Source organism: Oncorhynchus nerka, linkage group LG15 (assembly GCF_034236695.1).
Source record: "Oncorhynchus nerka isolate Pitt River linkage group LG15, Oner_Uvic_2.0, whole genome shotgun sequence".
NCBI classification, from domain to species: Eukaryota; Metazoa; Chordata; class Actinopteri; order Salmoniformes; family Salmonidae; genus Oncorhynchus; species Oncorhynchus nerka.
This window is the reverse complement of record NC_088410.1, coordinates 21369398-21441486: the sequence shown is the minus strand read 5'-3', so window position 1 is coordinate 21441486 and position 72089 is coordinate 21369398. Positions and strand designations below refer to the sequence as shown.

Here is a 72089-nt window from a genome sequence, read left to right as displayed (position 1 = left end):
ATCCCAAACCTTAACCCTTACCTTAACCAGTAGAATGAGGACCTGAAATGAATGTTTTAACTCTATCCCAAACCTTAACCCTTACCTTAACCAGTAGAATGAGGACCTGAAATTAATGTTACCTTAACCAGTAGAATGAGGACCCAAACCTTAACCCTTACCTTAACCAGTAGAATGAGGACCTGAAATGAATGTTTTAACTCTATCCCAAACCTTAACCCTTACCTTAACCAGTAGAATGAGGACCTGAAATGAATGTTTTAACTCTATCCCAAACCTTAACCCTTACCTTAACCAGTAGAATGAGGACCTGAAATGAATGTTTTAACTCTATCCCAAACCTTAACCCTTACCTTAACCAGTAGAATGAGGACCTGAAATGAATGTTTTAACTCTATCCCAAACCTTAACCCTTACCTTAACCAGTAGAATGAGGACCTGAAATGAATGTTTTAACTCTATCCCAAACCTTAACCCTTACCTTAACCAGTAGAATGAGGACCTGAAATGAATGTTTTAACTCTATCCCAAACCTTAACCCTTACCTTAACCAGTAGAATGAGGACCTGAAATGAATGTTTTAACTCTATCCCAAACCTTAACCCTTACCTTAACCAGTAGAATGAGTGACTGAACCTAACCCTTACCTTAACCAGTAGAATGAGGACCTGAAATTAATGTTTTAACTCTATCCCAAACCTTAACCCTTACCTTAACCAGTAGAATGAGGACCTGAAATTAATGTTTTAACTCTATCCCAAACCTTAACCCTTACCTTAACCAGTAGAATGAGGACCTGAAATTAATGTTTTAACCAGTAGAATCCCAAACCTTAACCCTTACCTTAACCAGTAGAATGAGGACCTGAAATTAATGTTTTAACTCTATCCCAAACCTTAACCCTTACCTTAACCAGTAGAATGAGGACCTGAAGTTAACCCTTACCTTAACCAGTAGAATGAGGACCTGAAATGAATGTTTTAACTCTATCCCAAACCTTAACCCTTACCTTAACCAGTAGAATGAGGACCTGAAGTTAATGTTTTAACTCTATCCCAAACCTTAACCCTTACCTTAACCAGTAGAATGAGGACCTGAAATGAATGTTTTAACTCTATCCCAAACCTTAACCCTTACCTTAACCAGTAGAATGAGGACCTGAAATGCATGTTTTAACTCTATCCCAAACCTTAACCCTTACCTTAACCAGTAGAATGAGGACCTGAAATGAATGTTTTAACTCTATCCCAAACCTTAACCCTTACCTTAACCAGTAGAATGAGGACCTGAAATTAATGTTTTAACTCTATCCCAAACCTTAACCCTTACCTTAACCAGTAGAATGAGGACCTGAAATGAATGTTTTAACTCTATCCCAAACCTTAACCCTTACCTTAACCAGTAGAATGAGGACCTGAACTTAACCCTTACCTTAACCAGTAGAATGAGGACCTGAAATGCATGTTTTAACTCTATCCCAAACCTTAACCCTTACCTTAACCAGTAGAATGAGGACCTGAAATGAATGTTTTAACTCTATCCCAAACCTTAACCCTTACCTTAACCAGTAGAATGAGGGCCTGAAATGAATGTTTTAACTATATCCCAAACCTTAACCCTTACCTTAACCAGTAGAATGAGGACCTGAAATGAATGTTTTAACTCTATTCCAAACCTTAACCCTTACCTTAACCAGTAGAATGAGGACCTGAAATGAATGTTTTAACTCTATCCCAAACCTTAACCCTTACCTTAACCAGTAGAATGAGGACCTGAAATGAATGTTTTAACTCTATCCCAAACCTTAACCCTTACCTTAACCAGTAGAATGAGGACCTGAAATGAATGTTTTAACTCTATCCCAAACCTTAACCCTTACCTTAACCAGTAGAATGAGGACCTGAAATTAATGTTTTAACCAGTAGAATGAGGACCCAAACCTTAACCCTTACCTTAACCAGTAGAATGAGGACCTGAAATTAATGTTTTAACTCTATCCCAAACCTTAACCCTTACCTTAACCAGTAGAATGAGGACCTGAAATGAATGTTTTAACTCTATCCCAAACCTTAACCCTTACCTTAACCAGTAGAATGAGGACCTGAAATGAATGTTAACTCTATCCCAAACCTTAACCCTTACCTTAACCAGTAGAATGAGGACCTGAAATGAATGTTTTAACTCTATCCCAAACCTTAACCCTTACCTTAACCAGTAGAATGAGGACCTGAAATGAATGTTTTAACTCTATCCCAAACCTTAACCCTTACCTTAACCAGTAGAATGAGGACCTGAAATGAATGTTTTAACTCTATCCCAAACCTTAACCCTTACCTTAACCAGTAGAATGAGGACCTGAAATGAATGTTTTAACTCTATCCCAAACCTTAACCCTTACCTTAACCAGTAGAATGAGGACCTGAAATGAATGTTTTAACTCTATCCCAAACCTTAACCCTTACCTTAACCAGTAGAATGAGGACCTGAAGTTAATGTTTTAACTCTATCCCAAACCTTAACCCTTACCTTAACCAGTAGAATGAGGAGCTGAAGTTAACCCTTACCTTAACCAGTAGAATGAGGACCTGAAGTTAACCCTTACCTTAACCAGTAGAATGAGGACCTGAAATTAATGTTAACTCTATCCCAAACCTTAACCCTTACCTTAACCAGTAGAATGAGGACCTGAGATGAATGTTAACTCTATCCCAAACCTTAACCCTTACCTTAACCAGTAGAATGAGGACCTGAAATGAATGTTTTAACTCTATCCCAAACCTTAACCCTTACCTTAACCAGTAGAATGAGGACCTGAAATTAATGTTTTAACTCTATCCCAAACCTTAACCCTTACCTTAACCAGTAGAATGAGGACCTGAAATGAATGTTATCTCTATCCCAAACCTTAACCCTTACCTTAACCAGTAGAATGAGGACCTGAAATTAATGTTTTAACTCTATCCCAAACCTTAACCCTTACCTTAACCAGTAGAATGAGGACCTGCAATGAATGTTAACTCTATCCCAAACCTTAACCCTTACCTTAACCAGTAGAATGAGGACCTGAAATGAATGTTTTAACTCTATCCCAAACCTTAACCCTTACCTTAACCAGTAGAATGAGGACCTGAAATGCATGTTTTAACTCTATCCCAAACCTTAACCCTTACCTTAACCAGTAGAATGAGGACCTGAAATGAATGTTTTAACTCTATCCCAAACCTTAACCCTTACCTTAACCAGTAGAATGAGGACCTGAAATGAATGTTAACTCTATCCCAAACCTTAACCCTTACCTTAACCAGTAGAATGAGGACCTGAAATTAATGTTTTAACTCTATCCCAAACCTTAACCCTTACCTTAACCAGTAGAATGAGGACCTGAAATTAATGTTAACTCTATCCCAAACCTTAACCCTTACCTTAACCAGTAGAATGAGGACCTGAAATTAATGTTTTCACTCTATCCCAAACCTTAACCCTTACCTTAACCAGTAGAATGAGGACCTGAGATGAATGTTAACTCTATCCCAAACCTTAACCCTTACCTTAACCAGTAGAATGAGGACCTGAAATTAATGTTTTAACTCTATCCCAAACCTTAACCCTTACCTTAACCAGTAGAATGAGGACCTGAAATTAATGTTAACTCTATCCCAAACCTTAACCCTTACCTTAACCAGTAGAATGAGGACCTGAAATGAATGTTTTAACTCTATCCCAAACCTTAACCCTTACCTTAACCAGTAGAATGAGGACCTGAAATGAATGTTTTAACTCTATCCCAAACCTTAACCCTTACCTTAACCAGTAGAATGAGGACCTGAAATTAATGTTTTAACTCTATCCCAAACCTTAACCCTTACCTTAACCAGTAGAATGAGGACCTGAAATGAATGTTTTAACTCTATCCCAAACCTTAACCCTTACCTTAACCAGTAGAATGAGGACCTGAAATGAATGTTTTAACTCTATCCCAAACCTTAACCCTTACCTTAACCAGTAGAATGAGGACCTGAAATGCATGTTTTAACTCTATCCCAAACCTTAACCCTTACCTTAACCAGTAGAATGAGGACCTGAAATGAATGTTTTAACTCTATCCCAAACCTTAACCCTTACCTTAACCAGTAGAATGAGGACCTGAAATGAATGTTTTAACTCTATCCCAAACCTTAACCCTTACCTTAACCAGTAGAATGAGGACCTGAAATGAATGTTTTAACTCTATCCCAAACCTTAACCCTTACCTTAACCAGTAGAATGAGGACCTGAAATGAATGTTTTAACTCTATCCCAAACCTTAACCCTTACCTTAACCAGTAGAATGAGGAGCTGGTTAACCCTTACCTTAACCAGTAGAATGAGGACCTGAAATTAATGTTTTAACTCTATCCCAAACCTTAACCCTTACCTTAACCAGTAGAATGAGGACCTGAGATGAATGTTTTAACTCTATCCCAAACCTTAACCCTTACCTTAACCAGTAGAATGAGGACCTGAAATGAATGTTTTAACTCTATCCCAAACCTTAACCCTTACCTTAACCAGTAGAATGAGGACCTGAAATGAATGTTTTAACTCTATCCCAAACCTTAACCCTTACCTTAACCAGTAGAATGAGGACCTGAAATTAATGTTTTAACTCTATCCCAAACCTTAACCCTTACCTTAACCAGTAGAATGAGGACCTGAAATGAATGTTTTAACTCTATCCCAAACCTTAACCCTTACCTTAACCAGTAGAATGAGGACCTGAAATGAATGTTTTAACTCTATCCCAAACCTTAACCCTTACCTTAACCAGTAGAATGAGGACCTGAAATGAATGTTTTAACTCTATCCCAAACCTTAACCCTTACCTTAACCAGTAGAATGAGGACCTGAAATGAATGTTTTAACTCTATCCCAAACCTTAACCCTTACCTTAACCAGTAGAATGAGGACCTGAAATGAATGTTTTAACTCTATCCCAAACCTTAACCCTTACCTTAACCAGTAGAATGAGGACCTGAAATGAATGTTTTAACTCTATCCCAAACCTTAACCCTTACCTTAACCAGTAGAATGAGGACCTGAAATGAATGTTTTAACTCTATCCCAAACCTTAACCCTTACCTTAACCAGTAGAATGAGGACCTGAAATGAATGTTTTAACTCTATCCCAAACCTTAACCCTTACCTTAACCAGTAGAATGAGGACCTGAAATGAATGTTTTAACTCTATCCCAAACCTTAACCCTTACCTTAACCAGTAGAATGAGGACCTGAAATGAATGTTTTAACTCTATCCCAAACCTTAACCCTTACCTTAACCAGTAGAATGAGGAGCTGAAGTTAACCCTTACCTTAACCAGTAGAATGAGGACCTGAAATGAATGTTAACTCTATCCCAAACCTTAACCCTTACCTTAACCAGTAGAATGAGGACCTGAAATGAATGTTTTAACTCTATCCCAAACCTTAACCCTTACCTTAACCAGTAGAATGAGGACCTGAAATGAATGTTTTAACTCTATCCCAAACCTTAACCCTTACCTTAACCAGTAGAATGAGGACCTGAAATGAATGTTTTAACTCTATCCCAAACCTTAACCCTTACCTTAACCAGTAGAATGAGGACCTGAAATGAATGTTTTAACTCTATCCCAAACCTTAACCCTTACCTTAACCAGTAGAATGAGGACCTGAAATTAATGTTTTAACTCTATCCCAAACCTTAACCCTTACCTTAACCAGTAGAATGAGGACCTGAAATTAATGTTTTAACTCTATCCCAAACCTTAACCCTTACCTTAACCAGTAGAATGAGGACCTGAAATAATGTTTTAACTCTATCCCAAACCTTAACCCTTACCTTAACCAGTAGAATGAGGACCTGAAATGAATGTTTTAACTCTATCCCAAACCTTAACCCTTACCTTAACCAGTAGAATGAGGACCTGAAATTAATGTTTTAACTCTATCCCAAACCTTAACCCTTACCTTAACCAGTAGAATGAGGACCTGAAATGAATGTTAACTCTATCCCAAACCTTAACCCTTACCTTAACCAGTAGAATGAGGACCTGAAATTAATGTTTTAACTCTATCCCAAACCTTAACCCTTACCTTAACCAGTAGAATGAGGACCTGAAATGAATGTTTTAACTCTATCCCAAACCTTAACCCTTACCTTAACCAGTAGAATGAGGACCTGAAATTAATGTTTTAACTCTATCCCAAACCTTAACCCTTACCTTAACCAGTAGAATGAGGACCTGAAATGAATGTTAACTCTATCCCAAACCTTAACCCTTACCTTAACCAGTAGAATGAGGACCTGAAATGAATGTTTTAACTCTATCCCAAACCTTAACCCTTACCTTAACCAGTAGAATGAGGACCTGAAATGAATGTTTTAACTCTATCCCAAACCTTAACCCTTACCTTAACCAGTAGAATGAGGACCTGAAATGAATGTTTTAACTCTATCCCAAACCTTAACCCTTACCTTAACCAGTAGAATGAGGACCTGAAATGAATGTTTTAACTCTATCCCAAACCTTAACCCTTACCTTAACCAGTAGAATGAGGACCTGAAATGAATGTTTTAACTCTATCCCAAACCTTAACCCTTACCTTAACCAGTAGAATGAGGACCTGAAATGAATGTTTTAACTCTATCCCAAACCTTAACCCTTACCTTAACCAGTAGAATGAGGACCTGAAGTTAACCCTTACCTTAACCAGTAGAATGAGGACCTGAAATTAATGTTTTAACTCTATCCCAAACCTTAACCCTTACCTTAACCAGTAGAATGAGGACCTGAAATGAATGTTTTAACTCTATCCCAAACCTTAACCCTTACCTTAACCAGTAGAATGAGGACCTGAAATGAATGTTTTAACTCTATCCCAAACCTTAACCCTTACCTTAACCAGTAGAATGAGGACCTGAAATGAATGTTAACTCTATCCCAAACCTTAACCCTTACCTTAACCAGTAGAATGAGGACCTGAAATTAATGTTTTAACTCTATCCCAAACCTTAACCCTTACCTTAACCAGTAGAATGAGGACCTGAAATGAATGTTTTAACTCTATCCCAAACCTTAACCCTTACCTTAACCAGTAGAATGAGGACCTGAAATGAATGTTAACTCTATCCCAAACCTTAACCCTTACCTTAACCAGTAGAATGAGGACCTGAAATTAATGTTTTAACTCTATCCCAAACCTTAACCCTTACCTTAACCAGTAGAATGAGGACCTGAAATGAATGTTTTAACTCTATCCCAAACCTTAACCCTTACCTTAACCAGTAGAATGAGGACCTGAAATGAATGTTTTAACTCTATCCCAAACCTTAACCCTTACCTTAACCAGTAGAATGAGGACCTGAAATGAATGTTTTAACTCTATCCCAAACCTTAACCCTTACCTTAACCAGTAGAATGAGGACCTGAAATGAATGTTTTAACTCTATCCCAAACCTTAACCCTTACCTTAACCAGTAGAATGAGGACCTGAAATGAATGTTTTAACTCTATCCCAAACCTTAACCCTTACCTTAACCAGTAGAATGAGGACCTGAAATGAATGTTTTAACTCTATCCCAAACCTTAACCCTTACCTTAACCAGTAGAATGAGGACCTGAAATGAATGTTTTAACTCTATCCCAAACCTTAACCCTTACCTTAACCAGTAGAATGAGGACCTGAAATGAATGTTTTAACTCTATCCCAAACCTTAACCCTTACCTTAACCAGTAGAATGAGGAGCTGAAGTTAACCCTTACCTTAACCAGTAGAATGAGGACCTGAGATGAATGTTTTAACTCTATCCCAAACCTTAACCCTTACCTTAACCAGTAGAATGAGGACCTGAAATTAATGTTTTAACTCTATCCCAAACCTTAACCCTTACCTTAACCAGTAGAATGAGGACCTGCAATGAATGTTAACTCTATCCCAAACCTTAACCCTTACCTTAACCAGTAGAATGAGGACCTGAAATGAATGTTTTAACTCTATCCCAAACCTTAACCCTTACCTTAACCAGTAGAATGAGGACCTGAAATGAATGTTTTAACTCTATCCCAAACCTTAACCCTTACCTTAACCAGTAGAATGAGGACCTGAAATGAATGTTTTAACTCTATCCCAAACCTTAACCCTTACCTTAACCAGTAGAATGAGGACCTGAAATTAATGTTTTAACCAGTAGAATCCCAAACCTTAACCCTTACCTTAACCAGTAGAATGAGGACCTGAAATGAATGTTTTAACTCTATCCCAAACCTTAACACTTACCTTAACCAGTAGAATGAGGACCTGAAATGCATGTTTTAACTCTATCCCAAACCTTAACCCTTACCTTAACCAGTAGAATGAGGACCTGAAATGAATGTTTTAACTCTATCCCAAACCTTAACCCTTACCTTAACCAGTAGAATGAGGACCTGAAATGAATGTTTTAACTCTATCCCAAACCTTAACCCTTACCTTAACCAGTAGAATGAGGACCTGAAATGAATGTTTTAACTCTATCCCAAACCTTAACCCTTACCTTAACCAGTAGAATGAGGACCTGAAATGCATGTTTTAACTCTATCCCAAACCTTAACCCTTACCTTAACCAGTAGAATGAGGACCTGAAATGAATGTTTTAACTCTATCCCAAACCTTAACCCTTACCTTAACCAGTAGAATGAGGACCTGAAATGAATGTTTTAACTCTATCCCAAACCTTAACCCTTACCTTAACCAGTAGAATGAGGACCTGAAATGAATGTTTTAACTCTATCCCAAACCTTAACCCTTACCTTAACCAGTAGAATGAGGACCTGAAATGAATGTTTTAACTCTATCCCAAACCTTAACCCTTACCTTAACCAGTAGAATGAGGACCTGAAATGAATGTTTTAACTCTATCCCAAACCTTAACCCTTACCTTAACCAGTAGAATGAGGAGCTGAAATTAATGTTTTAACCTAGAATCCCAAACCTTAACCCTTACCTTAACCAGTAGAATGAGGACCTGAAATTAATGTTTTAACTCTATCCCAAACCTTAACCCTTACCTTAACCAGTAGAATGAGGACCTGAAATGAATGTTTTAACTCTATCCCAAACCTTAACCCTTACCTTAACCAGTAGAATGAGGACCTGAAATGAATGTTTTAACTCTATCCCAAACCTTAACCCTTACCTTAACCAGTAGAATGAGGACCTGAAATGAATGTTTTAACTCTATCCCAAACCTTAACCCTTACCTTAACCAGTAGAATGAGGACCTGAAATGCATGTTTTAACTCTATCCCAAACCTTAACCCTTACCTTAACCAGTAGAATGAGGACCTGAAATGAATGTTTTAACTCTATCCCAAACCTTAACCCTTACCTTAACCAGTATAATGAGGACCTGAAATGAATGTTTTAACTCTATCCCAAACCTTAACCCTTACCTTAACCAGTAGAATGAGGACCTGAAATGAATGTTTTAACTCTATCCCAAACCTTAACCCTTACCTTAACCAGTAGAATGAGGACCTGAAGTTAATGTTTTAACTCTATCCCAAACCTTAACCCTTACCTTAACCAGTAGAATGAGGAGCTGAAGTTAACCCTTACCTTAACCAGTAGAATGAGGACCTGAAGTTAACCCTTACCTTAACCAGTAGAATGAGGACCTGAAATTAATGTTAACTCTATCCCAAACCTTAACCCTTACCTTAACCAGTAGAATGAGGACCTGAAATGAATGTTTTAACTCTATCCCAAACCTTAACCCTTACCTTAACCAGTAGAATGAGGACCTGAAATGAATGTTTTAACTCTATCCCAAACCTTAACCCTTACCTTAACCAGTAGAATGAGGACCTGAAATGAATGTTTTAACTCTATCCCAAACCTTAACCCTTACCTTAACCAGTAGAATGAGGACCTGAAATGAATGTTTTAACTCTCCCAAATCCCAAACCTTAACCCTTACCTTAACCAGTAGAATGAGGACCTGAAATTAATGTTTTAACTCTATCCCAAACCTTAACCCTTACCTTAACCAGTAGAATGAGGACCTGAAATGAATGTTTTAACTCTATCCCAAACCTTAACCCTTACCTTAACCAGTAGAATGAGGACCTGAAATGAATGTTAACTCTATCCCAAACCTTAACCCTTACCTTAACCAGTAGAATGAGGACCTGAAATGAATGTTTTAACTCTATCCCAAACCTTAACCCTTACCTTAACCAGTAGAATGAGGACCTGAAATTAATGTTTTAACTCTATCCCAAACCTTAACCCTTACCTTAACCAGTAGAATGAGGACCTGAAATGAATGTTTTAACTCTATCCCAAACCTTAACCCTTACCTTAACCAGTAGAATGAGGACCTGAAATGAATGTTTTAACTCTATCCCAAACCTTAACCCTTACCTTAACCAGTAGAATGAGGACCTGAAATGAATGTTTTAACTCTATCCCAAACCTTAACCCTTACCTTAACCAGTAGAATGAGGACCTGAAATGAATGTTTTAACTCTATCCCAAACCTTAACCCTTACCTTAACCAGTAGAATGAGGAGCTGAAGTTAACCCTTACCTTAACCAGTAGAATGAGGACCTGAAGTTAACCCTTACCTTAACCAGTAGAATGAGGACCTGAAATTAATGTTTTAACTCTATCCCAAACCTTAACCCTTACCTTAACCAGTAGAATGAGGACCTGAAATGAATGTTTTAACTCTATCCCAAACCTTAACCCTTACCTTAACCAGTAGAATGAGGACCTGAAATGAATGTTTTAACTCTATCCCAAACCTTAACCCTTACCTTAACCAGTAGAATGAGGACCTGAAATGAATGTTTTAACTCTATCCCAAACCTTAACCCTTACCTTAACCAGTAGAATGAGGACCTGAAATGAATGTTTTAACTCTATCCCAAACCTTAACCCTTACCTTAACCAGTAGAATGAGGACCTGAAATTAATGTTTTAACTCTATCCCAAACCTTAACCCTTACCTTAACCAGTAGAATGAGGACCTGAAATGAATGTTTTAACTCTATCCCAAACCTTAACCCTTACCTTAACCAGTAGAATGAGGACCTGAAATGAATGTTAACTCTATCCCAAACCTTAACCCTTACCTTAACCAGTAGAATGAGGACCTGAAATGAATGTTTTAACTCTATCCCAAACCTTAACCCTTACCTTAACCAGTAGAATGAGGACCTGAAATGCATGTTTTAACTCTATCCCAAACCTTAACCCTTACCTTAACCAGTAGAATGAGGACCTGAAATGAATGTTTTAACTCTATCCCAAACCTTAACCCTTACCTTAACCAGTAGAATGAGGACCTGAAATTAATGTTTTAACTCTATCCCAAACCTTAACCCTTACCTTAACCAGTAGAATGAGGACCTGAAATGAATGTTAACTCTATCCCAAACCTTAACCCTTACCTTAACCAGTAGAATGAGGACCTGAAATTAATGTTTTAACTCTATCCCAAACCTTAACCCTTACCTTAACCAGTAGAATGAGGACCTGAAATGAATGTTAACTCTATCCCAAACCTTAACCCTTACCTTAACCAGTAGAATGAGGACCTGAAATGAATGTTTTAACTCTATCCCAAACCTTAACCCTTACCTTAACCAGTAGAATGAGGACCTGAAATGAATGTTTTAACTCTATCCCAAACCTTAACCCTTACCTTAACCAGTAGAATGAGGACCTGAAATTAATGTTTTAACTCTATCCCAAACCTTAACCCTTACCTTAACCAGTAGAATGAGGACCTGAAATGAATGTTTTAACTCTATCCCAAACCTTAACCCTTACCTTAACCAGTAGAATGAGGACCTGAAATTAATGTTTTAACTCTATCCCAAACCTTAACCCTTACCTTAACCAGTAGAATGAGGACCTGAAATGAATGTTTTAACTCTATCCCAAACCTTAACCCTTACCTTAACCAGTAGAATGAGGACCTGAAATGAATGTTTTAACTCTATCCCAAACCTTAACCCTTACCTTAACCAGTAGAATGAGGACCTGAAATGAATGTTTTAACTCTATCCCAAACCTTAACCCTTACCTTAACCAGTAGAATGAGGACCTGAAATGAATGTTTTAACTCTATCCCAAACCTTAACCCTTACCTTAACCAGTAGAATGAGGACCTGAAATGAATGTTTTAACTCTATCCCAAACCTTAACCCTTACCTTAACCAGTAGAATGAGGACCTGAAATGAATGTTTTAACTCTATCCCAAACCTTAACCCTTACCTTAACCAGTAGAATGAGGACCTGAAATGAATGTTTTAACTCTATCCCAAACCTTAACCCTTACCTTAACCAGTAGAATGAGGAGCTGAATGTTTTAACCCTTACCTTAACCAGTAGAATGAGGACCTGAAATGAATGTTTTAACTCTATCCCAAACCTTAACCCTTACCTTAACCAGTAGAATGAGGACCTGAAATGAATGTTTTAACTCTATCCCAAACCTTAACCCTTACCTTAACCAGTAGAATGAGGACCTGAAATGAATGTTTTAACTCTATCCCAAACCTTAACCCTTACCTTAACCAGTAGAATGAGGACCTGAAATGAATGTTAACTCTATCCCAAACCTTAACCCTTACCTTAACCAGTAGAATGAGGACCTGAAATTAATGTTTTAACTCTATCCCAAACCTTAACCCTTACCTTAACCAGTAGAATGAGGACCTGAAATGAATGTTTTAACTCTATCCCAAACCTTAACCCTTACCTTAACCAGTAGAATGAGGACCTGAAATGAATGTTAACTCTATCCCAAACCTTAACCCTTACCTTAACCAGTAGAATGAGGACCTGAAATTAATGTTTTAACTCTATCCCAAACCTTAACCCTTACCTTAACCAGTAGAATGAGGACCTGCAATGAATGTTAACTCTATCCCAAACCTTAACCCTTACCTTAACCAGTAGAATGAGGACCTGAAATGAATATTTTAACTCTATCCCAAACCTTAACCCTTACCTTAACCAGTAGAATGAGGACCTGAAATGCATGTTTTAACTCTATCCCAAACCTTAACCCTTACCTTAACCAGTAGAATGAGGACCTGAAATGAATGTTTTAACTCTATCCCAAACCTTAACCCTTACCTTAACCAGTAGAATGAGGACCTGAAATGAATGTTTTAACTCTATCCCAAACCTTAACCCTTACCTTAACCAGTAGAATGAGGACCTGAAATGAATGTTTTAACTCTATCCCAAACCTTAACCCTTACCTTAACCAGTAGAATGAGGACCTGAAATGAATGTTTTAACTCTATCCCAAACCTTAACCCTTACCTTAACCAGTAGAATGAGGACCTGAAATGAATGTTTTAAATCTATCCCAAACCTTAACCCTTACCTTAACCAGTAGAATGAGGAGCTGAAGTTAACCCTTACCTTAACCAGTAGAATGAGGACCTGAGATGAATGTTAACTCTATCCCAAACCTTAACCCTTACCTTAACCAGTAGAATGAGGACCTGAAATTAATGTTTTAACTCTATCCCAAACCTTAACCCTTACCTTAACCAGTAGAATGAGGACCTGCAATGAATGTTAACTCTATCCCAAACCTTAACCCTTACCTTAACCAGTAGAATGAGGACCTGAAATGAATGTTTTAACTCTATCCCAAACCTTAACCCTTACCTTAACCAGTAGAATGAGGACCTGAAATGAATGTTTTAACTCTATCCCAAACCTTAACCCTTACCTTAACCAGTAGAATGAGGACCTGAAATGAATGTTTTAACTCTATCCCAAACCTTAACCCTTACCTTAACCAGTAGAATGAGGAGCTGAAGTTAACCCTTACCTTAACCAGTAGAATGAGGACCTGAAGTTAACCCTTACCTTAACCAGTAGAATGAGGACCTGAAATGAATGTTTTAACTCTATCCCAAACCTTAACACTTACCTTAACCAGTAGAATGAGGACCTGAAATGCATGTTTTAACTCTATCCCAAACCTTAACCCTTACCTTAACCAGTAGAATGAGGACCTGAAATGAATGTTTTAACTCTATCCCAAACCTTAACCCTTACCTTAACCAGTAGAATGAGGACCTGAAATGAATGTTTTAACTCTATCCCAAACCTTAACCCTTACCTTAACCAGTAGAATGAGGACCTGAAATGAATGTTTTAACTCTATCCCAAACCTTAACCCTTACCTTAACCAGTAGAATGAGGACCTGAAATGAATGTTTTAACTCTATCCCAAACCTTAACCCTTACCTTAACCAGAAGAATGAGGACCTGAAATGAATGTTTTAACTCTATCCCAAACCTTAACCCTTACCTTAACCAGTAGAATGAGGACCTGAAATGAATGTTTTAACTCTATCCCAAACCTTAACCCTTACCTTAACCAGTAGAATGAGGAGCTGAAGTTAACCCTTACCTTAACCAGTAGAATGAGGACCTGAAATTAATGTTTTAACTCTATCCCAAACCTTAACCCTTACCTTAACCAGTAGAATGAGGACCTGAGATGAATGTTAACCCTATCCCAAACCTTAACCCTTACCTTAACCAGTAGAATGAGGACCTGAAATGAATGTTTTAACTCTATCCCAAACCTTAACCCTTACCTTAACCAGTAGAATGAGGACCTGAAATGAATGTTAACTCTATCCCAAACCTTAACCCTTACCTTAACCAGTAGAATGAGGACCTGAAATGAATGTTTTAACTCTATCCCAAACCTTAACCCTTACCTTAACCAGTAGAATGAGGACCTGAAATGAATGTTAACTCTATCCCAAACCTTAACCCTTACCTTAACCAGTAGAATGAGGACCTGAAATTAATGTTTTAACTCTATCCCAAACCTTAACCCTTACCTTAACCAGTAGAATGAGGACCTGAAATGAATGTTAACTCTATCCCAAACCTTAACCCTTACCTTAACCAGTAGAATGAGGACCTGAAATGAATGTTTTAACTCTATCCCAAACCTTAACCCTTACCTTAACCAGTAGAATGAGGACCTGAAATGAATGTTTTAACTCTATCCCAAACCTTAACCCTTACCTTAACCAGTAGAATGAGGACCTGAAATGAATGTTTTAACTCTATCCCAAACCTTAACCCTTACCTTAACCAGTAGAATGAGGACCTGAAGTTAATGTTTTAACTCTATCCCAAACCTTAACCCTTACCTTAACCAGTATAATGAGTGACTGAACTTAACCCTTACCTTAACCAGTAGAATGAGGACCTGAAATGAATGTTTTAACTCTATCCCAAACCTTAACCCTTACCTTAACCAGTAGAATGAGGACCTGAAATGAATGTTTTAACTCTATCCCAAACCTTAACCCTTACCTTAACCAGTAGAATGAGGACCTGAAATGAATGTTTTAACTCTATCCCAAACCTTAACCCTTACCTTAACCATTAGAATGAGGACCTGAAATGAATGTTTTAACTCTATCCCAAACCTTAACCCTTACCTTAACCAGTAGAATGAGGACCTGAAATGAATGTTTTAACTCTATCCCAAACCTTAACCCTTACCTTAACCAGTAGAATGAGGACCTGAAATGAATGTTAACTCTATCCCAAACCTTAACCCTTACCTTAACCAGTAGAATGAGGACCTGAAATTCATGTTTTAACTCTATCCCAAACCTTAACCCTTACCTTAACCAGTAGAATGAGGACCTGAAATTAATGTTTTAACTCTATCCCAAACCTTAACCCTTACTTTAACCAGTAGAATGAGGACCTGAAATTAACCCTTACCTTAACCAGTAGAATGATGACCTGAAATTCATGTTAACTCTATCCCAAACCTTAACCCTTACCTTAACCAGTAGAATGAGTGACTGAACTTAACCCTTACCTTAACCAGTAGAATGAGGACCTGAAATGAATGTTTTAACTCTATACCAAACCTTAACCCTTACCTTAACCAGTAGAATGAGGACCTGAAATGAATGTTTTAACTCTATCCCAAACCTTAACCAGTAGAATGAGTGACTGAACTTAACCCTTACCTTAACCAGTAGAATGAGTGACTGAACTTAACCCTTACCTTAACCATTTAGAATGAGTGACTGAATTTACCCCATTTTGGAGAAATGGAGCGATACAGAGCAACAGGAGAAAAACACTTTGAAATGACATTTGGAGAATGTGGATGAATGTCTAATTCTGCAGTGAGACTGTGAGAGCTTGTTTGCCCCCCCAAAGAAAAGAGAAAAAAAAGATGGAGAGTCCTTTTGGAGCTTTAGGCACAACGAGAGGAATACATATTTGATACGAGGATGACCTATTTCCTATGCCCTGAAAAGCTGTCTTTTCTCTCTATTTACCCCACTCTCTAATGCTGAGGCCTCTTTCCCCAGGCCCTGTACAAAACAGAGAGAAGGAGGGATGGAGAGGTTAAGAGAGATGAAGTGTGTGGAACAGAGAGAGGTTGAGATGGAGAGAGAAAGAGTTTGTGTGAGATGGACAGAGCGAGAGAGAGAGAGAGAGAGACAGAGAGAGAGAGAGAGAGAGAGAGAGAGAGAGAGAAGTTCATTACTTTAACAGTAGAGTTAGCTCATCATCATGTCATCTCTGCAATGTGCCAAACCCTGCAGAGGGACAACAGGACAGGAGATTAAGAGCCACATACAGTGGGGCAAAAAAGTATTTAGTCAATTGTGCCAGTTCTCCCACTTAAAAAGATGAGAGAGGCCTGTAATTTTCATCATAGGTACACTTAAACTATGACAGACAAAATGAGAAAAAAATTCCAGAAAATCACATTGTAGGATTTTTTATGAATTTATTTGCAAATTATGGTGGAAAATAAGTATTTGGTCACCTAGAATTCAACAGACAGGAAGAACAAAGGACAGATGAAAATCGTAAAGAATAGACCAAGAGAGGAAGAGATGGATAAATACAGAGAGAGAGAGTGACAGAGCGAGAGTAGATTAGAAGTACTAAATCACAGGATGACTGGCGTGTCAGGGGGAGGGAGGCCTGTGAGAACAGCAGGTTTGTTTACTTCCTGTTAGTATTCTTGGAGGGTGGTACTTAACCCTCGCTGACCAATGCTCTATCTGCAATTAACACACATTACACTACACACACACACTACAGACGTACACATACCCCGTACAATACTGAACTAAACACATGTATAAATACTGTTTATACAGTAATATTTCCCTAAAATAGCCTACCCACACACACACACACACACACACACACACACACACACACACACACACACACACACTACTAAGACTGCCCTGAACAACACAAAACTGATCAACATACACAGACTGAAAGGAGGACAATCAGATCATTATTTTCACAACAAAATTTATTAGAAGAATAGTGGTTTTGAAAAGAAGCTCTAGCATCATACCACCTTACAGAACGGTACAGCTGAAATGTGTTGCCAAAATGGCATTTATTCCAAATTTCAATAATAACAGAACCAGTCAAATATTTGTTTAACACATGCACAAAGACGGATCTAATCAGCCCGAAGTTCAATGCAAAATAAAAAAACAAATAACAGACCACAGATTTTTTTTAAATTTTTTATCACATTAGATGACAGATTTTTTTATTATTTCATTCGGCCCATTTAGTAAAATCTGATTTTGCATTAAAAAAATGGGGGAAACAAAAACAGATAGTGTATTCAATCAACCTATCATTCAATCAACAAATCAATCAAACATAATTAATGTGATCCTCTTTTAAGTGCTCAATTAAAAACGGACATCGATCAATCATACAAGCCTAGAATAAAAACTCCAACTCACACAGTACAAAAAGTTTTGGATAAATGTACATAAACAAAAACAACAGTAAGAGAAAAATATTTAAATTATACAATGTTCTGCCCAAACTGTAAACAGTAGTAGATATTGAAAAAAATGAGGTCCATTCCAGTTTCTATGGAGAAAGAGAGAGAAAGCCTTCCGGGTGTGAGGTACAGGGTTGGACTCCCAGAAAGAACCCGAGTATAAAAACGAGCTATAAGGAACTGTTCTATAACAGGGGGCGAGACATTGCTTTCCACAACAACAGCGCCCCCTATCTACTCCATCTGGATAGCATGAGGTATATCAACAAACCCAGACATCTCTCTCGGAAATACAGAGGAAACGCCAGGCCCCGAATAGAGGGCATCAGTTCACTTGTTAGAAAGTAGAGTTAGCTAGTAAATTAGCAAAGCCTTAGCTAGGAAAAGTCACCAAGTAAGTAAGTAGAAGTATTTCATTCGTTAAGAATGAACCGGTCTCGGATCATACCTGCAGTAGGGCTATCTAGAGAAGTCAGACACCCAGCGTTTGAAAACCTTTTTAAGAACACCGACCAAACTGATATCTCCATCGCTGGCATCACAAACCAGCACCAGACCACACCAGCACCGACGCCAGCACCACACCAAACATTCAGAATATATAAAGAAGGATTGCCAAGTTCAAACGCAAAATATGAAGACTTAAAAACCAAAGTCAGAAGGTCATTTTGAAAACATGTGGCCAGGTAGGCACGCAACAAAAGATGTACGTAGGCTTACCAGAATAGCAGAACGTTTGCTGAAGTCCCACACAACGGCAAGCCAGTTAGTCATCCATCATCAACCACTCAGCAGCACTTTGAACAAAACAAGCACAAAAAGCTGCAAACAAAACAAGCCAACTGATATATACATGTTTCATTTTTGTCGCAAAACTTCAAAGGAACTGCGAATAAACTGACTTTTCAGTTGACTTGGCTGGCTGTGGATGATAGTTTCTCCCTCAACTTGATGACTGCGGTTTTAGAAGTTCCAGAGGTGCTTTTTGTTCAGGTCAGACGGTTCTGTGAGGTGATTTGTTGATGTTCTGAGAAGATTCCAGCGCTAACGCTGACGTTTGATTGATTGGCAGGTGAGCCAGAAGGCAGTACTCACACTGTTGTGTTCAGAGGTGTTGTGTTTGTCAGAGAGGGAGGTTACACCTCTAATGAGGTGGCAGTCAAAGTGTCATGTCAGCTTATAAAGGTACAGTAGCTTGTCATAAGTATCTAGGACCTGTTATGTCATGCTTATGACAGTGTTACGTAGCCTTACGGCAGTGTTAAGTAGCCGCCATGTGGTCCCCAGTATATAAGCCACAGAGTCTGAGGCACGGTGCGTAGAGAGGGCAGTTTACGTGCTATGAGGACCCTCTCCACCTGAGCTGAGAAGTAGATAGACATTCATTAGATGTGGAATCTTAATCTACATTTTATAAAATAGAATTACATGTTTTTTTTTGAGGGACCAAGGGAGAAAACAAAAGACAAAATAAAATTAAAGTAAGTTTTCAGGACACTAGACATTTTCTTTTTACAGTGAATAATAATACAAAAGTAATATAAAAAATAAAAAATGAAATAATCATAATAACTAAAAATAACTACAGATCACTGCTAGGCCTCAGAATCTAGAGAAAGTACCTGAATAGAGTGAGAGCAGTGTTATCTTAATTCCCTGAGGATGTCTGGGTAACGTAGTGTCTGGGCTGAGGGTGTCTGGGTAACGTAGTGTCTGGGCTGAGGGTGTCAGGGTAACGTTGTGTCTGGGCTGAGGGTGTCTGGGTAACGTAGTGTCTGGGCTGAGGGTGTCTGGGTAACGTAGTGTCTGGGCTGAGGGTGTCTGCGTAACGTAGTGTCTGGGCTGAGGATGTCTGGCTAATGTATTGTCTTGGCTGAGGATTTCTGGGACATGTAGTGTCTTGTCTGTGAGGCAGAGAGTGGGTGATATAATTCTTTCTATAGAAAGCATTGAAGGCTGCATTCAGAACTGTAACGCTTCGGCCTTGCACTATTAAACCAGTGTCAGGGTTCCAAAAACGTTAAAAAGAGCACTGATAGTTCTGTGTTGCAAACGCAGCTCAGGCTACAGTATGGTTGGAGGGCACAGGCTTCACAGGCCCGACAAGAGGAAACTAAAAGCATTTCACACCACCAAGCAGCAACACACTCACACACTCACACACTCACAATTGTTTCTTCTTTTTTTTTTACTTTAAAGAAGGAAAAAGTTATTCTGAAAAGAGCTTAAGCAACAAAAAAACACTACGAGAGCAGTTGCAGCGACTAAAACTAACCTTAAGGTCACACCTCTTTCTGAGAAAAGGACGGCTTCTCTCAAGGGCAAATATGTCATATCTAAACATTGGAATCTGTCCTGCGTACATTCCACTTTCGTAAACAACTGCCCGCTCCAGCAACAATCTTTTACAATGTACGTACACTGGCATGCAAAAAATATCCAACCAATCGGAATCCTTGTGTTGCTCCAATTGGACTCTGATTGGACACTGAAGGAGGTATATCAAGTGACATCACTGAATGCATATCCTCTTCTCCTTCCTTCCTTCCTTCCTTCCTTCCTTCCTTCCTTCCTTCTTTAATCTGTGCCAAATCCAACTTGAAAAACACAAGACTTTAGTCAGGAGTTGACATATCGTAGGCTACACCTAACCTGATTAAGGACAGATGATAATGGGACCATGACGTGCTATTCTTCTGTTTCATAAATATACTGTCTTTACAGTGTCATTTCAACCCCCCCCCCCTTCACATAATCAGGTTTCAAAAGACTAGCTACCTACTCTAAAAGCTCCACTTGTTTAAACTCCGCCACCCCCTGCCCACTGCTACATCATGAGGAGAATACATGCAACATACAGTCAGAAAGAGAGCCATGGGAGTGATATCTAACATACAGTCAGAAAGAGAGCCATGGGAGTGATATCTAACATACAGTCAGAAAGAGAGCCATGGGAGTGATATCTAACATACAGTCAGAAAGAGAGCCATGGGAGTGATATCTAACATACAGTCAGAAAGAGAGCCATGGGAGTGATATCTAACATACAGTCAGAAAGAGAGCCATGGGAGTGATATCTAACATACAGTCAAAAAGAGAGTCATGGGAGTGATATCTAACATACAGTCAGAAAGAGAGTCATTGGGAGTGATATCTAACATACAGTCAGAAAGAGAGCCATGGGAGTGATATCTAACATACAGTCAGAAAGAGAGTCATGGGAGTGATATCTAACATACAGTCAGAAAGAGAGTCATGGGAGTGATATCTAACATACAGTCAGAAAGAGAGCCATGGGAGTGATATCTAACATACAGTCAGAAAGAGAGCCATGGGAGTGATATCTAACATACAGTCAGAAAGAGAGCCATGGGAGTGATATCTAACATACAGTCAGAAAGAGAGCCATGGGAGTGATATCTAACATACAGTCAGAAAGAGAGCCATGGGAGTGATATCTAACATACAGTCAGAAAGAGAGTCATGGGAGTGATATCTAACATACAGTCAGAAAGAGAGCCATGGGAGTGATATCTAACATACAGTCAGAAAGAGAGCCATGGGAGTGATATCTAACATACAGTCAGAAAGAGAGTCATGGGAGTGATATCTAACATACAGTCAGAAAGAGAGTCATGGGAGTGATATCTAACATACAGTCAGAAAGAGAGCCATGGGAGTGATATCTAACATACAGTCAGAAAGAGAGCCATGGGAGTGATATCTAACATACCGCACTAGACTTTTGTTCCCTGAATCAAACAAAGGAAACGGTTGTTTTTCCCCTTCCACAAGATACGTATGTATCTGTCTTTAGGAGATCTGTATATATACAATGCATTGTGTGTTGTGTGTTATACATATATGTACATATATAGTATCTGTTTGTCTTCCATCTGTCAAGTTAGAATCGTGAGGTTAGTTTGTGTCGTTACATTCAGTTTTAATGATGAGAATGTAGATGATAAATCAAAAAGAGGTATCCAAAAGGAAAGAAATGGGGATTATAGGACTTTAACAGATTGACCTTCGGCCTCTGAGCATCTCTAGTTTCAAAATAATGAAAGAGAAGAGACGAGGAAACCGAGCTCCAGATATAGATGAAGATATTTTCTCTCTCTTGACTTCAGGATCAAACGAGATCCCAAAATGAATTCTAGAATGTGAATTAGTGTTCCTTTCACTCCCAATCACCTCCTTCTCTCTTTATCTCTGGCTCCAGGGAGGGACTGAAGGAGAGACCCGTCTTAAAAAGTCCCCAGAACAAGAAAGAAAAGAAGCTATGACACGTCCACTATGTGCTACATGCCGTGTGAGGGATAAAAGAGGAAATAACAGAGGAAAAAGCACGTGGAGCATCAAGAGGACAGGAACTAACAACGCCATGGCGGCTGTCAAGCTTTACATGGATTTATATTCTGAGGTATTCTGCGTTGTAAGGTTTATTTTTTGAAGTTGTTGCACACCAACACCATACAATGACAATAGACGAGACAATGAAACAAATCAATTCCTTTCCCCGTGAAATTGGCGTTCTATTTTTTACAATCCTTGCTGTTTATAAAGCACTAAAAGAAAATAGGTATTTGGCTGAAATCGTGTGGTAATTAGTTAACAAAAGGCTGTATAAAGAAGAGCTAAGTCAAAGTGGTCAAAGTCTGGCTTTCAAGAATGGATATCATATCCCTCTTTGGCCAGAGTAGAGAGTAAGTATTGTGTTCACACACAGACGGTCGGCAGATCTCTTTTCTTAGTACAGATCTACGAATGTACATGACTGGAAATTCTTCTTCAACTGTAAAACAGGGTTCATCTTATTCGCCACATGTTCTTTACCAGAGCTGCTCTAAAACACCTGGCAGGTGTCCCTCTGACATCTGGTTGATCTGTGGTCCTGAGTCAGAGCTGCTCTAGAAGTCTGAACTAAAACACCTGGCAGATGTCCCTCTGACATCTGGTTGTTCTGTGGTCCTGAGTCAGAGCTGCTCTAGAAGTCTGAACTAAAACACCTGGCAGATGTCCCTCTGACATCTGGTTGATCTGTGGTCCTGAGTCAGAGCTGCTCTTCAGTCAAACCCTTTTAATACACTGCTGCAGTATCTGATAGTATCTCCACACGACGACGACGACAAACCAGAACCAAAGAATACAGAAGGCTTGTGGTTGTCAAAGAAACCAGCGTTGAAACAAAACGGACGGTTCGAAAGCTAGAAACACGGCAGGCATTATCAACTTCAACTAGACATTAACAAACAAATTAGATGTTTTTTTGTTTTTCATAGAAACCCCGAAATCTTACAAGCGAAGGGGTTACCCCCCCATCTTCCCGATCACCGCTTCCCGACCCCCTTTCCAATAGTCAAGCATATGGACGGTTCATCACTACCCAATTGACCCTCATCCCTGTAACGTCACTCACAACCAACAAAATACCAAACGTTCTTGTCAATCTGTACAGAAAGCCCTTGAGCCTATACTACCCCACCCCATATACCCTCCCCAACAGTCTTCCACCAGGCAAGCTGAGGTAGCAGAAACCAGAGACATCGTCTGGCGCACTATTCCCTACAAAGTGCACTACTTTTGACCAGGGCCCCTCTAAGTCAAGCAGACAGGCAGAAAAGCCAGAAGAGTCACCGAAGCAATAGACACGCATCCAATCCAAAACCAGCGAGAGACAGAAAGAGAAGGACCTTTGCGTCACTATGCATTGTGGTGAAGCAGTAATCACCTTGTGAAGGATACAATAGGAATGTAGGGGAGAGGGGAAAAGACGGAGATGGCAGACAAATTCACACCATCCATTCAAAACTTTCAAACGTATTGGCAGATGGCATCATTTCTGATGAGACATCTTGCATCCTTTACATTGGGATACAGGTGGGGGAAACAGGTGTTAAGAAACAAACAACAGTTCAAACACATCTAGAATCTTTTGATATTGATATGAAACATCGTGGGCCAATTACAGGCCTCCCCAGTGTTGGGAACCAGGGGAGGAAGGAATAACAGACATCAGGAGAAACACTTTGAAAGAAGAGAGAGAGAGAGAGAGAGACATCGACCATTTCCTTGAGAAAAGGTGAATAAAACAGAAGAGACACACCTCCGCCTGAGAAGGATGTTGCTGCTCCATTGTTATAGCAACATGCAAGGGCACCCCATTCCAGGACAACAGCTTCTGCCAAAGAACACTGAGAGTTTGATTAGCTTTCCTTCTAATTGTTTCTCCATACCTTTGCTATTCAATTGTTTTTATCTTTGTATCATTCCGCCCCATCCTGAAATCTATTCACCTTCTTTGGATCCAAGGTGATCTTTTTTCGTTTATTTACTTTGAATGCTCTGTTGTGTTTCTCTGGGCGATGAGGCAAATTCAGTCCTACATTATCTGTTAAAGACTGCTATCTGCAGTGTGGGGGTGGGGACACTAACCTTGGAAAGGCTCTCTCCTCTCTGCCTCTACAGTACAGCCCCTCATTTACCCTACAACCCCTAGTCCAGATATATCTGACTGTAGCAAGACTCCCTACAACCCCTAGTCCAGATATATCTGACTGTAGCAAGACTCCCTACAACCCCTAGTCCAGATATATCTGACTGTAGCAAGACTCCCTACAACCCCTAGTCCAGATATATCTGACTGTAGCAAGACACCCTTCAACCCCTAGTCCAGATATATCTGACTGTAGCAAGACTCCCTACAACCCCTAGTCCAGATATATCTGACTGTAGCAAGACTCCCTACAACCCCTAGTCCAGATATATCTGACTGTAGCAAGACACTCTACAACCCCTAGTCCAGATATATCTGACTGTAGCAAGACACTCTACAACCCCTAGTCCAGATATATCTGACTGTAGCAAGACTCCCTACAACCCCTAGTCCAGATATATCTGACTGTAGCAAGACTCCCTACAACCCCTAGTCCAGATATATCTGACTGTAGCAAGACACTCTACAACCCCTAGTCCAGATATATCTGACTGTAGCAAGACTCCCTACAACCCCTAGTCCAGATATATCTGACTGTAGCAAGACACTCTACAACCCCTAGTCCAGATATATCTGACTGTAGCAAGACTCCCTACAACCCCTAGTCCAGATATATCTGACTGTAGCAAGACTCCCTACAACCCCTAGTCCAGATATATCTGACTGTAGCAAGACTCCCTACAACCCCTAGTCCACATATATCTGACTGTAGCAAGACACCCTTCAACCCCTAGTCCAGATATATCTGACTGTAGCAAGACTCCCTACAACCCATAGTCCAGATATATCTGACTGTAGCAAGACTCCCTACAACCCTTAGTCCAGATATATCTGACTGTAGCAAGACTCCCTACAACCCCTAGTCCAGATATATCTGACTGTAGCAAGACTCCCTTCAACCCCTAGTCCAGATATATCTGACTGTAGCAAGACTCCCTACAACCCCTAGTCCAGATATATCTGACTGTAGCAAGACTCCCTTCAACCCCTAGTCCAGATATATCTGACTGTAGCAAGACTCCCTACAACCCCTAGTCCAGATATATCTGACTGTAGCAAGACTCCCTTCAACCCCTAGTCCAGATATATCTGACTGCAGCAAGACTCCCTACAACCCCTAGTCCAGATATATCTGACTGTAGCAAGACACCCTTCAACCCCTAGTCCAGATATATCTGACTGCAGCAAGACTCCCTACAACCCCTAGTCCAGATATATCTGACTGTAGCAAGACACCCTTCAACCCCTAGTCCAGATATATCTGACTGTAGCAAGACTCCCTACAACCCCTAGTCCAGATATATCTGACTGTAGCAAGACACTCAAAGTGTTGTTTGGGGGTAGCTGGGAATTGGTATGATCGCAAGCAGCTCAACATCATTCCAGACGGAAGGTGTGCCTCACTTTTCAATTCCAACCAACGTTTCTCTCTTCAACAAAACCAAAGCACTGTTTGCTTTAAAATGTTTCACAAATCACACAGAAAAGCCCTCAAGTTGCAGTTAGCAGGCGGGTGGTACTTGCACCTTGACAAATGCTGAGACTTTTACAACATTTAAAAAACAAACTTGGTGTGGAAAAAGTATACATTTGACAAAATACTATATTTTTGCCATTCTTGAAATTTGCCAAATTAAATAAAAATAGCAAATTACGCAAAGAGGCAGGGGAAAGTCACGACACAAAGTCACCACTACACAAACAAATCAGAGCCAGAGTTAAAGACGGGTTCTTGGTGGTGAGGGTTGGGACCAGTGTTATAGGGGCCCACTGAGCCGGACTGGACTGGAGATAGATACGAAGCAAAGGGGGCTGTTTGACAGAATAAGGGAGGCAGAGCCTTCACCAGCCAAGTTACAAGCCTGATATTTCTCCTGCTCTCAGGAGTGTCACACCCACCAGGTTCTATAAAGGACACGGCAGAGGTTTATAATTGTACATGTAACCCACCCACACGAAGTGTGGATACCTGATGAAGAGTGTGTGTGTGAGTCAATACATATAGAAATGTATGTGACTATGTATGGTGTGTAGTTACAGTATGTTTGGGGTGTAGTTACAGTATGTATGGGGTGTAGTTACATTATGTATGGGGTGTAGTTACAGAGTGTATGGGGTGTAGTTACAGTATGTATGGGGTGTAGTTACAGTATGTATGGGGTGTAGTTACAGTATGTTTGGGGTGTAGTTACAGTATGTATGGGGTGTAGTTACAGAGTGTATGGGGTGTATGTATGGGGTGTAGTTACAGTATGTATGTGGTGTAGTTACAGTATGTATGGGGTGTAGTTACAGTATGTATGGGGTGTAGTTACAGAGTGTATGGGGTGTAGTTACCGAGTGTATGGGGTGTAGTTACCGAGTGTATGGGGTGTAGTTACCGAGTGTATGGGGTGTAGTTACCGAGTGTATGGGGTGTAGTTACAGAGTGTATGGGGTGTAGTTACAGTATGTATGGGGTGTAGTTACACAGTGTATGGGGTGTAGTTACAGTATGTATGGGGTGTAGTTACAGAGTGTATGGGGTGTAGTTACAGTATGTATGGGGTGTAGTTACAGTATGTATGGGGTGTATGTATGGGGTGTAGTTACAGTATGTCTGGGGTGTAGTTACAGTATGTATGGGGTGTAGTTACCGAGTGTATGGGGTGTAGTTACAGAGTGTATGGGGTGTAGTTACAGTATGTATGGGGTGTAGTTACAGAGTGTATGGGGTGTAGTTACAGTGTGCATGGGGTGTAGTTACAGTATGTATGGGGTGTAGTTATAGTATGTATGGTGTGTAGTTACAGTATGTATGGGGTGTAGTTACAGTGTGCATGGGGTGTAGTTACAGTATGTATGGGGTGTATGTATGGGGTGTAGTTACAGTATGTATGGGGTGTAGTTACAGTATGAATGTGTGCAGTTACAGTATGTATGGGGTGCAGTTACAGTGTGCATGGGGTGTAGTTACAGTATGAATGTGTGTAGTTACAGTATGTATGGGGTGTAGTTACAGTATGTATGGGGTGTAGTTACAGTGTGCATGGTGTGTATGTATGGGGTGTAGTTACAGTATGTATGGGGTGTAGTTACAGTATGAATGTGTGTAGTTACAGTATGTATGGGGTGTAGTTACAGTATGTATGGTGTGTAGTTACAGTGTGCATGGTGTGTAGTTACAGTATGTATGGGGTGCAGTTACAGTATGCATGGGGTGTAGTTACAGTGTGTATGTGGTGTAGTTACAGTATGTATGGGGTGTAGTTACAGTATGTATGGGGTGTAGTTACAGTATGTATGGTGTGTAGTTACAGTATGTATGGGGTGTAGTTACAGTATGAATGTGTGTAGTTACAGTATGTATGGGGTGTAGTTACAGTGTGCATGGTGTGTAGTTACAGTATGTATGGGGTGCAGTTACAGTGTGTATGTGGTGTAGTTACAGTGTGTATGTGGTGTAGTTACAGTATGTATGGGGTGTAGTTACAGTATGTATGGGGTGTAGTTACAGTATGAATGTGTGTAGTTACAGTATGTATGGGGTGTAGTTACAGTGTGCATGGTGTGTAGTTACAGTATGTATGGGGTGCAGTTACAGTGTGCATGGTGTGTGCTTCCAAGGCTGAGTGTGCTAGTTAATACAGTAGTGTTGCATTCAGAAAGACCTGGGTTCGTTTTAGTAGCTATAAGAATTTATATTTTCTTTAAAAATTAAGAAAACATGAAAAAAACACCATATAATAATAACAATAACAATGATAAAACCCACCATATAATAATAACAATAATAATTTAAAAAGTGCTTCCGTCAGTCCCGTCTAAGAAGTCTGGAAACACAAGAAAGTGTACTAAAAGAGTACTAAAACACTTTTACTTGAATAAAAGTCCTGATTTGTGTTGCTAGTTAGTGTACAATCAGCTGCTTTGAAGTGGGTGGACCTGAGGCGTCATGACAACAGGATATGCAGCATGGAGGAATAATCAACAACACTTCATAACAACAAGCAAAATGGCAATTCACAGAAGTCTGTTTAGTTTTTTCTTGAAAGGTATCACGTGCCACTCAAGAGACAAAAATGGCACGTCACATGGTATCTAGAAATTGAGGTTAGTTCAGTTCTGCATTTCTTTTTTTCTCTCTCCGTGTTTGTTTACAATCTCACATCAGAATGAAAAGAAATCCATTGATTTACCTGAAGATGTAAAACAGTAAATTAAATATATATTCATATGTATATAGCTATTTTCATTTATATAAAAAGGTACAATGATTTGTTTTGGAATGCAGTTTAAAACAAGTTAATAATAATAATAATAATAGACAGTAGATTCAGAAGGTTAACATTTCCACCTGTCCGACACATTCTCCCCTCTAGGTCTCTGACCGACTGTGTCTCTGTCTCATAAGCTGTCCGTCACATACTCCCCTCTAGGTCTCTGACCGACTGTGTCTCTGTCTCATAAGCTGTCCGTCACATACTCCCCTCTAGGTCTCTGACCGACTGTGTCTCTGTCTCATAAGCTGTCCGTCACATACTCCCTCTAGGTCTCTGACCGACTGTGTCTCTGTCTCATAAGCTGTCCGTCACATACTCCCCTCTAGGTCTCTGACCGACTGTGTCTCTGTCTCATAAGCTGTCCGTCACATACTCCCCTCTAGGTCTCTGACCGACTGTGTCTCTGTCTCATAAGCTGTCCGTCACATACTCCCCTCTAGGTCTCTGACCGACTGTGTCTCTGTCTCATAAGCTGTCCGTCACATACTCCCCTCTAGGTCTCTGACCGACTGTGTCTCTGTCTCATAAGCTGTCCGTCACATACTCCCCTCTAGGTCTCTGACCGACTGTGTCTCTGTCTCATAAGCTGTCCGTCACATACTCCCCTCTAGGTCTCTGACCGACTGTGTCTCTGTCTCATAAGCTGTCCGTCACATACTCCCCTCTAGGTCTCTGACCGACTGTGTCTCTGTCTCATAAGCTGTCCGTCACATACTCCTAGCTCCTCTTGTAAAAGACAAGAGCAAAAGAAAAAGGAGGAGGGGCCTATATTTCCCAGAGTATCAACTATCCCTTCTTTCTTTCAGGCTTCCCTGAGAGGGATACAAGTGCAGGTTGAGGTACAGCACTTGGACACAGCTGAGCCAGGTCAATATATAATATAGGTGTTGTATACATTTAATCTAATACAGGTAGTTAAGTCTGTGTCATCCCCCGACTGACTAATATTGCTGCCCCTCCCGTCAACTTTATCCTGAGAGGTACAATACTGAAGGCTACAGATACCCACGGCAGAAAAACGCTAGTCAAATACAAGCAGACGGTGGAGAAAGAAATTAAACAGTCTGTCCCCCCCCCCCAAAAAAACTGACAGTGTCATTGTTTTTTTTTTCAGATATTTTTTTTGTGTGTGGGGGGTTGAGAGATTAATGTCGGTTCATTACATTCATTATCTGTGTGTATATAAATAATTAGAAGTGTGAAACTTCTCTGTAAAAGAGGCTCAGTCGTGTTAAGGAGGAGGACTTTTTCAGACAGGGGGATCCGTTAACCCAAGTGGCATAACTAAACAACTGAACCCCAAAAATATTCATACAAACATGAAATAAAGCCCAAATGGCAATGCACCTCAGTAGATTAGATACGACTGATGAAGGGGAAAGGGGGGATACCTAGTCAGTTGTACAACTGAATGCCTTCAACTGAAATGTGTCTTCTGCATTTAACCCAACCCCTCTGAATCAGAGAGGTACGGGGGGCTGCCTTAATCAACATCCTCGTCTTCGGGAACCAATAGCATGTTCTTTTTTGATTGCCCAATGATAAATACATAGATTTATAGTTTTCATAAATAATGTATGTGGAAATTCTTGGCCCTTCAGGAATCCCATCTCAGGATCTACCTAAGTGCTGAATGTAGGAATCCCCTCAAGGGTTTCAGGACCTATCTAAGTGCTGAATGTAGGAATCCCCTCAAGGGTTTCAGGACCTATCTAAGTGCTGAATGTAGGAATCCCCTCAAGGGTTTCAGGACCTATCTAAGTGCTGAATGTAGGAATCCCCTCAAGGGTTTCAGGACCTATCTAAGTGCTGAATGTAGGAATCCCCTCAAGGGTTTCAGGACCTATCTAAGTGCTGAATGTAGGAATCCCCTCAAGGGTTTCAGGACCTATCTAAGTGCTGAATGTAGGAATTTAGACACGCATCTCAGTCAGTGCTACATGTCATGATAAGTAAATACCATTTGTACAGGTTATACACATTTCCCATCAGCATCATTTTTCATGCTCACATGCATAACGTGACAGAAGCGCTAAGGGGCACATTTTTGTCATACTTCATAATAACTCGCAAGTTTAGGAGAAAAACAAAGTTTAAAACACAATTCCACACTATACTTTAAGTAGTGTTTTTTCTTGTCAAATCGCATTCACATCTAAGCTGAATTAATTAGTAATAATGCCTTGAAAGGTAAAAGGCTACACAATAAGTGCTTTACTCATAATTTAAGTAAAATTATCAATCTCATTTAAATCATTGCTGGACTATATTTGGTCTTCTGATTGGATGGGACAAGTAACCAATTAGACACTTGAAATACTCTGCATTGTCTAAGTGTTGAACGCATTTCATGCATGACCCCTGACCTTGTGTTCCTACAGAGGTCATCATAAAGGGATTACATTGTTCCCATCGGCTACGCATAACTGCCAATCAAGCCATGGGAGGGAGGGTCAAAGCCCAAGACCAATCTATCAGAACAGGGCTAGGTAAGATTGTTCATTAGGGGTTTGAATATAATTATACCAATTATATACCAATTACTCACTCATTTAGAATACACTAGAGCATGAATCGCTTGGTACGACACTCATAAAGTAGTCTATACTTTGCAGATGTAAGCTCCTATCTAAGAATTCCCAAATCACCCGGAACGGATTGGTGCCATTTTGTAGAAGAAAATAAAATACAAAATGAAATAAATAAAATGTACAGGACATTTCAAGGAGTGAATGTTCATTTCATCAGTGTTGACATGACGGAGATGTTTTCTAAGTACAATTTCATGAATAATCTCACAGACTGGGTGAGCACCAGGCAGTGTTTAGAGCCAACAGCAATGTTTACTACAGCAGAGCAAGAGAGGGCTTTAAAAACATTTTTAAAACATTTTTATTTTATTTTTTCTTCTCGTCTTTTTTTTTGTGCCCCCAACACACAAAACGAGAGCATCTTTTTCTAAAAACATTTTCTCAGAAGGATGCTTTTTTCCTTCCCCTGACAAAACATGACGACAGATAAGATAGTTTCCGCCTGGTTTGGCAGGAGGGCTGCGGGGCAGGAACCAGATATGACAACTACACTACACGAAATCTGACAAATTCAAGCATCAACCAGGGTACTGAGGAGGTAATAGAGAAGAAACAGAATATGTTTAGGTCCAAGCTGCAGCTCTCTAAAAGTCTTTCAGACACTAAAGCTTTTTTTTCTCTCTTTTTGCTTTCTGGCCATCCCTTACCCTCCTCTAATCAGCTCTCTTCCTCCCACCCAAACCCATCCCCATCTCTCTGAAAAGAGCTACAATATCTTCCTCTCTCTCACGCGGTAAAAAAAAAAAGGTGCTATTTTCAGACTTTTCATTTCCAAACTTCTCCTCACTGTTTTAGTTTGTGTTACCTTCTTCATGATTCACCGCGGTCTACAGGGCGTGGCACTGCTAAGCCACACCCACCCAGCCGGGCTGTAAGCTCCGCCCCCCGTCAGAAGTAGCAGAGTGAGAGAAGTCATGTCCTGCCCTTCACTTTTAGGTCCTGCAGGATAAAGGAAACACGTCCGTGTTTTAGAATCATGGCTTCGTCAAGAGATTCCCGTCTCAGGTACCCTGAGTTAAAAATGAGGAACAAAATCATCCAGAAATGCGGATTGGCTTTAAGTTCAGTGTCATCATAATCATTTATATTATATTATCCCCTAATCCCTCCCATGGAACACATCCCCTCTCACTGTTAAATGCCCCCCCAAGTATAAATGCACATTGTCGTAATAAACTGCCTTTGAAACTACCTTTGAACATTTTAAAACCACATGGGAGTGAGAGGAGCCATTTCAAAACTCATCAACTAAGAAGCTTTTACTTAGTTAGAATTCTAAAACAGAAAACTTTATGAAATGTTTAGTGTTTAGAGACAGTAAGGCTGGTAAAACCTTCGCTCAGTACAGGATAATATAGTTGTAGCAGCAATGTTTCCACTTCCTGGTCTTGGAGAGCTACAATACATGTGGTTATCACTCCATGTGATGTCATAGTGTTAGGAGAACCCCGCCCACTAATTAGCTGAGCGCATATGCATGAGGTCGTTGGTTGGAATGAAAACCAGAGATGGCTCCAGCTCCCTAGGATCGGGATTGGGAACAGATTCACTTGTTGCAGGTGCTTGAGGTAGAAGTTGCGCTCAACCACTGAACTAGGATCAGATCACCAAGCCCCAATCCAAACCTTAGCAATAAGGGGATAAAAAAAGACATCTGACTATGGACCAGTGGTGAGAGGCAACATTTACCTACCACCGTTGAGGTTGAGGAGCTCTCTCCAGGAGAGCAGCACAGATATAAAATTGCCCCTACATGCTGATCTCAGGTCAGTTTTGAGGTTTCCCCCCTAATTGTTAAGGCAGGGTAAACTGATCCTAGATCTGTGGCTACGGGTAACTTGTACCTGGAGCGCAGTTGGCCGGGGATTATGACAGACCTTAAGTGCATGATGCTAGGACAGCAATGCCGAGGTAACCTGGTCTGTCACCACTGGGTGGCGCCGGTGAGCGCCAGACTGAAAGTGCAAAAGAAAGGCAAACAAAAGAGGATAAAAGAAACAAAAAAAACATTCAAAATATTCTAAAAGTTAGTAGTTATTTACTAAAAGTTAGTAGTTATTTACTAAAAGTTAGTAGTTATTTACTAAAAGTTAGTAGTTATTTACTAAAAGTTAGTAGTTATTTACTAAAACTTACGAACATGCATCCCTGATTGACTATTTTGTGTCTTTACCTTAGAAAGGACACGGCCAATGTTGCTGTCGTTCACGTTTAAAGAGTAGCAGAATATCGAAGGAGGAAAGAACGTTTTGCGTTTGTTAAAGAGAAATGGCTACCTGGCGATAGAAATAATGCGCTTTTGATTCAGCTTCCTGGTGAGAGAGCTTCCTGTCACATTACTAGTTTTAGAGTTGGTTCAAAACATAGGAGACAGTTCACTTACCAATTGGTACTAGTACTTAAATGAGAGAGGGGGGGGACCATAATAGTTTGTTCAAAAGGGTTCATTTTTAACCCCCTCTAATGCTTCCCAAAGTTGAGATATTCCGCAGCCCAGACTGCATTTAAAAGCAATGCAGGGTCAGTGTATCAAGTTCAGAATAGGGGGAGTTAGGGTTTTGGGGGGATAATCAACATGCTTTACAAACTGTAATTAATAACTGTCACGTCACTCGTGGCTTTTGACGCATTTGTTTCGCCGCTTGATATAAAAGCTAAACAAATGTGCAGTGTCAAAACGACAACCGCAGAACCAGCCGATTGGTTTAGTTTTCATCTCCAGCTTGTTTTAGAATCCTCCTCATATCCCTGCGCTTGTGCTCACCCAGATACTGCAACAGTAAATTGGCACAAATAAAGCTCCATTTGTTTCCAATTACTTTAGTCTTAATGTTAAGATGTTTTTATACATATATAAGGAAAGGGAGGATTCGTCGTCATCGTTGTTTCTCAGTTAATCTTCCGATTCCATTTTTTGCTCGTGGTTCAGATCGGCGGCCTCCGGTGGCGCAACCTCTTGCGGCGTCGCGGCTGGTGTAGTCTCTGACTCGGCGGCGGAATCCTGTCCTCCCATCCTCAAGGTCAATTTGAGCTTCTTCTTAGGAGGGTTCTTCAGTGTGCCCAGTCGCTCCTTCACCTTGTACTCCAGTGTGCTGTGAGGGATCCCGTACATGTTCTGGGCCTTGGATACGCTCATCTTCCCGCCCATCACCATGCCGATGGCCTCTTCTAAGATCTGGCTGTTGTACTGGCGGTAGCGCCCCCTCTTCTTCCTGGGCTGCTTAGAGCACGGGTCGCCCTCGGGGTCGGAGGTCGGGTATGGTTGCCCGGAGGTCCCCTGATCCACGTCGGAGCTCCAGTAGTCTGCCGCCCCATCCAGAAAACCTCCCAGGCTGCCTCTCAGGCTACCGGCACGCCGGTTCTGCTTGGGCAGGATGACCCTCAGCTTCCTGCTCAAAGCATTCTCCACCCCACCGTGGCCCCCGGCGCCCAACACCATGGCCCCGTACCCGTACAGGTCTGACGCGTGGGAGTCCCATGACAGGTCCATGCCCCTCACCTGGGGGATCTTCAGGTCCACGGGCGGGGAGTGGTGGCCTCCCGGCTCCCTCTTCACCACCACCTCATGGTGGGTCTTGGTGGAGCCATGGTGGTGGCGGAGGCCACCTCCGGAGGAGCTCTTGGAGGAGAACGCCCCGTGGTGGTGGTTGTCCAAGAACAGAGGCAGGTCTTGGAGGTCTGAGAGGATGGCGCTGGCCTGTTTCAGCCTCAGCAGGCTGTCCAGTTGGTGGTGGTGGGCTTTACCACTGGAGGAACCCCACGGAGAGCCGTCCCGTGCCAGGAGGGGGTGGGGCTCCACGTGGTTCCCTTTGTTCCCGTGGTTGAGAAGCCCCGCCGCCTCCAGACTAGCCAATGAGAGAGCCGGAGGCTGGCCGAGGAGGCGGTGCTTCTGGCTGAGGAGCTCCTCCTTTATAAGCAGCGAATGGGCCAATGGGGGCTTGAGGGGGGTGGAACTGACGTAGCTGTCCCTCAGCCCGTCCTGTAAGCTTCTCGGCAGCATGTCATCGTCCTCCACGTCCCGAAAGGAGCGCTCAACTCTCAGGGCACGCCTGATTGGAGGGAAAAGAGAAGAGAGGGGTGTTAACTTGGAAGTACTCAAATCAGTGGAATTGTAATGAACCAAAAACTACGTGTTAAAATTACACTACTCTACACTGCTGACTGTTAATGCCAACAAACAAAAAGTACCACTTGGTTTTTAAAGAATATTACCTTGTGTTTTTAAAGTTGAACTTTCTTCCATAATATGTCATTGTTTAGGGGTTTTTTTCAGCAAAACTCTTCGGCAGTAAACGTATAACAGTAAACATGTAACAGTAAACATGTAACCGTAAACATGGAACATCTAAATGATAAATTCATCTCCCACACTTTAAAAGGGGCAATCTGCAGTTGCTACATCCATTTCTGGACTCCTGAATTAGAGGTACCCACTGATTCTTGAAGAATATCATTTATAAAGTGCCTCATCAGGATAATTGTACCCCATCAGAACCCAAAATGTAAGCTTGTAATACTCCCATGTTTGTAAAAAAAAAAGAAATGTAAACAAACACTACATGGCCTCGAAACATGCATAAAATGATAGGTCTGATATCATGGATGGTCAGTCCGTGCATCCATACAGATGTAGGACCTTAATTTGATCACTCTTTTTTTGCTGAGATTTTTCTGCAAATATACAGTGCTTTCGGGAAGTATAATAAACTGAAATATCACATTTACATAAGTATTCAGACCCTTTACTCAGTACTTTGTTGAAGCACCTTCGGCAGCGATTACAGTCTTGAGTCTTCTTGGGTATGACGCTACAATCTTGGCACACCTGTATTTGGGGAGTTTCTCCCATTCCTCTCTGCAGATCCTCTCAAGATATGTCAGGTTGGATGGGGTGTGTCACTGCACAGCCATTTTCAGGTCTCTCCAGAGATGTTTGATTGGGTTCAAGTCCGGGCTCTGGCTGGGCCACTCAAGGACATTCAGAGACTTGTCCCAAAGCCACTCCTGCATTGTCTTGGCTGTCTGCTTAGGGTCGTTGTCCTGTTGGTAGGTGAACCTTCGCCCCAGTCTGAGGTCCTGGGTGCTCTGGAGCAGGTTTTCATCAAGGATCTCTCTGTACTTTGCTCCGTTCATCTTTCGCTCGATCCTGACTAGTCTCCTAGTTCCTGCTGCTGAAAAACATCCACACAGCATGATCCTGCCACCACCATGCTTCACCGTAGGGATGGTGCTAGGTTTCCTCCAGACATGATCCTGCCACCACCATGCTTCACTGTAGGGATGGTGCTAGGTTTCCTCCAGACATGATCCTGCCACCACCATGCTTCACCGTAGGGATGGTGCTAGGTTTCCTCCAGACATGATCCTGCCACCACCATGCTTCACCGTAGGGATGGTGCTAGGTTTCCTCCAGACATGATCCTGCCACCACCATGCTTCACTGTAGGGATGGTGCTAGGTTTCCTCCAGACATGATCCTGCCACCACCATACTTCACCGTAGGGATGGTGCCAGGTTTCCTCCAGACATGATCCTGCCACCACCATGCTTCACCGTAGGGATGGTGCCAGGTTTCCTCTGGGTGTGACACTTGGCATTCAGGCCAAAGAGTTCAATCTTGGTTCCATCAGACCAGAGAATCTTGTTTCTCATGGTCTGACAGTGCTTTAGGTGCCTTTTGGCAAACTCCAAGTGGGCTGTCATGTGCCTTTTACGGAGCAGTGGCTTCTGTCTGGCCACTCGACCATAAAGGCCTGATTGTTGGAGTGCTGCAGAGATGGTTGTCCTTCTGGAAGGTTTTCCCATCTCCACAGAGGAACTCTGGAGCTCTGTCAGAGTCACCATCGGGTTCTTGGTCACCTCCCTGACCAAGGCCCTTCTCCCCCGATTGCTCAGTTTTACCTGGTGGCTAGCTCTAGGAAGAGTCTTAGTGGTTCCAAACTTCTTCCATTTAAGAATGATGGAGGCCACTGTGTTCTTGGGGACTTTCAATGCTGCAGACATGTTTTGTTAGCCTTCCCCAGATCTGTGCCTCAACACAATCCTGTCTCTGAGCTCTATGGACAATTCCTTTGACCACATGGCTTGGTTTTTGCTCTGACAGGCACTGTCAACTGTGGGACCTTATATAGACAGGTCTGTGCCTTTCCAAATCATGTCCAATCAATTGAATTTACCACAGATGAACTCCAATCAAGTTGTAAAAACATCTCAAGGATGATCAATGGAAACAGGATGCACCTGAGCTCATAGCAAAGAGTCTGAATAATTATGTAAATAAGGTATTTATGTTGTTTATTTTAAATACATTCCCAAACATGTTTAAAATCCTGTTTTCCCTTTGTGGTTATGGTGTATTGTGTGTACATTGATGAGGAACAAACATTATGTGATCCACGTAACAAAATGTGGAAAATGTCAGGGGGTCTGAATACTTTCCGAATGCACTGTAGGTCAAATTATGATCATACATCTGTAGCTCTGTCTATGAATTTGAGAGTGGTTACATTTCTCAGCTTTCTACTAAAACAGGGTCGGTGAGTGGTTACATTACTCAGCTTTCTACTGAAACAGGGTCGGGGAGATTCGCTTTGTGATTGTTTCAACTGCCCCTTTAATTTCATGATTACTAGATATAGCATAGACACAAATAACTACTTATATGGTCCCTTCAGTTTAAGAGACAGTACCTTTATTTGAAATTCAATTTACTTCCTGGCGTGAGGGTGGGCGTTCAATCTCCATTTCAATTCATTACATTTCAGCAAAAAGCCCATTTGAGAAAATGTTTTGGCTGTAAACTTGTGTTGGCTATTAGCTAGTTATACATCTTGACAGCTTGACAAAGTAGTTGCCATCATACGGATTATAACTCGTTAGCTGTTCCATATGGTCTCATATGTGGCTGTCTGCATCCCAAATGGCACCCTAATCCCTATGTAGTGCACTCCTTCTGACCAGGGCCCGTAGTGCACTACAAAGGGAATGGGGTGCTATTTGGGATGCATCGGTGTCTGATGAATTATATTTACTGTGCAAAGTGGACGTAGCAGGAGCTCTGTTCCACTCATTACAGCACGTTAGCTCCTATCTTCAACAATTAAGGTGCTCATGAGACACAGAGAGAAAGAGACAATTAACACTAATTTCCTATATTTTTTTGACCATGTGTAGAACATGCATGTTGTGACAGAGTGAGTCATTTTTATATAGGTAATTAGAGCTAACTTACTCATGTCAAACGTTTAATTTAGTGTCCGTCTTTTTCAAACTCAATTTCATTCAAATCATTTCGTTTCACGCAGAGAAAACGTATTTAAACTGAACTGCAATGCTTTGTTGTTTCTTTGTCCCAGTCTTGCATGAAGCGTAACTATCCATTTACATGGACATTTTAAATTCAATTTGGTTCAAAAACAACCAAGCAACTTTATTTTACCACGTAAAAAAAAGTGATTTAAATGTTATTGAATCGTAATGCTGTTTAAGAGATAGAGAGCCATGTACTGAGTAAACAGAGAACACACACGCACAGTCTGCTACACTAACAAATACCGTGAGGACAATGAGAGGAGGGAAAACATCAAGGACACACAGCATGAATTACCATGATCATAATACCAATCCCTCCCTGGGATAGAGACTCATTTGCCTGAGATGGAATCGAGGGCGCAGAATGGAGCACATTGTGATCAGGTTGTAATTACGGTATAGGATAAACTGTACATAGTAACAGTGTCATAGAATTCACCTGACAACACAATAGACAATGGCTGCGGTTGGAGTTGACGGCAGAGAGGTCTCGTTCCCAGCTAAACGAGAATTAACCTTGGCATGTCTCGTATAGAAATAGTAACAAAAAGGGTTGAGCGACACAAGGATGCTCTTTTTTTTCTTACTCCACTCGTTATTTTAGAGAATCTGTCCTTTTGAGCCCCCTTTCTCCTTTCCATTATGTTGGCCTGAAATCAGGCCTGAAAGTTGTTCCTATACGGGCTAGAAAGAACATAGTGTTTTCTAAGAAACCCGTGCTAAAGCTCCCAAATGACATTTCCTTGACAGGTCTTAACGTTTCTATTTCTGAACTACCTGAGAAAGAAGTGACTTTTTTCTGACCTTGGTGTCGGGTACTGTTCAGTATGTAACCATAGCAACAGTAGCCTTTAAGCAGGAAGCACACATCCCAGTCCCCCGCAGACAAGCAGAGTGACAGCTCAATGCTACCTTCTAAATAGGACCATAGATATGTCAATCAGAATGGAAGGGGAAGTGGAGACAGATAGTGAATGAGCCGTAGCACTGAGGACGTCAGCAACCTAATCCTGTGAAGGAAAAAATATTATGGACATATGGACATGCATATGTCCAAAACAAGTACAGATGTTGGATCTTAATTTGATCACTCTTTTGTTGCTGAGAATTGCAAACATGTAGTGTATTTTAGTTTTAAAAAGGATTCTGAAGTTTGTCATTTCCACTTAGAAATTCCAGACTTGATTTTCCCCTAACGAAAAATGTATCAACCCCTACAAAAATGTCCATTAATTATAATCCACAAAATAATTCACATTTCCTGTTGCTACAGGATTATTTTCCTGCTGTAGCAAACTGGCTCAAATCAAGATCCGACATCTGTACATACAGTATATGCATACCCCTGATGAGGTTGTTATCTAAATGTCAAAAAGTCAAATAATGACACACACATCCCTGATGAAATAGTTATATATATGCACTTGATGAGGGAGTTAGAAGGTGGTTTCACAGTAATGATGGCTGCACCATATAGTCTACTACACCTTATAGTCTACACCTTATAGTCTAGACACCTTATAGTATACCTTATAGTATACACCTTATAGTATACACCTTATAGTATACACCTTATAGTATACACCTTATAGTATACACCTTATAGTCTACTATAGTCTACACCTTATAGTATACACCTTATAGTCTACACCATTTTGTCTAGTCTACACCACACAGTCTACACCATATAGTCTACACCACACAGTCTACACCATATAGTCTACACCACACAGTCTACACCACACAGTCTACACCACACAGTCTACACCACACAGTCTACACCACACAGTCTACACCACACAGTCTACACCCTATAGTCAACACCATATACAGTGCATTCGGAAAGTATTCAGACCCCTTGACTTTTTTTACATTGTGTTAAAATGGATCAAATCATTTTTCCCCTCATTGATTTACACCAATTTTTCCACTTTTATTAAAAATAAAAATCAGAAATACCTTATTTACATATGTATGCAGACCCTTTGCTATGAGACTCAAAATTGAGCTCAGGTGCATCCTGTTTCCATTGATCATCCCTGAGATGTTTCTACAACTTGATATGTCGAAAGAATTGTCCATAGAGCTCCGAGACAAGATTGTGCAGAGGCACAGATCTGGGGAAGGGTAACAAAACATTTCTGCAGCATTGAAGGTCCCCAAGAACACAGTGGCCTCCATCATTCTTAAATGGAAGAAGTTTAGAACCAAGAAGACTCTTGCTAGAGCTGGTCACCAGGCCAAACTGAGCAATCAGGGGAGAAGGGCCTTGGTCAGGGAGGTGACCAAGAACCCGATGGTCACTCTGACAGAGCTCCTCTGTGGAGATGGGAGAACCTTCCAGAAAGACAACCATCTCTGCAGCTCTTTGGCCTGAATGACAAGCATCACGTCTGGAGGCAACCTGGCACCATCCCAACAGTGAAGCAGGGACTGGGAGACTAGTCACGATCGAGGAAAGATGAACAGAGCAAAGTACAGAGAGATCCTTGATGAAAACCTGCTCCAGAGCACTCAGGACCTCAGAATGGGGAAAATGTTCACCTTCCAATAGGACAACGACTCTAAGCACACAGCCAAGACAATGCAGGAGTGGCTTCGGGACAAGTCTCTGAATGTCCTTGAGTGGCCCAGCCAGAGCCCGGACTTGAACCCAATCAAACATCTCTGGAGAGACTGGAAAATAACTGAATGGGAGAAACTCCCCAAATACAGGTGTGACCAAGCTTGTAGCGTCATACCTAAGAAGACTCCAGGCTGTAATCGTTGCCAAAGGTGCCTCACAAAGTACTGAGTAAAGGGTCTGAATACTTATGGAAATATTATTGTTCCGTTTTTTTTATTTATACATTTGCAAAAATGTATAAAAACGTGTTTAGTCAACTGTAGTCTACACACAGTGGTGGTTAATGGTGTATGGTGACTAGTGGCACTTGTTTGCTGTTACGAAACTAAAACTAACAAACTATTGATGTATTGGTTATTATGGTGTCATGATATTTTGAAAAGGATACTGTTATCATTTGATTGTGTAAGTAAAATACTAGGTTAAATGTTCACACTGTAAAATAAAGGGGTAAGCTAAATGAGTGAGATGATCTGTGTTTGGTAATATATCTGAGGTCTCGGAGGAAGTGTGGAGGGATGGAGGTGTGGAGCGAGGGAGGAGGGTGGATGGAGGAGGGTGGAGTGAGGGAGGAGGGTACATCCAGTTCCTCATCCCCCTCTTTAGTTAATATTACATGACCTGATCATTAGTGAATCCCAAACCACCAACGCTGCTTCTGATACACCAACGAGGGGTCTTACAACAGATTACACACTCCACCCTCACCATACAATATGGCTTTGGGCGTCAACATGTATCGAGCCGCTCAAATCCATCTTTGACCTTCTGTGTGTTCTAATCATTCCAAGGTCTATTCCATAGTTATACAGGTAATTTATTCTCAGTTAAAGCAGGAAAACAAAGTTTGTACGGTGTGTTAATCATGCAAATATGACTTGAAGGCAAAACACTCAGGTATCAATAACATCCACCACGACTATGTGGGTAAGTAAATAAAAGCTGTATATAGTAGAGAGACAACAGGAAAACCAATAGTCCCTGAGGTCTTTGATGCAGTCTAACGTTGACCTCCTAGATCATGAAGAATTACATCCAAATAGCATAAATACATACTTATAAAACCTAGGTACTGTAATCATACGGATTACGGATGAGGGTTAGTTACTTAAAAATACCTAGGTACTGTAATCATAATGATAATGGATTAGGGTTAGTTACTTATAAAACCTAGGTACTGTAATCATAATGATAGTGGATGAGGGTTAGTTATAAATACCTAGGTACTGTAATCATAATGATAATGGATTAGGGTTAGTTACTTATTAAAACCTAGGTACTGTAATCATAATGATAATGGATTAGGGTTAGTTATAAATACCTAGGTACTGTAATCATAATGATAGTGGATGAGGGTTAGTTACTTATTAAAACCTAGGTACTGTGATCATAATGATAATGGATGAGGGTTAGTTACTTATAAATACCTAGGTACTGTAATCATAGTGATAATGGATTAGGGTTAGTTACTTATAAATACCTAGGTACTGTAATCATAATGATAACGGATGAGGGTTAGTTACTTATTAAAACCTAGGTACTGTGATCATAATGATAATGGATGAGGGTTAGTTACTTATTAAAACCTAGGTACTGTGATCATAATGATAATGGATTAGGGTTAGTTACTTATTAAAACCTAGGTACTGTGATCATAATGATAATGGATTAGGGTTAGTTCACTTCCGACGCTGAAAGCCCTTGACATTGTAATGTAACAAGAGGTGATTACCTTGGAAACCAATGGGAAATAACACATTGATCACTACACTGATCATTTATAACGGTGTGTGTGTGTGTGTGTGTGTGTGTGTGTGTGTGTGTGTGTGTGTGTGTGTGTGTGTGTGTGTCTTACCCCTTCACTGTGGGCAACAGGGTGTAACTGTGAGAGTTTTTGAGGACGGTGCCGTGGGCCTTCTTGGTGGAGAGGTCCAGGACTCCATCTGAGGATTAACATATGCAGATACACACTCTGTTTTAGGGCACAGTTCATCACAGATCATCTAAGTATGTACTGTATAACTTGACTTCAATTGATTGGGACTTTTTAAATGAATGTAATTAACATTGTAAATGTGCCGTTCAATAACAGATGTGTAACTCTATAAATCACTGGAAATGAGAAAGGAAAAGGACTCCAGGAGAAGAATACAACATAGAAAATCACATGAATAAATAGTGAAAATAATCATTACTGTTCCCTCCGCTCTGCTCTTTGTTTAAAGAGTAATAACAATATTATATTCCTCTTTCCACTGACTGAACCACACACACACACACACACAAAAACACACACACCCTCCTCCTCCTCCTCCTCCTCCACGGGTTAGTAATCCCCAAAGTGCAGCTGACCTGTCTGATGACCTGTCTGATGACCTGTCCGTCTGAACAGAGCTGAAGGACCTCTTTAATCTTTAGGGCTTTTTGGTTAGACAAAAGAAGGTGGTGATATTAAAATGAATTTCTCTCTCTTGTGTGTTTATGGGTGTGTGGGGAGGGGGGGGGGCATACATAAAAACACTATAATACCATATATGGTCACAGGCATTAGAGGATCATCCAGGCCAAATGTCTATAGGGCAAGAGGGATTTTAAGGCATGGGGGTTAATGTTTTTAAGATTCAAAAATCAATTTTTCAGCATAACGCGACTTGGCATTCAGCCCCCAACTGTTTGTTAGAATTAGGATACTAGTAGTTTTCATTTGGCCCAGTCTGTTTGGCTCTATACAACTTTTACTGGTCCAATTACAGGTTGTGGGGGATTTGCGACCAAGGTTTAACTTCCTGACATGTCTTGAGATGTTGCTTCAATATATCCACATAATTTTCCTACCTCATGATGCCATCTATTTTGTGAAGTGCACCAGTCCCTCCTGCAGCAAAGCACCCCCACAACATGATGCTGCCACCCCTGTGCCTCACGGTTGGGATGGTAATCTTCAGCTTGCAAGCCTTCCACTTTTTTATGGCCAACAGTTCCATTTTTGTTTCTTCAGACCAGAGGACATTTCCCCAAAAGTACAATCTTTGTCCCCATGTGCAGTTGCAAACCGTAGTCTGGCTTTTTTATGGCGGTTTTGGAGCAGTGGCTTCTTCCTTGCTGAGCGGCCTTTCAGGTTATATCGATATAGGACTTGTTTTACTGTGGATATAGATACTTTTGTACCTGTTTCCTCCAGCATCTTCACAAGGTCCTTTGCTGTTGTTCTGGGATTGATTTGCACTTTTCGCACCAAAGTACGTTCATCTCTAGGAGACAGAACGCATCTCCTTCCTGAGCGGTTAGATGGCTGCATGGTCCCTTGGTGTTTATACTTGCGTACTATTGTTTGTGCAGATGTACGTGGTACCTTCAGGTGTTTGGAAATTGCTCCGAAGGATGAACCAGACTTGTGGAGGTCTACCATTTTTTTCCTGAGGTCTTTGCTGATTTCTTTTGATTTTCCCAAGATGTCAAGCAAAGAGGCACTGAGTTTGAAGGTAGGACTTGAAATACATCCACAGGTACACCTCCAATTAGCTTCTAAAGCCATGACATCATTTTCTGGAATTTTCCAAACTGTTTAAAGGTACAGTCAACTTAGTGTATGTAAACTTCTGACGCACTGGAATTGTGATACAGTGAATTATAAGTGAAATAATCAGTCTAAACAATTGTTGGAAAAATGACTTACATGCACAAAGTAGATGTCCTAACAGACTTGCCAAAACTATAGTTTGTTAACAAGAAATTTGTGGAGTGGTTGAAAAACTAGTTTTAATGAATCCAACCTAAGTGTATATAAACTTCCGACTTCAACTGTAAGAGAGATATAGGGGAGATATAGGGAAGATATAAGGGATATATAGGAGCGATATATAAGAGAGATATGGGGGATCTATAGGGGATCGATAGGAGAGATATAGGGAGCGATAGGGTAGAGATATAGGGGAGCGGTATAGGGGAGAGATATAGGGGAGCGATATAGGGGAGCGATATAGGGGAGAGATATAAGCAAGATGTAGAAGAGCTAGAGGCAATATAGTGGAGATATAAGCAAGATACAGCGGAGATATAGGAAAAATAGAGGAGATATAGAAGAGATATAGCGGATATATAATTGAGTTAAAGTGGAGATATAGGAGAGATATAGGAGAGATAGAGGGGATATATAAAGGATATATAGTGGCTCATAGGAGATACATGGGAGCTATAGAAGAGATATAGGGAAGCTATATGAGACCTATAGGGAGATAGAGGCGATATATGCAAGATATAGGGGAGATATAAGCAACATACAGGGGAGATATAGTCAATATAGGGGAGATATTGGCAATACAGGGAGATATAGGAAAGATACATGGAGATAGGAGAGATACAGGGAGATAGGAGAGATACAGGGAGATATAGGAAAGATTCATGGAGATAGGAGAGATACAGGGAGATATAGGAAAGATTCATGGAGATAGGAGAGATACAGGGAGATATAGGAAAGATTCATGGAGATAGGAGAGATACAGGGAGATATAGGAAAGATACATGGAGATAGGAGAGATACAGGGAGATATAGGAAAGATACATGGAGATAGGCGAGATACAGGGAGATATAGGAAAGATACATGGAGATAGGAGAGATACAGGGAGATAGGCGAGATACAGGGAGATATAGGAAAGATACATGGAGATAGGAGAGATACAGGGCGTTCTATTGAAGTTATGGGGGAGTTCTTCAGTCCAGGTTTCTCTTCTACTTATTTATTTTATTGAATATTTTTTCTTATTTCTCTTTTTCTTATTGTTGTTGCACTATTGAGAGAGAGCCTGCAGGTAAGCATTTCATTGTACAGTGTAACACCATATTATCTTGTCCATAAGGTAAATAGGTTTTGATTCGATATGGACGTGTGAGTGGTGTCTTACCCTCTGTTTTGGTCTCTGTGGGGTCGGGCCTCTTGACGGTGAGGTCCAGTGGAGAGTCCTGGTCGGCCATGAGAAGCTTGCTGAGGACGGGGTTCTGTGCAGAGGCAGCAGCACCGGTACCACTACAGTTACTACCGGCTCCGTTCCCACTGTCCGGGGCGAAGGCAGAGGCGGAGGCGGGGCTGAGGTCCGGTCCCGGGGCGGGGGACGGGGGGCTGGACGCCCCCGGCAGAGCGAGGGGGGCCGGGGCTGGAGAGGCCGCTCTCGGCAGGAGGTGGCTTTGGTCCTTGATGCCGTTGGGCTGGGGGTGATGGGGGGGGTCCTGAGAATAGCTGTTTTTTGAGGTATATTCGGCAGCGAACTGACGGATCATTCGCTGCATTATCTCACGAGCCACTAGAGGGATGTGGGGGTCCGAGAAGCTTGGGAGGTCTGCTAGAGACAAACAAACACACAACATTAGACACCTATTAGAACATTCTTAATCTGTTTAACATTCCAACGACCGGCTAAAGATCTGGCAGCACTACAACTAGAAACATTAAAGATGCAATATGTCACTTTATGGGGGAACGGACCAAATTCACTTAGAAATGTCAGTTATGAACCTGTCATTCTCACTGAAAGCCATTCTCAGAAGTTGTAGATATGTTCTATGTGCACTACTTCTATGCTTCCCGTTCTTTAATTTTGTTTTTGCATATTTTACTTTGGGTTTTGTACACCAGCTTCAAACAGCTGAAAATACAATATTTTTGGTTATTGTAAATATATTTCACAGCGGTTTAAACCGTACAGCAATTTTCTCTACATGACTAGTTTTGTCACATAAACTGAAATTAGGCAAACTATTCTAATTTTAGCAACCAGGAAATATTACTGTTTATGTGAAGAAAAAAAAATAATAATATATATATATAAAAATATATATATATATATATATATATATATATATATATATATATATATATATACAAACTGATAACAATTAAGGTAGATGTGACTATACACACATACATTTTTATTAAAAATAGACTGTTAGAATGTGGACATAGATGTATACCTACAGGACATGTTTAATACCTCTCTGTAATACTACAGACAGACTGTTAGAATGTGGACATAGATATATACCTACAGGACATGTTTAATACCTCTCTGTAATACTACAGACAGACTGTTAGAATGTGGACATAGATATATACCTACAGGACATGTTGTTTAATACCTCTCTGTAATACTACAGACAGACTGTTAGAATGTGGACATAGATATATACCTACAGGACATGTTGTTTAATACCTCTGTAATACTACAGACAGACTGTTAGAATGTGGACATAGATATATACCTACAGGACATGTTGTTTAATACCTCTCTGTAATACTACAGACAGACTGTTAGAATGTGGACATAGATATATACCTACAGGGACATGTTTTACCTCTCTGTAATACTACAGACAGACTGTTAGAATGTGGACATAGATGTATACCTACAGGACATGTTGTTTAATACCTCTGTAATACTACAGACAGACTGTTAGAATGTGGACATAGATATATACCTACAGGACATGTTTAATACCTCTCTGTAATACTACAGACAGACTGTTAGAATGTGGACATAGATATATACCTACAGGACATGTTGTTTAATACCTCTCTGTAATACTACAGACAGACTGTTAGAATGTGGACATAGATATATACCTACAGGACATGTTGTTTAATACCTCTCTGTAATACTACAGACAGACTGTTAGAATGTGGACATAGATATATACCTACAGGACATGTTGTTTAATACCTCTCTGTAATACTACAGACAGACTGTTAGAATGTGGACATAGATATATACCTACAGGACATGTTGTTTAATACCTCTGTAATACTACAGACAGACTGTTAGAATGTGGACATAGATATATACCTACAGGACATGTTGTTTAATACCTCTCTGTAATACTACAGACAGACTGTTAGAATGTGGACATAGATATATACCTACAGGACATGTTGTTTAATACCTCTCTGTAATACTACAGACAGACTGTTAGAATGTGGACATAGATATATACCTACAGGACATGTTTAATACCTCTCTGTAATACTACAGACAGACTGTTAGAATGTGGACATAGATATATACCTACAGGACATGTTGTTTAATACCTCTCTGTAATACTACAGACAGACTGTTAGAATGTGGACATAGATATATACCTACAGGACATGTTGTTTAATACCTCTGTAATACTACAGACAGACTGTTAGAATGTGGACATAGATATATACCTACAGGACATGTTTAATACCTCTCTGTAACACTACAGACAGACTGTTAGAATGTGGACATAGATATATACCTACAGGACATGTTGTTTAATACAGGACATGTTGTTCTCTGTAATACTACAGACAGACTGTTAGAATGTGGACATAGATATATACCTACAGGACATGTTGTTTAATACCTCTCTGTAATACTACAGACAGACTGTTAGAATGTGGACATAGATATATACCTACAGGACATGTTGTTTAATACCTCTCTGTAATACTACAGACAGACTGTTAGAATGTGGACATAGAATGTGGACATATACCTACAGGACATGTTTAATACCTCTCTGTAATACTACAGACAGACTGTTAGAATGTGGACATAGATATATACCTACAGGACATGTTGTTTAATACCTCTCTGTAATACTACAGACAGACATGTGGACAGACATGTTTAATACCTCTCTGTTAGAATGTGGACATAGATATATACCTACAGGACATGTTTAATACCTCTCTGTAATACTACAGACAGACTGTTAGAATGTGGACATAGATGTAGACCTACAGGACATGTTTAATACCTCTGTAATACTACAGACAGATTGTTAGAATGTGGACATAGATATAGACCTACAGGACATGTTGTTTAATACCTCTGTAATACTACAGACAGACTGTTAGAATGTGGACATAGATATATACCTACAGGACATGTTTAATACCTCTCTGTAATACTACAGACAGACTGTTAGAATGTGGACATAGATATAGACCTACAGGACATGTTGTTTAATATCTCTCTGTAATACTACAGACAGACTGTTAGAATGTGGACATAGATATATACCTACAGGACATGTTGTTTAATATCTCTCTGTAACACTACAGACAGACTGTTAGCTAGGCTTCGTCGCAAATGGCACCCTATTCCCTATGTAGTGCACTACTTTCGACCAGAACCCCATTGGCCCCTATAGTAGTGCTCTACATAGGGAATATGGTGCCATTTGGGACACAGCTCTAGTCTACCCTATAGCCCCCAACTTTCAGCCGCAAAACAACAAAGTGATTTAGCAGACAAGCTTTCTGGAAAAACATTTCCTTTTGGGCCGAGGAATTGTGCCCCGTGTCCGAAGGGGAAGCTTTCTGCAAACAATACCTACGTCCTGGCACACTATTCCCAATCCAGTGCACTACTTTTAACCAGGGCCCTATGCAATCTGGTCAAAAGTAGTGCACTATGTAGGGAATCGGGTTCCGTTTGGGACGCCGACCGCGTGGACCCAAAACATAAAGCCGGGAGCATATAGACATTATAAAAACATTTAGCTAAAGGAACATCACTGGGAAGGAAGAAACCCTCAGAGAAACGACACATATCTATGTGTGTCTGTTTATATACTGTGTGCAGTGTTTGTTCAGCTACATACACTCAGTGTACACACCATTTAGGACCTTTCTTATATTGACTTGATTCCAATGCTTCCCATAGCTGGCTGGATGTCCTTTGGGTGGTGGACCATTCTTTATACACACGGGAAACTGTTGAGCGTGAAATACCCAGCAGCGTTGCAGTTCTTGACACACTCAAACCGGTGCGCCTGGCACCTACAACCATACCCTGTTCAAAGGCACTTTAAATATGTTGTCTTGCCACCCATTCACCCTCTGAATGACACATACACACAGTCCATGTCTCAATTGTCTCAAGGCTTAAAAATCCTTCTTTAACCCGTCTCCTCCCCTTCATCTACACTTATTGAAGTGGATTTAACAGGTGACAATAAGGGATCAAAGCCTTTACCTGGATTCACCTGGTCAGTCTGTCATGGAAATAATGTTTTGTACACTCAGTATATAGCAGCTTTAGGCCAGCTGAGGGCTGAGAGCAGAGGGCTGAGGGCTGAGGGCTGAGGGCTGAGAGCAGAGGGCTGAGGGCTGAGGGCTGAGGGCAGAGGGCAGAGGGCAGAGGGCTGAGGGCAGAGGGATGAGGGCTGAGGGCTGAGGGCCGGGTGTGGAGTGTGAACCCAGATTGATTGGGCAGACACATTGATTGGATCAGCATCTGACTGAGTGACCTAATCCTCTCTAAAACAACCATGTATCTCAAATGGCACCCTGTTCACTAGTGCACTAAATGATATAGTGTAGGGAATAGGGGGCCATTTTGGATGCAACCAGTCACACACTGCACCCCTCTCTTCTCTAGGAGAGTATATAACCATAACAATACATGGTCACTTAACCGACACGTTTCATTTTAAACTTCAGTTTTTTTAGGGCACGATTTTTAATTGAACCTTTATTTAACTAGGCAAGTCACTTTAGAACAAATTCTTATTTACAATGACGGTCATACACCGGCCAAACCTGGACGACGCTGGGCCAATTGTGTGCCGCCCTATGGGACTCCCAATCACGGCCGGTAGTGATACAGCCTGGAATCGAACCGGGGTGTCTGTAGGGACGCCTCAAGTACTGAGATGCAGTGCCTTAGAACGCTGCGCCACTCGGGAGCCCAAATGTGGGAATCAAACCCACAACTTTGGTGTTTCCAAGTTTCCAAATACCTTGTGTCTTTATAACGCCCCAACTGACTACGCCATATAGTTCTACTGGACTCCCTTACGGTTCTATAGGTTCTTGACCCTTATAGTTCTAGGTTCTAAACTCCCTTATGCTTCTATGTTCTAGACTCCCTTATGGTTCTAGGTTCTAAAATTCCGTATGGTTCTATAGGTTCTAGACTCCCTTATTGTTCTAGTTTCTAAACTCTCATGGTTCAACGTTCGAGACTCCTTTATGGTTCTACGTCCTAGACTCCCTTATGGTTCTATGTTCTAGACTCCCTTATGGTTCTATAGGTTCTAGACTCACCCTTTCTGTAGAAGACAGCATTGAGGAACTCTTCGGCTTGCTTCTCCAGGCGGTTGATTTTGGACGTGTCCTGTTTAAAATCCTCTGACTCTGATAAGACCTGGGGAGTGATGCCAACCAAGTGTTCCTGAGAGGGACACAGAACACAAGAGGAAAAGGGTTTAGGATTTTAGAAAACAGTACATAAATGTACAACCAAGTTTTTTACTAAGCAAAAATAACTACATAATATGACAATAGGTGGCGAGATAACGCTGTGGTGGAAGCTTTAAAAGACCGGGTGACAAAACATGGTGATTAAGAAAGTCATTGTGTGGACATGCAGTCATTGCGTTTATGAAACAAACAAATGACTGATCTGGGGGGGTGGTGGTGGGAGGAATGGGCGTGACACCCTGACTGTCTCTCCGCTTTCTCCTCTTAGAATCCAGTGACGTGAAAACTGGCAAAACCAAAACAGGCTCAAACAGTTTCTTTAAAACGGCATACCTTCACAGTTAATATGAATGAGGCATTCTCTCTTCCTTCCCCTCGCTCTCCATCCCTCTCCCTCGTCTCTTTCTCTCTCTCTCCCCTCGGAAGACACTTCAGTTGTTCAAGTGACTAGGTATCCCCCTTTCACTTTCCTTCTCCCCCTCTCCTCCCCCTCTCTCGCTCTTCCCCTCCCTCAAGTCTACCTCCTCCCCCTTTCTCTCCCCCTCCCTCAAGCCTACCTCCTCCCTCTGCCTCTCTCCTCCCCCTCTCTCGCTCTTCCCCTCCCTCAAGCCTACCTCCTCACCCTCCCTCGCTCTCCCCCTCCCTCAAGCCTACCTCCTCCCCCTCCCTCGCTCTTCCCCTCCCTCAAGCCTACCTCCTCCCTCTGTCGGGAGTTTGCATAGCTGCAGATCAATGAATCAATTGTTTCCGTCCTCTGCAGGTCCTCTGGCATTTCATGCAATTAAACGCACACAGTGAAATATGAAGAGTACGTCCCAAATGGCACCCTATTCCCTACATCGTGCACTACTTTTGACCAGAACGCTATGGGCCGTGTTCAGACGTAGTGCACTATAAAGAGAATAGGGTACCATTCTGGACGTAGGGCAAGCCCAACCCACCCAGCCCGGCCCGGGCAAGGCCAGAGACAAGCAGAGGAAGGAGGACAGATATGTTCGAGGTAATATGTTTTATGGACCATGGAGCGTATTCACAAAGTGTCCCAGTAGTAGGAATGCTGAATCTGATTTATATAATCCTATTCATTATAATCTGATCATAGATCAGCACTACTACTATGTTATATATGTTTATAATAATAATTTGGTTGGTGCTAATATTTGTTATTTTTCACACATGTACAATTGTGTATTAAATTGTAGGTGCCAGATGGTCGACCTTCAGGGTTGAAGAGGTCAAGATGAAAAAGGAGAAAAGGAGCGGTTGGTTGGCATGGCAACAGAAGGGGGGGGGCTCTTTGTGAGGCCTTCTGTTTCATCCTTCGTTCCTCCATTAAAGGGGCAATCTGAGATTGGTATATCAAAAGTGGCGCGGTGTCCACTTCTTCATCGTTTGAATCCCAGATTGCCCCTTTAAAAAGACAAACAAAAAATGGAGGACGAGTGGCGCCCCGAACGACATGCCGACGAGCATCAATTCACAAGGTCAAAGGGAACGAGGGGTGACTGAAAGGGCAAAAAATAATAATACATTCCTGAGAGGCAAAACATTCTAGCGCCATTTTAGGATGATTAGACATGGCTGAATGAGTGAGACGACCAGGGATTGACCTCTACTTAAAGGGTGTGTGTGTGTGTGTGTGTGTGTGTGTGTGTGTGTGTGTGTGTGTGTGTGTGTGTGTGTGTGTGTGTGTGTGTGTGTGTGTGCGTTATTGTCGATGAAAAGATGCAGACTGGCTTTTGTTCATGAAGCTAATTAGCTAATGCAGTGTGGGGGGTTTAGCTAATCAGCTAGCTGTAATGCAGTGTATGGAGTTTAGCTAATCAGCTAGCTGTAATGCAGTGTGTGGAGTTTAGCTAATCAGCTAGCTGTAATGCAGTGTGTGGAGTTTAGCTAATCAGCTAGCTGTAATGCAGTGTGTGGAGTTTAGCTAATCAGCTAGCTGTAATGCAGTGTATGGAGTTTAGCTAATCAGCTAGCTGTAATGCAGTGTGTGGAGTTTAGCTAATCAGCTAGCTGTAATGCAGTGTGTGGAGTTTAGCTAATCAGCTAGCTGTAATGCAGTGTGTGGAGTTTAGCTAATCAGCTAGCTGTAATGCAGTGTATGGAGTTTAGCTAATCAGCTAGCTGTAATGCAGTGTGTGGAGTTTAGCTAATCAGCTAGCTGTAATGCAGTGTGTGGAGTTTAGCTAATCAGCTAGCTGTAATGCAGTGTGTGGAGTTTAGCTAATCAGCTAGCTGTAATGCAGTGTGGGGGGTTTAGCTAATCAGCTAGCTGTAATGCAGTCTGGAGGGTTAGCTAATCAGCTAGCTGTAATGCAGTGTGGGGGGTTTAGCTAATCAGCTAGCTGTAATGCAGTGTGGGGGGTTTAGCTAATCAGCTAGCTGTAATGCAGTGTGTGGGATTTAGCTATTGTCTCGATGTGTGTCTGTCTCTGTGTGTGTGTGTGTCTGTCTCTCTGTGTGTGTGTGTGTGTGTGTGTGTGTGTGTGTGTGTGTGTGTGTGTGTGTGTGTGTGTGTGTGTGTGTGTGAGCCACAGCAACTCTAATAACATCAATTACCTTGACTTTCTCTCGTCTTAAGCAGCAAAAGAGACAATTTACATCAAACGACCAATCCAACAGTACCTCGGGCTCGCAATCTGTGGGAAGAAGAAGACACACACAAACACACGTCAGAGAGGTTATGGTAATAATGACAGGCCGCTGTGTGTGAGCTTAGACAAACCACAGCACAGCTAACCATTTCATGCATTTCAAAATAAAACCCTTCAGAATAGGAAAAGCATTGAAAATAGCAACAGTTTGTTTTGAATGATGGCTGAGTTCCTTTTGATACATAAAAACTGTAAACCAAGACATCAACTGTCCGGACACACACACTCAACCAGAAGATTACCCCCAATCAGTGTGTGTGTGTGTGTGTGTGTGTGTATCTGTATGAGTGTGTGTGACATCTCTGTGTCTCCAAGTGACAAGGCCTTCTGGTGACTCTCTCTCGAACACAGTATGAGCTTCCTTTGTGATAACTAAATCTTCAGGGAACATGACTTGTGTCACAGTCCTGGTGGGAGGGGAGCGGAGGGGACGTTGGGCCTGGGCGCCTGGCAGCGTGCGGCGGCCTTGGATACGTGACTATTGTGTTGGTGACAGATATAGAACCGGGCGCCTCGACATAGTGTAGTCATTAACCTCCAGTCCCCTGCCGCACTAAACCCTACCCCTTCATATGCAGAGGAGAGTGTGTGTGCGTGTGTGTGATGTGTGTGTGATGTGTGTGTGTGTGTGTGTGTGTGTGTGTGTGTGTGTGTGATGTGTGTGTGATGTGTGTGTGTGGCTATAATGCTCCACGGGCAGAGAAACACAGAGAGAGAGGAGGGATGCCCAACAAACTCACCTTTTGGTGCACCATGGATAAAAAGAAAAGTGCACCGAGCTACACACGGAACTCACAGCACTAAGAGAGAGAGAGATATGCCCCCCTAGGCACAACTATGACAACATAACCAACAAAAACGGGTCACAACTCCTGCAGCTCTGTCGCACGCTGGGTATGTACATAGTCAATGGTAGGCTTCGAGGGGACTCCTATGGTAGGTACACCTATAGCTCATCTCTTGGTAGTAGTACTGTAGACTACCTTATCACTGACCTCAACCCAGAGTCTCTCAGTGCGTTCACAGTCAGCCCACTGACACCCCTATCAGACCACAGCAAAATCACAGTCTAGCTGAACAGAGCAATACTCAATCATGAGGCATCAAAGCCAAAGGAACTGAGTAACATTAAGAAATGCTATAGATGGAAGGAATGCAGTTTGGAAACCTACCAAAAAACAATTAGGCAACAACAAATTCAATCCCTTTTAGAAAAGTCCTGGGAAAAACATTCTACTGTTATAGTGAAGGTGTAAACTTGGCAGTAGAAAATCTTAACAGTATATTTGAGTCTTCTCATGCTTTGTTGATTTCAAAAAAGCCTTCGACTCAATTTGGCATGAGGGTCTGCTATACAAATTGATGGAAAGGGGTGTTGGGGGAAAAACATTATAAAAAAAATACATGTACACAAAAAACAAGTGTGTGATTAAAAAAGGCCCAAAACAAAGACATTTCTTCCCACAGGGCCGTGGGGTGAGACAGGGATGCACCTTAAGCCCCACCCTCTTCAACATATATATCAATGAATTGGCGAGGGTACTAGAACAGTCTGCAGCACCCGGCCTCACCCTACTAGAATCTGAAGTCAAATGTCTACTGTTTGCTGATGATCTGGTGCTTCTGACCCCAACCTAGGAGGAACTACAGCATCTAGATCTTCTGCACAGATTCTGCCAGACCTGGGCCCTGACAGTAAATCTCAGTAAGACCAAAATAATGGTGTTCCAAAAAAGGTCCAGTCGCCAGGACCACAAACACAAATTACATTTTGACACCGTTGCCCTAGAGCACACAAAAAACTATAATACCTTGGCCTAAACATCATTGCCACAGGTAACTTCCACAAAGCTGGGAACGATCTGAGAGACAAGGCAAGAAGGGCATTCTATGCCATCAAAAGGAACATAAAATTCAACATACCAATTTGGATCTGGCTAAAAATACTTGAATCAGTCATAGAACCCATTGCCCTTTATGGTTGTGAGGTCTGGGGTCCACTCACCAACCAATAATTCACAAAATGGGACAAACACTAAATTGAGACTGCATGCAGAATTCTGCAAAAATATCTTCTGTGTACAACGTAGAACACCAAATAATGCACGCAGAGCAGAATTAGGCCGATACCCACTAATTATCAAAATCCAGAAAAGAGCCGTTAAATTCTACAACCACCTAAAAGGAAGCGATTCCCAAACCTTCCATAACAAAGCCATTACCTACAGAGAACCTGGAGAAGAGTCCCCTAAGCAAGCTGGTCCTGGCTCTGTTCACAAACACACCCCACAGAGCCCCAAGACAGCAACACAATTAGACCCAACCAAATCATGAGAAAACAAAAAAAGTATTACTTGACACATTGGAAAGAATTAACAAAAAAAACAGAGCAAACTAGAATGCTATTTTGCCCTAAACAGAGAGTACATAGTGGCAGAATACCTGACCACTGTGACTGACTCAAAATGAAGGAAAGCTTTGACTATGTACAGACTCAGTGAGCATAGCCTTGCTATTGAGAAAGGCCGCCGTAGGCAGACATGGCTCTCAAGAGAAGACAGGCTATGTGCTCACTGCCCACAAAATGAGGTGGAAACTGAGCTGCATTTCCTAACCTCCTCCAAATTTATGACCATATTAGAGACATATTTCCCTCAGATTACACAGATCCACAAAGAATTCGAAAACAAATACAATTTTAATAAACTCCCATATCTACTGGGTGAAATTCCAGTGTGCCATCACAGCAGCAAGATTTGTGACCTGTTCCACAAGAAAAGGGCAACAAGTGAAGAACAAACACCATTGTAAATACAACCCATATTTATGTTTATTTATTTTCCCTTTTGTACTTTAACCATTTGTACATCGTTACAACACTGTATATATATATACATAATATGACATTTGTAATGTCTTTATTCTTTTGAAACTTCTGTGAGTGTAATGTTTACTGTTCATTTTTCTTGTTTATTTCACTTTTGTTTATTATCTACCTCACTTGCTTTGGCAATGTTAACATATGTTTCCCATGCCAATAAAGCCCCTTGAATTGAATTGAGAGAGAAGGACGGAGAGAAAGAGATAACAGAGAGAGAGAGACAGCGAGATAAGTATAAAAGAGATTGAAAGGGGGGATAAGAGAGAGAAAGAGAGAGAGAGATAAGAGATTGGAGAGAGGGGGATGAGAGTCAGAGAGAGAGAGGGGGTAAGCGAGAGAAGGGATAAGAGAAAGAGAGCGAGAGAGCGAGATGGGGATAAGAGAGAGAAAGAGAGAGGGATAAAAGAGATTGGAGAGGGGGATGAGAAGGAAATAGAGAGGGGATAAAAGAGAGAGAAGGACACGAGAGAAAGGGGATAAAAGAGAGGGGGATGAGAGAGAGAAGGATAAGAGAGAAAGGGGATAAAAGAGAGAGTGGGATGAGAGAGAGAAGGATAAGAGAGAGAGGGGATAAAAGAGAGAGGGATGAGAGAGAGAGAGAGAGAGAGAGAGAGAGAGAGAGGGATAAACAAGATTGGAGAGAGGGGGATAGAGAGAGAGAGAGAGAGGGGGGTAAGAGAGAAAGATAAAGAGGGGGATAAGAGAGGGAGAGAAAAAGAGAGAAAGAGAGATAAAAGAGATTGGAGAGAGGGGATAAGAGCAAAGAGAGAGAGAGAGAGAGAGAGAGAGAGAAAGTGGATAAGAGAGAGAAAGGGGATAAAAGAGAGATAGATGGGGATGAGAGAGATGAATGAGAGAGAGAAAGAGAGAGATAAGAGATTGGAGAGAGGGGGATGAGAGAAAGACAGAGGGAGGATAAAAGAGGGAGAGAGATAGATTGAGAGAGATACGAGAGGGAGAGAAATAGATTGGAGAGAGGAGGATAAGAGAGAGAGGGGATAAGAGAGTTAGAGAGGGAGAGAAAAGAGGGAGAGAAAAAGAGAGAGAAAGAGAGAGATACGAGGTTGGAGAGAGAGCAAGAGCACGGCTTCCGGTTTGAGGGAATTGTGTCAAGAAGCAGTGCGGTTTGACTTGGTGGTGTTTCGGAGGACACATTGGTGCAGCTGGCCTCCGGTTTGAGGGACTTGTGTCAGGAAGCCGTGAGGTTTGACTTGGTGGTGTTTCGGAGGACACATTGGTGCAGCTGGCCTCCGGTTTGAGGGACTTGTGTCAGGAAGCCGTTTGACTTGGTGGTTTGACTGGTGCAGTGGTGTTTGAGGGACTTGGAGGACACATTGGTGCAGCTGGCCTCCGGTTTGAGGGACTTGTGTCAGGAAGCCGTGAGGTTTGACTGGGTGGTGTTTCGGAGGACACATTGGTGCAGCTGGCCTCCGGTTTGAGGGACTTGTGTCAGGAAGCCGTGAGGTTTGACTTGGTGGTGTTACGGAGGACACATTGGTGCAGCTGGCCTCCGGTTTGAGGGACTTGTGTCAGGAAGCCGTGAGGTTTGACTGGGTGGTGTTTCGGAGGACACATTGGTGCAGCTGGCCTCCGGTTTGAGGGACTTGTGTTTGACTGGGTGGTGTTACGGAGGACACATTGGTGCAGCTGGCCTCCGGTTTGAGGGACTTTTGACGTGAGGTTTGACTTGGTGGTGTTTCGGAGGACACATTGGTGCAGCTGGCCTCCGGTTTGAGGGACTTGTGTCAGGAAGCCGTGAGGTTTGACTTGGTGGTGTTTCGGAGGACACATTGGTGCAGCTGGCCTCCGGTTTGAGGGACTTGTGTCAGGAAGCCGTGAGGTTTGACTGGGTGGTGTTTCGGAGGACACCTTCGCTGCTCCCGAGTCCATGCAGGTGTTGCAGCGATGAGGGAAGACTTTTATTTATTTTATTTTACCTTTATTTAACCAGGCAAGTCAGTTAAGAACAAATTCTTATGTTCAATGACGGCCTAGGAACAGTGGGTTAACTGCCTGTTCAGGGGAAGAACGACAGATTTGTACCTTGTCAGCTCGGGGGTTTGAACTTACAACCTTCCGGTTACTAGTCCAACGCCCTAACCACTAGGCTACCCTGCCGCCCCGTTGGATACCACAAAATGGAGGAGAAAAAGGTGTCTAAATAAAAATATATAAAAAGAAAGGAATGAGAGAGGATCAATAATCTAAGAAAGAAGAGAAACAACAGCCTTGGAGTGGTTTCGTCTCTCGTGAGAAACCACACAATTCATTTGGAGGAAGGAGTGGAGTGAGAGAAAGAGAGAGACGTCGTCAACGTGGCCACTTCATAGAGACGACCGTATGAACTCTGTGTCTGGGTCGTTGCCATGGAGCTATGCTTCCTTTAACCAGCAGTTCAACCCACACTGCTACAGAGAGATATACGTTTTTGTCTTACATTAATGAGACATCCTCATTATAGTAAAACCACCACCACACCCCCCCTCCCACCAGAACCTCAACACAATCACATTACAAGACAATACACTACTATGCAGTACACAATCCAATCCTTACAAATGATATATATATATATATATATATCTCTATCTCTCTCTATTTATATGTTTCACCTTTTATATTTATTATATTTCTACTATTTACTGTTGCCATTTTTGTTGTTTTTTTATTTAAATTGTTTGCTTTATTTTTATTTTATTTTTTATTATTCTTCATTAATTTATTACAATGTATATTGTATACATTGTTGCTTTGGCAATATTGATGCAATGTTTTTCATGCCAATAAAGCAGCTTGAATTTGAATTTGAGAAAGAAGGAGAGGGAGAGAGAAGAGAGAGGGAGAGAGAAGACAGAAAGAGAGAAAGAGAGAAAGAGAGAGAGAGAGAAAGAGAGAGAGAGCGAGAGAGAAAGAGAGAGAGAGAGAGAAAGCAAGAGAGAGAGAGAAAGAGAGAAAGAAAGAGAGAGAGAAAGAGAGAGAGAGAGAAAGAGAAGAGAGCGAGAGAGAAAGAGAGAGAAAGAGAGAGAGAAAGAGAGAGAGAGAAGGAAAGAGAGAAAGAGAGAGAGAAAGAGAGAGAGAGAGAGGAAAGAGAGAGAGAAAGAGAGAGAGAGAGAGAGAGAGAGAGAGAGAGAGAGAGAAAGAGAGAGAGAGAGAGACATCACAGCAGTAATATAGTGACCTTTCGCCACAAGAAAAGGGCAAACCAGTGAAGAACAAACACCATTGTTAATACAACCCATTTTTATGTTTATTTATTTTACCTTTTGTACTTTAGCCATTTGCACATTATTACAACACTGTATATATATATACATAATATGACATTTAAAAAATATATATATTTACTTCTGTGAGTGGAATGTTTACAGTTAATTTTGACTTAATCTACTTCACCTGCTTTGGCAATTAAAACACATGTTTCCCATGCCAATAAAGCCCTTCAATTGAATCTAGTCCTACACTAGGGAGTGACACAACTCAATTTGAATGAGTGGATACAACTGAACTTGAATGAGTGGAATGGGAATGATACAATTCCACTTGATGCAGTGAGTTCTGTACATTATATCGTGTTGCTAGGTGCACTTTTCTTCTAACCCATGGTGTGTCAAAAGGTCAAAGGTGAGTGAGTGGGCCCCCGTGGTTCTAGTAGTTACAATAGCCCTGGGAAAGAGCCAATTAGCTACTGTCCAACAGCTAGCATGACCCCCCACCCTGCTGCACTCAGCTGTGAGAGAGAGAGAGAGAGAGAGAGAGAGAGGGTGCGAGTGTGTTTGTACGTGTACTTACTGTGGACATGTGTGTGTATTTATGTGTGTGTTTGTACGTGTACTTACTGTGGAAATGTGTGTGCATTTATGTGTGTGTTTGTACGTGTACTTACTGTGGAAATGTGTGTATTTATGTGTGTTTGTACGTGTACTTACTGTGGAAATGTGTGTGCATTTATATGTGTGTGTTTGTACGTATACTTACTGTGGAAATGTGTGTGTATTTATATGTGTGTGTTTGTATGTGTACTTACTGTGGACGTGTGTGTATTTATATGTGTGTGTTTGTACGTGTACTTACTGTGGAAATATGTGTGCATTTATATGTGTGTCTGCTGTGTGGTTGAATGAGCGAAGAGGAAGACGCATCTGAAACACTAATTCTGAAGTTGGTGGAGGATGTGTCACAAGACGATAGGTGGCCACACTGACCTCAGTTCCTAGGGTTTGGAGAGAGAGAGAGAGAGGTAGAAACTGAGCTGCACTTCCTAACCTCCTGCCAAATGTATGACCATATTAGAGAGACATATTTCCCTCAGATTACACAGACCCACAAAGAATTAGAAAATAAACCCAATTTTGATAAACTCCCATATCTACTGGGTGAAATTCCACAGTGTGCCATCACAGCAGCACGATTTGTGACCTGTTACCACAAGAAAAGGTCAACCAGTGAAGAACAAACACCATTGTAAATACAACCTATATTTATGCTTATTTTCCCTTTTGTACTTTAACCATTTGCACATCATTGCAACACTGTATATAGACATAATATGACTTTTGAAATGTCTTTATTCTTTTTGAACTTTTGCAAGTGTAATGTTTACTGATTTTTAAAAATTGTTTATTATCTACTTCCCTTACTTTGGCAATGTAAACATTTGTTTCCCATGCCAATAAAGCCCCTTGAATTGAATTGAGTGAGAGAGAGGAAAGAGCTCTGGCTGGCTGGGTTGAGGAGCTGCATAATTTGACATTTGATTATCCTGACCCACACACCTTCTTTGTGTTAGAAGTCATGTGTATTGAAGCAGTCTAGCTGCATGCTTGGTGCGATGACGCACAAGGTGTTGTTGTTGTTGATTCCATCCAGGAACCTAAACATTTAGACCTCTTTTCAGCTCCTGAGTTTCATATATTAATAATATATTGTAAGGTCAGAGGTTAACACAGGCTTAGGAGATCTCCGTTTTGTTCAATGAGATAATATCAGTCAGTTAACATGACCTTTACGATGTATGAAGCCTTGATGTGCTTTATTTGCTTATTTGATAACATTAATGCTTCAAAACTCACTAAAAAAGTGACGTTAGCTGATGAAGATTATCTCATAGAACAAAACGTAGAAGATCTCCTAAGCCGGTGTTAACCTCTGACCTTATTTTTGGCATTTATCTATAAACCCTACAAAATATATATATATATAATTTCCCCATAGGCTTTGTCCAACGGGCCATGGCAGAGTTAGTGCCTAGAAAAAGATGCCATTACTATTGCTCTCTATGGGCCCTGGGCCTATGGGTGAAAAGCAGTGCACTATATGGAGAATAGGGTGCCATTTGGGACACAGATATGGAGATAGTCGGCGAGGACATGCTTACCTTGAAAAAGGGTAATATCTTTGACTAGTCCCGGCCCGAACAGCCCTTCCAAAATGCTTTCAAACCCTGCAGGGAAGACAGAGAGAACAACTAAGTACAGGACTCAGGTTTGTAGAAGATGGGGGAGCTCACATCCACTTACAGTTCTACAGACAGACCCCACCCCCAGGCTCACATCCACTTAGTTCTACAGACAGACCCCACCCCCAGGCTCACATCCACTGGCTCACATCCACTTACAGTTCTACAGACAGACCCCACCCCCACACACTGAATCACATCCACTTACAGTTCTACAGACAGACCCCACCCCCACACACTGAATCACATCCACTTACAGTTCTACAGACAGACCCCACCCCACACACTGGCTCACATCCACTTACAGTTCTACAGACAGACCCCACCCCCACACACTGAATCACATCCACTTACAGTTCTACAGACAGTCCCCACCCCCACACACTGAATCACATCCACTTACAGTTCTACAGACAGACCCCACCCCCACACACTGAATCACATCCACTTACAGTTCTACAGACAGACCCCACCCCCACACACTGGCTCACATCCACTTACAGTTCTACAGACAGACCCCACCCCCACACACTGGCTCACATCCACTTACAGTTCTACAGACAGACCCCACCCCCACACACTGGCTCACATCCACTTACAGTTCTACAGACAGACCCCACCCCACACACTGAATCACATCCACTTACAGTTCTACAGACAGACCCCACCCCCACACACTGAATCACATCCACTTACAGTTCTACAGACAGACCCCACCCCACACACTGGCTCACATCCACTTACAGTTCTACAGACAGACCCCACCCCCACACACTGAATCACATCCACTTACAGTTCTACAGACAGACCCCACCCCCACACACTGGCTCACATCCACTTACAGTTCTACAGACAGACCCCACACCCACACACTGGCTCACATCCACTTAGTTCTACAGACAGACCCCACTCGCACACACACACACACCTTGGCTTTAATTTTCTTTTCTTAAAAGCAAATCCCTTCTTTACCTAATATAACACTGTTAGCTAATGTCACTCACTTTTTATTAACTGTAAATACTGGATTCAGCTGTTGCTTGGCAACCCTGTGAAGTAACGCAAATACATATTGCAGTTTCCTCCCCCCCACACCGTCCTTCTTCTCTTCCCCCCCTCCCCCTTCCTCCACCCTCTCCTCCCCCTCCCCCTTCCTCTCCCCCTCCCCCTCCTCCACCCTCTCCTCTCTAAAAGGAAAGAGGTGGAGAGGAGAAGAGGAAAAGAAACTGCTTGGTGAAAAAGCTGAGGAGTGAAGATGGGTATAAGAGGGTGAGAGGGGTTGGAGTAGAGAGGTGGGGGTGGTATGGGGTTTGGGAGGGAGTGAGAAAGAGGAAGGAAGGGAGAGAGGGGGTAACTCAACGGGAGGTTTTGTCCTTCAAGTCAAGCCTACTGTGATGCCAAAGGAAATGCGGGCAGATCAATACCACTTAAAATAAAAGTAGCTCGGTCTCCCTACCTCTCTTTTGCCTTTGCTTTCTCTCTTTCTACTTCGCTCTCGCTCTCTATTTCTCTTGCCCTCACTCTCTATTTCTCTTGCCCTCTCTCTCGCTCTCTCTCACTCTCTTTCTCTTGCCCTCTCTCTCTCTTTCTACTTCGCTCTCTCTCTCACTCTCTATTTCTCTTGCCCTCTCTCTCGCTCTCTCTCACTCTCTTTCTCTTGCCCTCTCTCTCGCTTTCTACTTCGCTCTCTCTCTCACTCTATTTCTCTTGCCCTCTCTCTCGCTCTCTCTCACTCTCTTTCTCTTGCCCTCTCTCGCTCTTTCTACTTCGCTCTCTCTCTCTCTCTCTCTCTTGCCCGCTCTCTTTCTACTTCGCTCTCGCTCTCTCTCTCTCTTGCCCTCTCTCTCTCTTTCTACTTCGCTCTCGCTCTCTCACTCGCGCTCTCTCTCTCTCTCTCTTTCTCTTGCCCTCTCTCTCTCTTTCTACTTCGCTCTCGCTCTCTCTCTCTCTTGCTCTCTCTCTCTCTTGCTCTCCCCCCCCCGCCCCTCTCCTCTACTCTCCATGCAGGTTAAGAGGCAGAGCTGCTGCTAAGAGGGAGATTAAACCAGCTTTTGGGAACAAGTTCATCTTAACCCTGGCTGTTATACATCCAGATCTGGACAAAGGTTTTTAAGATGGGGGGGATTTGTTTATTAGCTTCTGCAGAAGAAGCAGCTGTTCTTCCTGGGGTCCACAAAAAACACCATACAAGACAAGTAACAAAACACTGATACACAAGGACAGCCACACACTGAAAATACAACCATATAGAAACACAACTAAAACAATGTCATTAATAAGAGTACAAACAACACAACTAAAACAATGTCATTAATAAGAGTACAAACAACACAACTAAAACAATGTCATTAATAAGAGTACAAACAACACAACTAATATAAAGAGTGTGTGTGTGTGTGTGTGTGTGTGTGTGTGTGCACAGTCTCCGCCGCTCCATGAAATGTTGAATCTTTTTGTTCAGGTCATGTTGCTGTTTGTTTGAGGAATTATAGATAGAAGGGATGTGTGATCATGGCTCTGTGTAATAATGGGTGTTGCTGTTTGTTTGAGGAATTAGAGATAGAAGGGATGTGTGATCATGGCTCTGTGTAATAATGTGTGTTGCTGTTTGTTTGAGGAATTAGAGATAGAAGGGATGTGTGATCATGGCTCTGTGTAATAATGTGTGTTGCTGTGAATTCATCTTGGACATGGGGACTGAACACTGTTCAATGTTGTCATTTCACTTCTGGGTTTTTCCACTTTACTAGTGAAACAGTCGTTGGAATGATTGGTAATATCAAAAAGGATTTGTTATAAATGACCCGTCAACTTCAAAGAACGATGGAGATTCATTTGATTTTCTGCCCATGATATGATTTAAACACTCCCAAGTCTTTTCCCATTGTGTTTTAAGTCATTTATCTTGGTTTGGTAATGTCATTTCTTCTTCTTTCCATTTAGTCACGAAATGTCTCAATTGACAGTATGCCAACCAATCAGCTGAGCAGCCCTGACTGGTTAGCCACCTCTTTTGCACCATTTCTGTGAACCAGAAAATGTTTCAATTCATCCTCATTCCAGATGGCTCTAACTAGAGGTCGACCGATTAATCGGAATGGCCGATTAATTAGGGCCGATTTCAAGTTTTCATAACAAATCGGGAATCAGTATTTTTGGGCGCCAATTTTTTTTTTACAGCTTTATTTAATCATTATTTAACTAGGCAAGTCAGTTAAGAACACATTCTTATTTACAATGACGGCCTAGGAACAGTGGGCTAACTGCCTCGTTCAGGGGCAGAACAACAGATTTCACCTTGTCAGCTCGGGGGATCCAATCTTGCAACCTTACAGTTAACTAGTCCAACGCAATAACGACCTGCCTCTCTCTCGTTGCACTCCACAAGGAGACTGCCTGTTACGCAAATGCAGTAAGCCAAGGTAAGTTGCTAGCTAGCATTAAACTTATCTTGTAAAAAACAATCAATCATAATCACTAGTTACTGTAACTGCACATGGTTAATGATATTACTAGATATTATCTAGCGTGTCCTGTGTTGCATATAATCTGACTGAGCATATAAGCATACAAGTATCTAAGTATCTGACTGAGCGATGGTAGGCAGAAGCAGGCGCGTAAACATTCATTCAAACAGCACTTTCGTGCGTTTTGCCAGCAGTTCTTCGTTGTGCATCAAGCATTGCGCTGTTTATGACTTCAAACCTATCAACTCCCGAGATGAGGCTGGTGTGACCGAAGTGAAATGGCTGGCTAGTTAGCACGCGCTAATAGCGTTTCAAACATCACTTGCTGTGAGCCTTGGGGTGGTTGTTTCCCTTGCTCTGCATGGGTAACGCTGCTTCGATGTGGTGGCTGCTGTCATTGTGTTGCTGGTTCGAGCCCAGGGAGGAGCGTGGAGAGGGACGGAGGCTATACTGTTACACTGGCAATACTAAAGTGCCTATAAGAACATCCAATAGTCAAAGGTTAATGAAATACAAAATGGTATAGAGGGAAATAGTGCTAGTGGATGTCACAGATCCAACACCAGTGCTAGTGGATGTCACATATCCAACACCAGTGCTAGTGGATGTCACAGATCCAACACCAGTGCTAGTGGATGTCACATATCCAACACCAGTGCTAGTGGATGTCACAGATCCAACACCAGTGCTAGTGGATGTCACAGATCCAACACCAGTGCTAGTGGATGTCACAGATCCAACACCAGTGCTAGTGGATGTCACAGATCCAACACCAGTGCTAGTGGATGTCACAGATCCAACACCAGTGCTAGTGGATGTCACAGATCCAACACCAGTGCTAGTGGATGTCACAGATCCAACACCAGTGCTAGTGGATGTCACAGAGCCAACACCAATGCTAGTGGATGCCACAGAGCCAACACCAGTGCAAGTGGATGCCACAGAGCCAACACCAGTGCTAGTGGATGCCACAGAGCCAACACCAGTGCTAGTGGATGCCACAGAGCCAACACCAGTGCTAGTGGATGCCACAGATCCAACACCAGTGCTAGTGGATGTCACAGATCCAACACCAGTGCTAGTGGATGCCACAGATCCAACACCAGTGCTAGTGGATGTCACAGATCCAACACCAGTGCTAGTGGATGTCACAGATCCAACAGCAGTGCTAGTGGATGCCACAGATCCAACACCAGTGCTAGTGGATGCCACAGATCCAGTGCTAGTGGATGTCACAGATCCAACACCAGTGCTAGTGGATGCCACAGATCCAACACCAGTGCTAGTGGATGCCACAGATCCAACACCAGTGCTAGTGGATGTCACAGATCCAACAGCAGTGCTAGTGGATGCCACAGATCCAACACCAGTGCTAGTGGATGCCACAGAGCCAACACCAGTGCTATGCACTCTAGTTGGTTGAGTGGTAACCTGGGTCATATGACTCATGTAAACATGTAAACTTCATGCCTGGTTACAAAGAACATTTCCTTTGAAAACTCAAACCAACACAAATAATATTTTTCCCAAAAAATGTTTATATTGGTGGACACAGCAGGACGCAAACCCACAACCCTAATGTTGCAAGCACCAGGCCCTACCAACTGAGCCACATACAGGCCCTACCAACTGAGCCACATACAGGCCCTACCAACTGAGCCACATACAGGCCCTACCAACTGTGCCACATACAGGCCCTACCAACTGAGCCACATACAGGCCCTACCAACTGAGCCACATACAGGCCCTACCAACTGAGCCACATACAGGCCCTACCAACTGAGCCACATACAGGCCCTACCAACTGAGCCACATACAGGCCCTACCAACTGAGCCACATACAGGCCCTACCAACTGAGCCACATACAGGCCCTACCAACTGAGCCACATACAGGCCCTACCAACTGAGCCACATACAGGCCCTACCAACTGAGCCACATACAGGCCCTACCAACTGCCACAAACAGGCCAGCCATACAGGCCCTACCAACTGAGCCACATACAGGCCCTACCAACTGAGCCACATACAGGCCCTACCAACTGAGCCACATACAGGCCCTACCAACTGAGCCACACAGGCCCTACAGGCCAACTGAGGCCACATACAGGCCCTACCAACTGAGCCACATACAGGCCCTACCAACTGAGCCACATACAGGCCCTACCAACTGAGCCACATACAGGCCCTACCAACTGAGCCACATACAGGCCCTACCAACTGAGCCACATAGGGCCTAGATGGCATCAAATCAAAAGTGTATTTGTCACGTGCGCCGAATACAACAGGATACAACAATACAACAGGATACAACAATACAACAGGATACAACAATACAACAGGATACAACAATACAACAGGATACAACAATACAACAGGATACAACAATACAACAGGACACAACAATACAACAGGACACAACAATACAACAGGACACAACAATACAACAGGACACAACAATACAACAGGATACAACAATACAACAGGATACAACAATACAACAGGATACAACAATACAACAGGACACAACAATACAACAGGATACAACAATACAACAGGATACAACAGGATACAACAATACAACAGGACACAACAGGATACAACAATACAACAGGATACAACAATACAACAGGGATACAACAATACAACAATACAACAGGATACAACAATACAACAGGATACAACAATACAACAGGATACAACAATACAACAGGATACAACAATACAACAGGATACAACAATACAACAACAGGATACAACAATACAACAGGATACAACAATACAACAGGATACAACATACAACAGGATACAACAATACAACAGGATACAACAATACAACAGGATACAACAATACAACAGGATACAACAATACAACAGGATACAACAATACAACAGGATACAACAATACAACAGGATACAACAATACAACAGGATACAACAGGATACAACAATACAACAGGATACAACAGGATACAACAATACAACAGGATACAACAATACAACAGGATACAACAGGATACAACAATACAACAGGACACAACAATACAACAGGATACAACAATACAACAGGATACAACAGGATACAACAATACAACAGGACACAACAATACAACAGGATACAACAATACAACAGGATACAACAGGATACAACAATACAACAGGATACAACAGGATACAACAATACAACAGGATACAACAATACAACAGGATACAACAATACAACAGGACACAACAATACAACAGGATACAACAATACAACAGGATACAACAATACAACAGGATACAACAATACAACAGGATACAACAATACAACAGGATACAACAATACAACAGGATACAACAATACAACAGGATACAACAATACAACAGGATACAACAATACAACAGGATACAACAATACAACAGGACACAACAATACAACAGGATACAACAGGATACAACAATACAACAGGATACAACAATACAACAGGATACAACAATACAACAGGATACAACAACAATACAACAGGATACAACAATACAACAGGACAACAACAATACAACAGGACACAACAATACAACAGGATACAACAATACAACAGGATACAACAATACAACAGGATACAACAATACAAAGGATACAACAATACAACAGGATACAACAATACAACAGGATACAACAATACAACAGGACACAACAATACAACAGGATACAACAATACAACAGGATACAACAATACAACAGGATACAACAGGACACAACAATACAACAGGATACAACAATACAACAGGATACAACAATACAACAGGATACAACAGGATACAACAGGATACAACAATACAACAGGATACAACAATACAACAGGATACAACAATACAACAGGATACAACAATACAACAGGATACAACAATACAACAGGACACAACAATACAACAGGATACAACAATACAACAGGATACAACAATACAACAGGATACAACAATACAACAGGATACAACAATACAACAGGATACAACAATACAACAGGATACAACAATACAACAGGACACAACAATACAACAGGATACAACAATACAACAGGATACAACAATACAACAGGATACAACAAATACAATACAACAGGATACAACAATACAACAGGATACAACAGGATACAACAATACAACAGGATACAACAATACAACAGGATACAACAATACAACAGGATACAACAATACAACAGGATACAACAATACAACAGGATACAACAATACAACAGGATACAACAATACAACAGGATACAACAATACAACAGGATACAACAATACAACAGGATACAACAATACAACAGGATACAACAATACAACAGGATACAACAATACAACAGGATACAAACAGGATACAACAATACAACAGGATACAACAATACAATACAACAATACAACAGGACAATACAAGGATACAACAATACAACAGGATACAACAATACAACAGGATACAACAATACAACAGGATACAACAATACAACAGGACACAACAATACAACAGGATACAACAATACAACAGGATACAACAATACAACAGGATACAACAATACAACAGGATACAACAATACAACAGGATACAACAATACAGACACAACAATACAACAGGATACAACAATACAACAGGATACAACAATACAACAGGATACAACAATACAACAGGATACAACAATACAACAGGATACAACAGGATACAACAATACAACAGGATACAACAATACAACAGGATACAACAATACAACAGGATACAACAGGATACAACAATACAACAGGATACAACAATACAACAGGATACAACAATACAACAGGATACAACAGGATACAACAATACAACAGGATACAACAATACAACAGGATACAACAGGATACAACAATACAACAGGATACAACAATACAACAATACAACAGGATACAACAATACAACAGGGATACAACAATACAACAGGATACAACAATACAACAATACAACAATACAACAGGATACAACAATACACAGGATACAACAATACAACAGGATACAACAACAGGATACAACACAACAGGATACAACAATACAACAGGACACAACAATACAACAGGATACAACAATACAACAGGATACAACAATACAACAGGATACAACAAAGACACAACAACAACAGGATACAACAATACAACAGTACAACAGGATACAAAATGACACAACAACCAGGATTACAGTGAAATACAACAAGACACAACAACTTACAGGCTCTAACCAACAGGTATTAGAAGACCAGCCAAACATGAGCATGTCATTCTGTTCAGTTCCACACCAAATGAAATAACCTAAGATACGGAGGCTAAAATGGAAGGCACGGATCAAGACCTGTTTACCACAACTAAGACATTGGACAGCCATGTATACTGACGTAAGCAAACCACAGTTTGGGGTTTCTGATGTCCCGGTTTGATTGAACACCAGCCCAAATGTACGTCCAAATGACCTCTATCGTATTGTAGCTGTAGAATGTTTTACACACACACACACACACACTTTCTCTCTCCCTCTCTCTCCACACACACAGAAGAAAATAAACATCTCCTCCACATCCCGGGAGGAATATAACAAGTCCCCATGAAGGCAATCAATTAGAGTCCAGGGAATGGAGTTAAACACACAATCATACACCATGCAGCAAAAGACCTGCTCTAATTATGTTATTATCCTTTAGAGGAGGAGAAGAAGGGAAGACAGGGTAAAATGGAGGCGGAGACAGAGAGACAGAGAGAGAGATAGAAGTTAGTTAACTTCCGCAGCACTTAGTTCTTAGTGTCATAGCCAGAGGATCATACTAAACAGACAGATTAGCATCTCACTAAACCTTTCTGAACTGAGAACCTAGCAGATCAAAAGAGCGCAGAAGATGGAGGCGTTTGGGGGGGCGCTACACTGTGACAGACAAGGTTGTCACTCCTTTTTTATTCATCCTGTCCTTTGGCTTCCTCATTTCTTTTCTCACATTTTTCTATCATTCCTCTCCTCTCTCCCTTGGAAGCCTTTAATAGAGGGGCCGTCAATCTCAGGGTGGTGAACAACAGTCTTAACGAGAACCCAATCAATAACAATTATAGATGCGGCCAAGAAAGGGAGGAGAGGGGGAGGAGAGCAAGAGGAGGGGGGAAGGGTGACTTAAGGAAGGGAGGAGAGGAGGAGAGGGGGAGGAGAGCAAGAGGAGGGGGAAGGGTGACTTAAGGAAGGGAGGAGGGGAGGAGAGGGGGAGGAGAGC

General features: G+C 41.6%; 1 protein-coding gene across 1 annotated transcript; it reads right to left on the bottom strand.

The window, feature by feature from the left end:
- Nucleotides 1–17355: 17355 nt before the first annotated feature.
- Nucleotides 17356–64440, bottom strand: lcor (ligand dependent nuclear receptor corepressor). The gene is made up of 8 exons (XM_065000680.1): nucleotides 64370–64440; nucleotides 63469–63560; nucleotides 62293–62382; nucleotides 53943–54022; nucleotides 51225–51351; nucleotides 46057–46491; nucleotides 43010–43097; nucleotides 17356–35266 (listed from the first exon to the last, which is right to left on the bottom strand). Exons 1-8 carry the CDS (start codon nucleotides 64438–64440, stop codon nucleotides 34111–34113), a joined length of 2139 nt encoding a protein of 712 aa, XP_064856752.1. The 3' UTR covers nucleotides 17356–34110.
- Between the last annotated feature and the right edge of the window lie 7649 nt (nucleotides 64441–72089).

Coding starts and splice junctions, on each gene's coding strand:
- lcor (XM_065000680.1), bottom strand. CDS start 64,440: ATGAACTTGTTCCCAAAAGCTGGTTTAATCTCCCTCTTAGCAGCAGCT. Junction 62,383..63,468: donor GGGGGAAGAGAAGAAGGACG/GTGTGGGGGGGA, acceptor TCCTGTACTTAG/TTGTTCTCTCTGTCTTCCCT. Junction 51,352..53,942: donor TAAGACGAGAGAAAGTCAAG/GTAATTGATGTT, acceptor TGTCCCTCTCAG/GAACACTTGGTTGGCATCAC.